The 72,089-nt window shown below is 45.4% G+C and overlaps 1 protein-coding gene across 3 annotated transcripts; it reads right to left on the bottom strand.

Moving 5' to 3' along the window:
- Positions 1-13,691: 13,691 nt before the first annotated feature.
- Positions 13,692-55,383, bottom strand: LOC137353342 (suppressor of cytokine signaling 1-like). 3 transcript variants are annotated; one of them, XM_068019494.1, is made up of 3 exons: positions 54,953-55,383; positions 31,160-31,278; positions 13,692-18,783 (listed from the first exon to the last, which is right to left on the bottom strand). In XM_068019494.1, exon 3 carries the CDS (start codon positions 18,721-18,723, stop codon positions 18,130-18,132), a length of 594 nt encoding a protein of 197 aa, XP_067875595.1. In that variant the 5' UTR covers positions 18,724-18,783; positions 31,160-31,278; positions 54,953-55,383; the 3' UTR covers positions 13,692-18,129. The 3 variants fall into 3 exon arrangements, with proteins under 3 accessions (XP_067875595.1, XP_067875594.1, XP_067875593.1); XM_068019493.1 differs by lacking the exon at positions 31,160-31,278 and adding an exon at positions 22,667-22,754; XM_068019492.1 differs by lacking the exon at positions 31,160-31,278 and having other exon boundaries at positions 54,953-55,382.
- Between the last annotated feature and the right edge of the window lie 16,706 nt (positions 55,384-72,089).

The following is a 72,089-nucleotide window of genomic DNA, read 5'->3' as shown; positions in this document are numbered from 1 at the left end:
CGCGCCGATGCCCACCCGAACACTGCAGCAATCCCAGGACAGAGATGCGAGCATGCGAGCAGGGGGGAGCGCCGAAACGGCAAGCAACCGGAAGCCCGGGGTCCCGCCCGCAGACCGAGCAGAGGCACCCCGCAAAGCGGTCACCCAGTCTGCGTTTGGTCTCCCCATGTAGAGGAAACCACACCGCGAGCAGCGAACACAGCACACCACACTGAAAGAAGCACAAGCAAATCGCTGCTCCACCTGAAAGGAGTGTTTGGGGCCTGGGATAGTGAGGAGAGAGTAGGTAAATGGGCAGGTATTACACCTCCTGCGATTGCAGGTGAAGGTGCCATGGGAAGGGGGCAAGGTGGTGGGGGTAATGGAGGAGTGGACCCTGTATAAAACCATACTGATTCTGATGGATTGCATTTTGACTTTCGAAATGTCCTGTTATTACTTCCTTAATAATGGATTCTATCAATTTCCCAATGACAGATGTTAAATTAACTGGTCTATAGTTTCGTACTTTCTGTCTCCCTCCTTTTTTGAATAAGGGCGTTATATTAGCATTTTTCCAATCCACTGGAACCTTTCCCACATCCAGGGAATTTTGGAATATTATAACCAATGGATCCACTATCTCCGCTGCCACTTCCTTTAGGACCCTAGGATGTAGGCCATCAGGTGCTGGGGACTTGTTTGCCTTCAACCCCAATAGTTTGATCAGGACTTTTTTCCTATTGATGATGATTGTTCTAAGTTCCTCCCTTTCTATAACCTCTGCATTACTTGTTACTAGTGTCCTCCACCGTGAAAACTGAGGCAAAATACTGATTTGGTGTCTCCGCCATTTCTGTGTTCCCCGCCATTAACTCCCCAGTCTCATCCTCCAAGGGGCCAACATGCACGTTAGCTACTCTCTTCCCTTTTATATACTTATAGAAGCTTTTGCTATCCGTTTTTATATTTTGCACTAGTTTTCTTCCATAATTTACCTTTGCTCTTTTTATTACTTTTTTAGTAACCCTTTGTTGATCTTTAAAAATTTCCCAATCTTTCAGCCTGCCACTGGCCTTTGCAATATGGTATGCCTTAGTTTTTGTCTTTATGTTACCTTTAATTCCTTGCTTAGCCATGGATGTTTCTTCCCCCTCTTACAATCTTTCTTCCTCTCTGGAATATATTTTAGATGGGAGAATTTGAATATCTCCTTAAACATCCGCCACTGCTCATCAACTGTCCTACCTTTTAGTCTTCCTGCGCAGTCCACTAGGGCCAAATCTGTCCTCATGCCTATGTAATTACCTTTGTTTAACTCCAGAACCTCCTGCTGTTCCTTCCCCTCCTCCTCCCTCTTCTAGCAGGTTGTCCAGCTCTGTGTGTCCTCTGTTCATTCTCCAAGTCATGCTGTATTCCAAGGGGAAGGACTACTAGTGTACCCACGTCTGTAAGAACCCTTGAAGCCATCAAAAATTCCTTGAGCACCTGCCACACCACTCCCTGTAGACTTTTGCAACTTTAAAAAACTATACAAAGTACCAAAGACTTATAGAATCAAAGAAAGATCCAGAAGAAATCAGCCAGCAACTAATCTGTAAGCAGTTGATAATCCCTTTAAATAGAACGGATGGGGGAAGGGGTTCTCCCTGCTGCTGAATGAGCATTCAGCAGTGCGAGGTTAAGGGAGGGGAATAGCTCGAGCACTGAGCTCCAAGATGGCATTGCAGGCGTCAAACCAGTGTCATATATGATTAATGTCATGACCTACCTGCTCTACATACTTTCGGCAGCTGTTCAGTGCACATGCGCTATCACCCTCACTAGTACGAAGTCCAGCGCGATTCTCTCCAAAAGTGTGTGCCAGTGCCAGGGATGCCTTTTTTGCCCTCAAATGGCACCTGTGGCAGTCAAACTATGGGCGCTACCGATCCCAATATTGCACCGCCTGTGTGTAAGGAATAGCAGGGGATAGTATTTTATAGGGAATGGCAGACCATGTGTATAGTGTAGGGAATAGGAACATAGGAAATAAGAGGAGTAGGCCATTCAGCCCATCAAGCCTGGTCCACCATTCAAACAGATCATGGCTGATCATCTATCTCGATGCCATTTTTCCCCACTATCCCTGTATCTCTTGATGCCATTACTATCCAGAAATCTATCGATTACAGGGAATAGTGGAACATTGTTAGTACTGCATGACCTAGAACTGCTGTTAACATCTGTCTGTGTTTAGGCTCTTACGGGCAATGTGGTCATGTGATGCACAACCTGGTTGTTTTTAAGATGATGGTGAAGAGTGGAATGCTTCCCTGCCCCCCTCTGCCCCCCTCACTCACTCGAACCTGTCCCCCTCTGAACTTGAGGCACTCCATTCTCTCAGATATAACCCTGACATGGTCATCAAACCTGCAGACAAAGGTGGTGCTGTTGTTGTATGGCGTACCGACCTCGACCTTGCAGAAGCTCAATGCCAACTCACAGACACTTCTTCCTACCTCCCTCTGGACCATGATCCCACCACCAAACATCAAGCCACCATCCAAAGGACTGTCACTGACCTCATCTCCTCTGGAGATCTTCCCCCTACAGCTACCAACCTCATAGTCCCGCAACCCCGGACAGCCCGCTTCTACCTCCTTCCCAAAATCCACAAATGGGACTGTCCCGGCAGACCCATTGTGTCAGCCTGCTCCTGCCCCACTGAACATATTTCTTCCTATCTTGACTCTATCTTTGCTCCGCTGGTCCAGTCTCTTCCCACCTACATCTGTGACTCTTCTGACGCCCTACGTCATTTTGACAATTTCCAGTTTCCTGGTCCCAACCGCCTCCTCTTCACTATGGACGTCCAATCGCTCTACACCTCCGTCCCCCACCAGGATGGTTTGAGTGCTCTTCGCTTCTTCCTGGAACAGAGGCCCAACCAGTCCCCATCCACCACCACCCTCCTCCGCCTGGCTGAACTTGTTCTCACATTGAACAACTTCTCCTTCAACTCCATGCACTTCCTTCAAGTAAAAGGTGTCGCTATGGGTACCCGCATGGGTCCTAGTTATGCCTATCTTTTTGTGGGATATGTCGAGCATTCTTTGTTCCAGTCCTACTCAGGCCCCCTCCCCCAACTCTTTTTCCGGTACATTGATGACTGTATCGGTGCCGTTTCCTGCTCCTGCCCCGAACTGGAAAACTTTATCAACTTTGCTTCCAATTTCCACCCTTCTCTCACCTTTCCATGGTGCATCTCTGACACTTCCCTTCCCTTCCTCGACTTCTCTGTCTCCATCTCTGGGGATAGGTTGTCTACTAATATCCATTATAAGCCCACTGACTCCCACAGCTACCTCGACTACACTTCTTCACACCCTACCTCCTGTAAGGACTCCATTCCATTCTCCCAGTTTCTCCGTCTTCGACGCATCTGCTCTGATGATGCTACCTTCCATGATGGTGCTTCTGGTATGACCTCCTTTTTCCTCAACCGAGGATTCCCCCCCACTGTTGTTGACAGGGCCCTCAACCGTGTCCGGCCCATTTCCCATACCTCTGCCCTCAACCCTTCCCCTCCCTCCCAGAACCGTGACAGGGTTCCCCTTGTCCTCACTTTCCACCCCATCAGCCTCCATATCCAAAAGATCATCCTCCGCCATTTCCGCCACCTCCAGCGTGATGCCACTACCAGTCGCATCTTCCCCTCCCTTCCACTGTCAGCATTTCGAAGGGATCATTCCCTCCGCTCCTCCATTACCCCCACCACCTCGTCCCCATCCCATGGCACCTTCCCCTGCAATCACAGGAGGTGTAATACCTGCCCATTTACCTCCTCTCTCCTCACTATCCCAGGCCCCAAACACTCCTTTTAGGTGAAGCAGCGATTTACTTGTACTTCTTTCAATGTAGTATACTGTATTCGCTGCTCACAATGTGGTCTCCTCTACATTGGGGAGACCAAGCGCAGATTGGGTGACCGTTTTGCAGAACACTTCCGCTCGGTCCACAAGCAGGACCCTGAGCTTCTGGTTGCTTGCCATTTCAACACTCCCCCCTGCTCTCATGCTCACATCTCTGTCCTGGGATTGCTGCAGTGTTCCAGTGAACATCAACGCAAGCTCGAGGAACAGCATCTCATCTACCGTTTAGGCACACTACAGCCTGCCGGACTGAACATTGAGTTCAATAATTTCAGAGCATGACAGCCCCCCATTTTACTTTCATTTTTAGTTGTTTTTTCTTTTTTCTTCTTTTTTTCTTTTGTACATTTTTTACAACCTTTTTTTTTTTGCATTTATTTCATTTCATCTTAGTTTGTTCAGTTTGCTTATCCACTGTTTTTTTTTCATGTTTGCACTTGCTGCTGTTCAATATTCAGTCTGTTCACACCTAATCTGTACTAACACTTTGTCTTTCAACACACCATTAACATATTGTTTGCCTTTGCTCCATGACCTTTTGGTCAGCTATGTGGCCTTGTCCAATCTGCGCCTTCTCCTTTGTTATCTCTTGCCCCACCCCCACCTCACTTGCTTATAACCTGTGACATTTTTAATATTTGTCAGTTCCGAAGAAAGGTCACTGACCCGAAACGTTAACTCTGCTTCTCTTTCCACAGATGCTGCCAGACCTGCTGAGTGGTTCCAGCATTTCTTGTTTTTATTTCAGATTTCCAGCATCTGCAGTATTTTGCTTTTATTTTAGTGGAATGCACAAGTCTCTCGATTCAGAGCCTTTCCTTCTAGCGTTGTGGCTGGTGAGTGGCGCTGAGGAATTTTTTTGATAGCAGGTTTTTCTTCAGTGTTAAAGATCAAACCACCTAACCTCAAGGGACTATTTGGAGCCAGAAGCTGCATGGCTAAATGGGAGCAAGTGCAATGGTTGAATGATTGCAGAATCTAACTAAGAACCAGCAGGGTGGCTCAGTAGTTAATGCAGTTTGATCCCTGGCCTGTGTCAAGTTATCTAGACTCAGCTGGTTAGAGTACTACAGTTAACCCCAGTTTAACTGAGCTAAGGGAGAGAAATGAAAGTTTACATAAAAGCTAAGGTTTATTTTTTAAAGAAAAACTATCCCTTTCCCTCTCCCAAAAAATATATACATTTCCATAGAACTTACAGCACAGAAACAGGCCAATCAGCCCAGCTGGTCTATACCAGTGTTTATGCTCCACACGAGCCTCCTCCCACACTGCTTCATCTAACGCTACCGGCTCCCGATCGCTGTCCAGTGACTGTTGCTGCCATATGCTTGTATGCTTAAGTAATGAAGCTTTGCCAATGTCCATTTAACCCTATACCAATAGTTCAAGACCTAACTTCATCATTCATTCGAGGTTCATCCCAAAGCCCCGTGTGCCCCAGTGTTCAGAGCATTTGAATGAATTAAAAAGCATGGGGATGCATATCACTGGGCCTCTGTCACATTTCTATTAGGTTGGGGGCTGTGGAATCTCCTGCTTGAAACAGACTGGAGCATTATCAAAACATTTAAATGATGCAGGGGCACCATTCTGACTCCTCCTGTATCTTTTTCTTTTGGTCCTCAACTCCATGTCTATGGAAAATGAATGCCCATTGGGTTTCTAATGCTGAGAAGCATAGGTAAGTACATCTAAAGGGTCAGATTTACCTTGTTGCTGTTTCAGCTCTATTTCTGATTCATTTTCATAATCGTTTTTCTCCTGCTGCTTAGTTTCCTTGAGCCTTTTTGCCAGTTGTTTTAATTTTGCTGCATGCCCAGCAACATTACAGTCATCAATGGGAATCCCCCTGTCTGAGATGCTGGGAAGAGGAGGAGGACAACCTAATAGACAGACGTCATGTCAGGATGAATGAAAGGTGTTCTGTGTCATTCCATCAGCTGCTGCACGCTTACATATGCAGATAGTGGTGACTAGGCATTGTTTGTGCATACAGAGGCTCCAACATTTCAGCTATGTTGTGACAGCAGGTTCAATGGCAAAGATACCAGTGAGAGCCTGACTTACCATTGTGCTGGATGGCTCTTCAGAAACACCCCATTCACTGTATGCCATGCTTCACATGGTAGTGCATGCTGGCCAGGTTGACCATCAACCAGCAAAACCTAACTGACTGCATCTTGCCAACATGCCACCAATGATAGCTGCAGACACTGTCACATCAATCTGACGGCAGGCAGCGAGATGCAGAAATGTGCCGTCAACTGTAAGGGTGCCTGTAGCTCATATGCAGCCAGTGATTGAAATGGTCAGCTGTGACTTCAGTCTACACATGGGGTGCCCCTTTCCCACAATTTGTGTGTCACTTCTTGATCTCCTGTGTCTTCGGCCATAGCAAAGAAAGAATTTGCCTTTACACAGTATCTATCATTCTTGTCCTTAGTTTATGAGAACATCTTTAAGGCCAATGAATTACTTTTGAAATGTAGTCACTGTTGTCATTTGCAAATTTGCACATACAGCAATATCCCACAAACAGCAATGTTGAGTTGTCCCTAATGATTGCACCCTGCCCTGCCCTGCCCTGCCCTGTAAATAATGATGCAAGTGAGCTGACCCAGGAAATTTGACACATTGCCATAGGGGGGGGGGGAGGGGGAATGCAATGGCAAATTGTAACCTTTAAGACATGATTTGCACCAATGTCTTTCAGAAGAAAAGAAAGGCTGAGGGGAAAATCATCTAACACAAGAATAAATCAATGTGCTCAAGCAGAAATTGGGCTCAATTTGTTTATTTCACTATCAATATTCTCTTATCAGATAGTCACTTCGATGGAAATGACTTCATTGAGTCAACAGGAATCAATGTGTATTGGCAGCAAATAGGAAATGGTTGTGGTTTTCCGATTTCTATTCACTTAACAGCAATATTCTCTTATTAGGACATGGCAGCAGGTAAAGAGGAGATAATAATTTAACATCAGCACCCTCAGAATAGTGAACAAACTGTCCACAACAAGACGCAGGAGCAGAGTCGGTCTGTTCTTTGCGCGTGGTCTCGTCCTTTCCTTTGGTGTATGCAGATTGAGAAATCTAGGTGAAAGGCTCATTGTGTAGGTCGACACCAAGCAGGAACAGAGCAGAGGATCCAGTAACAGTAGCAATTAGCTTAGGGTACCGTTCACCAATGTGCTTGCTAACCTAAATTGGATCCCAGTCTGGCAATGCCTTGATTTTAATATTCACATTCTTATTTTCATATTCCTCCAGAGCCTCATCCCTCCCTGTCTCGGTAACTTCCTCCAGCCCTGCAACTCTCTGAGATCTCTACCCTGTTCCAATTCAGGCCTCCTTCTTTTGACCAAACCTTTGGTCACCTGTCCTTGCATCTCCTTATGCAGCTCTGTGTCACATTTTGGCTGATCACATTCTTAAGGTGTGTTAGGATGTTTTTACTACATTAGGACACTTTATAAGTGTATGTTGTTATTTTAAAAGCCTGACAATTGTAGAAGGCAAACTGAGAGAGGTACAGAGATCCCCCAGTGCTGGGGAGGAATGAGCTTGATTACAAGATAGTACGATGAATCGTGAGGATGTACGGAGCAGCAAGACCACATCCGATCAGCACTTGTAGTGATAATATTGAGAAGAATAAGATAGGCCGCATTGGAAGGAGACGCTGGGAAAATGATTGCCTATCAGTCGACATCTTCTTCTCACATCTGGCCAAGTGGTGCAAAAGGGTACAGAAAGTATGCAGGAAGTATTGTCTCTCTTCCTGCAAAGTTCCAACTGTTCAGTCTCTTATAGAGTCATAGAGTTGTACAGCATGGAAACAGGCCCTTCCACCCACCACGTCTATGCCGACCATAATGACTAACAATACTAATCCCACCTGCCTGCATTAATTCCATATCCCTCTATGCCTTGCTCATTCAAGTACCTGTCCAGATGTTGTCAAACTTTGTATTTTATTAATGTAATGTATTGCTGTCATGCAGCAACATTCACGCAGACAAGGATGGTGTGGTTATATGGGGCTACATAAAGGAATAAACCTACACCAAGCAGTGACAAATAGAAATAGGGGGATGGAGTTTCACTGAAAGAAGCCAATTATCACCTTGCATAGAAAAGCCATCCTTTGCCTGTGTGCTAAAACAAGCAACAATTTGCACTTCTATAGCATCTTTAATGTAGTAAAGTATCCCAAGGTGCTTCACAGGAGCATCATCAAACAAAATTTGACACTGAGCCACATAAGGAGATACTAGGATAGCTAACCAAAAGCTTGGTCAAAGAGGTAGGTTTTAAGGAGTGTCTTAGGAGCATAGAGAGGTGGAGAGGTTTACGGCAATTCCAGAGACAAGGAACTAGACAGCTGGAGGCACGGCTGCCAATGATGCAGCGATTAAAATCGGGAATGCGCAAGAGATCAGAATTGAAGGAGCACAGAGATCTTGGAGGGTTGTAGGGCTATAGGAGTTACAGCAAACCATTCTTCAATGTGTTCCTAAAGGTGTTTATATGAAGAGAAGGTGTTGGGAAAAGTCAGAAGCTTAACAGAGCAGTGGGTTGGTATTGGGAAAGGATGGGATTAAATGGGCCAAAAGGTCTTCATCGAAAAAAAATTCCAACATAAACAGCACCTCAGTGAAACCTCAACCCACTTGTGCATACATGCATGCCCTTCCACGTGTAAAAACACATGGTTAAGTGCACATTCATAGAAATGATGGGCCGAATGGCCTCCTGCTGTGCCATTCTATGATTCTACATGCGCACAAACACCAGCACACATGAACACTGAACCACACCTCCACATGCACTCAGATACGTAGACAGCCATTGCAGGAAGATTTTGTTTAACAATCCCAATAGAAGTGGTTTCTTTACAATGCAAACCTCTCCTGAGCAACTTGCTGCCCCTTCCTTTAAACTCCAATAACTTTAAAAGCTGACATGTTACAACTGAGCCCCCAAATCCATAACAATTGGGTATCTGTTCTCGTGAAAGCTGCTGGGTGCATTACCCCACCGCAAAATGCCACATTTCGGTGGGGGACAGGGAAAACACTGGCCTTCATTAGCTTGATAAGGAGGCTCGTTGGAGTTGGCAGGGATGAACAAACAGCCCATATATGGCACTGATGTCCCCTGCACACCTATCTCAAAGATGTTTTACATTGACAAAAAGCAACGTTGGGAAATTAGCCAGGCTCTAGTTAGGCCTGTCTGACCATAGGCCTCTCACCCTTCAATGGAGATTTAAGCTTCACTTAACACAAATCTCATTCTACAGAGACCATTTTTATTTATATTCACCAAGCCATATTCTTAAACTTAATTCTTGTTATTTTATTTATTTTGATTTTTTTTTTTATTAGGGAGGGGTGGAATTTTCAGTTCATTCAGATGAAGTTGTTGCACAGCTGGGAACTAGAACATTTTTCCATTTTTATTTCACCCAATGAGAGTCAACAGTGTAGCACTGACTGTAGATCATTCCAAGCAAGTATCAGTCTTAAGCCAGCACCGACATTATGACAGGATATGCTGCAAATGCACAGCCCATCTGAAGAGACAAAAAAGCCTAACATGTGGTAGGCCTAGAAATTCCAATGCGCTTTGCCCATTTTTCACTTACGCATCCAATATGGTGGGTGGGATGTGCATGCTCATTACAAGCCAGGAGTGTGCCTCTCACCATACTGTGTTATGACCAAGGCAGAATAAAGCACACCAAACCAGGTTTCTTAAACAACAACAAATTAACTATTTATTAATAAACCAATTTTAAATGATGAGATAAACCTATGTGAATGAACAGATTTTATAACTTCTTATTCTAACCCTCATGCACACACATACATTCAAAAGCCAATAGTTAACTGGTTTTAAAATGATGTTTTAAATTAGCGCTGTTTCTTAGGAATAACAAAATAACTGGGTTGTAAGTCCTGGTGGGTTATTTCCGGTTCAGTGAGGTGTCTCAGACTCGAATAGTCAGATGCCACTCAAAAATCTCCTAGTGAAATTAATGAACAGTCTGTGGTGGATAGGCGTCACACAGATCTCGCAGCAAAAGGTTGCAGCAACAGGTCTACTGGGATTTCCAAGTAGCAGTCCAACAGCAGAAACTTTCCTGAGGTTTCAGGATCTTTCAAACACACAAAAAAGGCAACAGGACTCACTTTTGAGGCAGAGTGTTTCCAGAGATTGGAGACAACAGGAATCTTTACACCTTAACAATGCAAAGCTTCCTATCAGCAATATCCTTTCTCCAAAGCAGTGATTCTCTTTCTCTAGGTTATTTCTCCCTCCAGGTGTCTTCTCCCCTCTCTTCAGTCAGGTCAAAACCACATCTTAAATATAAGATTCCTTTACACAAAAGAGACAAGCTTTCCACTCAGGGAGCGTTCTTTTCCTGGTCTGCAAACTCCAGGTTTCCAGCAGCAACTGGTCTTTTACTTTTTTTTCAGAGAGGGGTCTCTTAGTCTGGTTTCCAAAAACAGGTTCCAGCCCAAACTGTTTTTTTTCTTGCAAAAGACAAACTAAAAACTCCCCAGCAGCCAGTCATGTGACAGTCATTTCTCTCTGCTGAGTGGCTTGGTAAAACAGATGACCTTGCAATTGCCCCACCCAGTTCAGCATTCACGGTTCAGAGAGAAATCCTTTTTCTCAGTCTTAAAGGCACACAGACAACTTTTGTGACAACTGGTACAGGCAAAATAATTTGGCATCGAAAATAGCAGGCATATGCAAGCAAACGGCCACATGTTTGTTCGAGGATCCCTGAGTAAAATTGGGTTGCCCTGTACACAGCCGGCACCAAGTCTATGTGCGGTATTAAAAACAGAAAGTGCTGGAAATACTCAGCAGGTTAGGCAGCATTTATGGAGGGAGAAGCAGAGTTAATGTTTCAGGTCTGTGACCTTTCCTCAGAAGTCTATGTGCATTTCTTAAAGGGTCTGCCGGAGGCCACCACCAAAAAAGGTGAGCTTGTGAAAAAAATAATTACCTGAATGTGAAACCAGGAGGAGCAGGAGTACTCCTCTCACTCCCCTTCTTAATATCAGCGGCCGCTGCTACCTACTGGCCCCCCCCTAACCAATTGTTTTGACCCCCGTCATTCACTGCCTTGAACCACCCACTTCCCATTCGCCGCCTCCAAATTCCTGCCTCGAGCAGATGTCCAGATTACCCTCCCTTTCCAAGTCGCCCCCTCCTCCCAATCACTGCCTCAACTCCCTACTCCAGTTGTCCCAATTGCCCTCCCTTCAAGGGGGTGGAAGGTTATCGGGGGTAGGTGGAAATGTGGAGTAATCAGTTCAGCCATGAACTTATTGAATGGTGGAGCAGGGTCGAAGGGCCGAGTGGCCTACTCCTGCTTCTAACTCATATGTTTGTATGTTCGTACATAATCACATCTTCATCCCCTTCAATCACCCACTTGAGGCCTCTACTGCCTAAAATTTGAAGCCTCCTTGCTGCCTGGGGCACACCTATGAGTCCGGCCAGCATGAACCAATTTCTCAGCTGTTGAGTCTGTTCCTAGAACACCAACTTGACTTGTCTCTTTCAGATTCTGGCAGATCTCCTGCGTAACTCCAAAATTTGCTTTTCTTTTAATGTGTATTTCAGATTTCCAGTTGTCTCTTTTCATCTCTACTTGCAGAGTAACTACAGCCAAAGACGTAAGGAAAGGACCTGCATTCTTATAGAGCCTTTTACATCTTTGGGAATCCCAAAATGCTTTGTAGACAGTAAAATACTTCTGGTAGTTATTATGACCAGGTGAGAAAGAGGTCTAGGGTTTCCTTTCAGCCTTCACCTAGTCTGACCGTAACAGGGATAATTTTAAACACACTGTGTTTTTAGCTCCCCCTTGGTGAATCATTGCTCACCGTTTTCCAATTATAAGGCAAAGAAACCAGCGCAAACAGGCTTTCTTAGGTTTAAAAAAGAAAAGTTGAAATTTATTAAACTTAAATTCTAATAGGTTGACACCTATGGTCACACAATGCACCCATGCTGGCATGCATATGTGATACCTACATGCAAGTAGAGACAGTAAAGAGCAGCAGAAAAGTAAAGTGGAAAGGTTTGAGGCAATATCGGTTGTTACGGAACTTCGAGCTCACTGTAGAGTCCTTGATTGTAGGTAGATCCTGCTTTTCATTGGGTCCCAGAATTCTTCTGGCACCTTGTTCGCTGTAGGAGACTTTTCTCTCTTGGGGTTCATGTGTCTTCAGTGGATTCAGAGACTTGTGAGAAAGAGATGGGAGCAGACAGATCTTCTCAGTCCAGGAACAGACAGACTTTCTGCCCAAACTCTCTGTGGTCAGTTCAAAAGAAAACCCTGGAACAGCCAGGTAGTCATATGACCAGCTGGTCTAACCAGTCCTGACCCTTGCGGATTGTATCCTCCTTAGCAGGTCCTGGAATGCGCTTCCTCATCTTCGATGTCTGTTAGTATGTAAATGTTTTTTCCAGCCACGGTTGATCTGTTTAACAAGTCATTTCCTCGCTCCAACAACAGTTAAAAATCACTGTTCATGACATAATTGATATGCCTCATTCTTGGCAGGTGGGGGCCTAGCATGACAAAGTGTTGTCACTGTTGTACTGAAGGGAAATGTGGAAACCAATTTTAACACAGCTATGTCCCACAAACCACAATGAGATAAATCAATAGTTAATCTGTTTTTAATTGTTGGTTGAGTGATGAATTTTGACCAGGACTCCAGGGAAAAATTCCATGCTCTTCTTTGAATAGTGCCATAGGATCTTTTATGCCCACCTGAACTGAAAGGTGGGGCCTCAATTTAACATCGTGTCTGAAAGGCAGCAGCTCTGGCAGTGCAGCACACCATCAGCACTGCACTGTCAGCCTAGATTATCTGCTCCAGTCCTAGATGTTGGTCTTGACTTTTGGTGCCCTACTGGCAATAGTCAGCTGCCTGTTAGTGCAACGAAGAGGTGGCCTCTTCTAAATTTAGCAGGTTAGCCTGGGGGAGCCAAACAAGCGTCCTGCTGCAGCTGGCCAGATTGTGGCCTCAATATTGAGCCTGGGCAGCTGCCTGCAAGGTAAGCTTGGGATCAGGGGATCTTGAGTGGCAGGGGTCCAGAATATCTCTGTGGGCCCCAGAGGATCACACTTCGGTTCAGTTTCCTGTGGTTTCACCTAAAATAGTGATTGGGTTCCCATTTACTTGATTGTTCCCTTTTAATATGGAAATTGGGGTCCTACCACTGGAATCAGGAGTTGGCCACCTGGCAGTAGACCCCTTTCAAAATGGAGCAGGCCACACGGCCATAACAACAGGGCAGTGAGCCCACTGACCTCATTTTAAGGCCAATTACCACCTCATTAAAGCCAGGTGAAGGAAGTGAAAAATCGACCCCCTAGAGTAGGGCTTGAACCCATGACCTTTTACCTCAGGAGGTGAGGATGTTTCCCACTGAGGAAAACTGACTCTTTAAAGGCTATTATCTGAAGGCAGGCCTTGCGATGATATCTTGGGATGCCAGCAATGATGCTTGGATGAATCAACCTCCTCTATCATCTAAATCCATTCAAAGGAAGGCAGAAAGAAGCACAGTTTCTGCTTAAATAGGAGAGGATGGATCTTCTTGCAAACAGGGCGAGTGCTTGCTCGCTACCGTCCCACAGATTTTATTCCAAGGCCCTGTTGAATTGATGTAGACCAATCCATCTTCTTTTTAATAACTGCCCGTAACCCTCTCCCACTGCCAGTTCGCACATGGTGCAGGAGGGCACCGAAAACAACAAACCAAAGGCAGCATCACAAGCCACACTAATACAAATACTTTTATTTTGCTGACAATAAATATTCTGTACATGTGCAGAAGGATACAGTGAAACGGAGCAGCTAAATTGCACTTGGTGCAAATAGAAAGTTCATTTTGTAAACTTTAAAATATAAAATTTAATGAGTAAACCAAATGATTGATTGTTTTTTTTTTAAAAGCAGTGTCTGGTTTACATGCGATTCTTAGTGTCTTTTCTGGAATTTGTAAAGTAACTTTACAGTTCAACTCTGAAACCTCCTGACGTGCCTTCAATGAAATGCTGTCATTCATGAAACACTCAACCTGTCCAACAGTTCAAAATTATCACAGGTTTTGTTCAGGAAATTTGGGTGCAACTACTTTGTGAGTTGGTAACTAGAGGACATCAGTTTAAGATCTTCATCAAAAGAACCAAGGGAGAAGTTAGACGAAATTTTGTTTCCACAGACAGTTGTTAGATTGCGAAATGCCTGACCAGAAACATTGGTAGAAGCAGAATCCACAAAAGCTTTTAAAGTGGAAGTGGATAAATATTTGAAAAAGAAAATTAAGGTTCAGAGAGAGGGCAGGAGAATGGGACTAAGTCCAGGAGCTGCAGACACAATGGTCTGAGTAGCCTCCCCCTGTGCTATAAGATTCTAGAATTAATTCCCTGTTGTCATTTAATGAGTTTCAACAGTTCTTTCTTGGTTCCCCCCAACCCTAGGGTTTCCGACCCCTTCTCTCCTCCCTGAGGACAGCGAGCAAGCTGTTCAACCATGACAATCAGGGCCCTCCAGCCAAGGGCTATCCTGTGCCTCCTACCCGTTTCTCACACATGTACACAATCTTGCAGCAGATTACCGGACAGCAGACAAAATCAGGAACCTTAACTAATGGCCCCTCCTCCCCTAGCTGAGTGTTACCACGGCCAATTCTAGCACCTCAACTCCCCCTTTGACTGAGATTACCTAATTCAACACAGATCAAACCCAAGGCTTTGGGCCTACGTGTTCAGGAATAAACTGAGGCCCTTTACCCAAGTTTCACAACTCCTTAGCTTAGCCTTTAGACTGAGGACAGTAGCAATGCATCATTCTAGGTGGATGGGGAGGAAGTAAGGAGAAAAGATCGAGAACTAGTTCCTATGGACACTGAGGGGGTGAGAATATATTTTCTCGCTGGCTCTCTGATACCCATTATGAGGCCCAAGTGGTACGAACTCTCAGTCGCTGACCAAGACTTCAGCGCAACAGTGTGTGCGGTTATGTATGATAGCCATTCTTTCAGAAAGACTGCATGGGTGCAGAGCATAGATAATGGAATGATCTTAATGAAATAGTGAAGGCACTCTTTTGTGTCCAGAGTTATTGGATATTATCAAGGCATCACAGAGGGTCCTTTGTGTTGCATCTGATCTGTTCTGAAGGTGTCCAAAGTTGTTGTTGGGAGATATTTAATCTTCATAGAAGTCCCAAAAAAGGAGGGGGAGAGAAGCACCATGTAAGCCAGACACTGCCATTTTCACATACTTAAACTTTTCACCAAGTCATAACAAGGGCAATGCCTTGGGACCTGGGATATGGGCCTTTACAGTATCAAAGGGCACACTGGGGAGAACTCTCATTGACTGGTACCCATAGGCTATGAGGTAGCCTTCTCTTAGGGTTGTCACCTGCTCAGCCACAAAGCAGACAGCCTTGTTTCTCAGAAGCCTGCCCCAGGAGTGTAAAGAGGACAACAAAGTACCTTGATTTTTAAAATAGAAGTCCAATTTGTGCAATTTGGACCTGTGTTTTTGGGACATGAAAGTGATAAGTTAAAGGTTTTAGTAAATTCTCACTCAGTAGACATTGGACCCTACACTCCAACTCTTCCCTCTATCTGGCTTTGAAACTGGGATAAGATAGCAACTCTTAACATCATTAGGACAACAGAGGAGTATACCACTGATCACGTGAGTGCACCCTGCAGCATCACATGATACAGGCTGTCAGATGCTGCGATTAGACATTCATATTTTCACTGTGGTTGGAATTATTATTCCCATTAATAACCCTGACATTGACACAAGAAATCATTGTTTTCTTAATGAAACTATTTACTTTCATTATTATGAATTATTTTTAAAATAGAAATTTGAGTACCAAAAGCTGATTGGGTGCAAGTGACACCATCACTGGAGGCAGCAGAGTTCAGTATTGACATTCTGCTGATGTCAGAATCGGGATCCAATATAACCTCAGGATCAAGACAGTGGAATGAGGCAAGGTTCATAGTGTAAAATCCAAAATATTCAGCAAAAAGGTTTTAAAACGTCGTCAGATTAATAAAAACAGGAATGTGGAACCATAGATTCCAGCCTGTAACTCATTCACTAACAAGGGATCAGATGGTTTATAAATGTGGAATAACATAGAGCAAATGGAGTGAGTTTCAGGCTGTAACTAATTGAAGGGATTGTATAGTGGCTGAATGATGATCTGACTGGAATGATATATTTTCACCTTAACAACTGTGAGATCATTGGATGAAGGTAGAAGGGTCAACTCAAAGAGATTGATCATTTATTTCAGTATCAGTGAAGTACAGGTGGAGAAATGAAAGGCACGATGATATTCTCATGGGTGTACATTGGTGGGGGCAGTGTGAAATCTAAAGACATGTATGAATTGCCATAAGGCCTTCCCCTCCCCAGGAAAGCATTGCTTTCTCAGTCTCAAGATCATGGAAGGGCAAGGAAAACCATTGGACAAACCTTTCATCATGAGATGATATAGGTAGGGTAAAGTTGCAGATTATACATGCAATTGGATTCAGCTTGATGGAACAAATGCACATTTTATTGCAATGTGGTCTCATGCTCTTTTGTTAGTCTACTCATGTTCAAGGAGAGGTTTTGCTTTTTTTTTTGCTAACTTTTGATGCAGCTAACTAACACAAAGCTTCAAAATGGCAATATGTCACCATTAATGAGTTGGCCAATTGTGTCGAGGCACAAGGTGCTATTTAGCCATCTCCCAAATTGTCACAGAAGACAAAAGCAGGAGGACCAATGGTTAGACTAGTGCCAACTCTACATTACCAGGGAGACTCACTAGTACAAAATAACCACCATATTAAGTGTAGGAAAATTTAATGCTGGTTAATGAAACAGAAGAGTGGGGGGTATGGGTAGTGGGAAATGGGTCTTCACCAGGAGTGGAAGGGGTTCATCGTGAATCAAAGCTCGCATTACACTGTGCCTGATTTTCTTTTCCATCTGGCCCACTGTAAAACGGGCTCCAATTCGCAATGAGGCTGATATACGCTACTGGTGAAGACTAACTTCACCTCGAGATGACCTCAACTGTTTTGCCTCCAGTAGGCGCTGACAGCTTTAAATGTCAGCCTAGCTACTCCACAGCAAAAAGGCCTCATTAACTGACTCAATCATTGAGATTTCTCCTAATCCCTCTATTACTTATGATTGCATTATTTTTGACCCTGATCCTTCCCGAATCATGGATTCAGTACCAATTGAACAATTCCTTGCTCCTCCACTTTCAAAGACACAGATTCATGCTGGGTACCTTTCCACAGCTACCAGGTGGGCTACACTTCCTTGTCCAGGTCAGCATTCTTTACATAAGTGATTGGGCAACAAGTGAATTATTTGGCTTCAGGGCAGCACATCAGACACTGACCTAATTCACACCCGACATCCTGAACAGAGTACCAAGTAGAAAAGAATGCTAAGTCACCCTCCCCCTCTCCAGCCCACTGCAGGTCGTTTGCAACACCCCAAATGCAAGTCCAATGGAGATCTACCAATTCAACAGGGCATCTCGGTTCTAACCGGTCTTTCCTCTACTGAATCCTTCTGTACGAAGGCTTTGAGCATCACTAGCCACATCCCAGCCAGTCAGTTCAATTTTTACTTTTTCTTTAATTATGTATTAAAATATACATATGTATGTATATATAAAATAAAATAATTTGCTAAAAATAATTCATTCTGATACAGTAATGCTTTTGCATAACTATGTCTCAGTGCTGGCTTCAAGTGAAACCACAAAACACAGTCTTCCTTGAAAGAATGACAATTATTTTTGCATATCTTTCAAACTTTTGACCAAAATAACATTCTTCTGGTCCAGCCGCTTTGCTCACCCAGTGAACATCCGTTGCTGGCGAGCTTGCTGGCTCTGTACACCAGGCGTCCCATTGCGATAAGGGTCCCTTCCTGACTGCACATTGACCGTAAACAATACTGCTCAATGGCGCCTTCAATGCCCGACCCACAGCCAGGTTACATCACCAGGGCAGAGGAAACAGAATGAGGGTGTCGGTGACATCCCAGCTCCCCCATGCTCAGAGGGTACACTCAGTGGTCAATTCCAGACCAGGTACTCCTCAAAAAGAAAAAACTCAATGATCCTTGTGCTTGGGAGTTACATTTTGAATGGAAATTCCTCAATGTACTTTCGGAGTGTGGGCACTAAGGGAAGTTTCCTCATGCCTTCTATCCCAAAGTGGCAGATTATGTTCTTTCTGCATAACTGCTGTAGTTTTGGGATGGAGTTTTTCCGCAAGGGTTTGGAAAAGACCACAGAGACCTCACAGTTGGACACAAAGGGCTTCATTTGCGTGCTCTCCACGCAATGTTCCAGCAGCTTCAAAATGCAGTCAAAGCGGGCGTTATTGAACCAGAAGTGTTCTTTGTCAAACAGGATCCGCATGCTGACTGGTCCCTTCTCAGCCCGGACGCTCAGGCTGAACAAGTGGTTGGCTTGAGTGCTGTCCCGAACGAGGAAGGTGCCCACGGGCTCCGCTATCAGCATGGCATGAGCCTCATCCACGGGGAGCGGGCCCCAGTAAAATCCGCTCTCATCCAGGAAGCGCAGGGTCCGGTCGACGATCTCCCGTTCCTTGTTCCGAAACGTGCGAAAGTGGGTGGGTTGATCAGGTGGACAGTGCTGGAATCGGGGAGGCTCGGGTCGTCGCACATTCGCCAGTGCATCCAGTTGTGTGCTCCCACCGACCATCTCAGAGAGTCCGCCAGTTCCAAAGAGACTCCATCTTTAACCTCCTTGTGGATAAACGTCCTGTGGAGAGAAAGAAACAAGATACGCAAGATAAAATGGGACAACGTTGGAAATTGTTTTGGAACTTAACTATCACTTAAGCAGACACCAGCTTGACAATGAAGCATTTCAAAATGTCGCCTGACACTCCAAGTGCCAGCACTGAGGGAATGCTGTACTGTCAGAGGTACCATCTTTCAGATGAGACATTAAACTGAGGCCTCATCTGCCCTATTAGATGGATGTAAAGGATATCACGGCACCATACGAAGGAGAGCAGGGATGTTCTCCGCGGTGCCCTGGCCAATAACTATATCTCAACGAACACGGAAAAACACAGACAGGCAGACAGAGACATGGTCATCATCACATTGCTGTTTGTGGGATCTTGCCATGCATAAGTTAACTGCTGTGTTTCCTACATTACAACAGTGTCTATAGTTCAAAAGTACTTCATTGGCTGTAAAGCAATATATAAATGCAAGCCCTTTCTTTGTGAGCCTTTATTTAGAACACTGTTGTGTGGTAAACCATCACATGTCCATTGCACATCATCAACATGGTGAAACTGACATTAACCCCAATCCCTTCTCACCCTCCCCAAAAGGTGTGCCAAATGCCTTTTCCTGAACCCATCTCTTCCCTTTCCTCTAAGTTTTTAGGAACAAGAATTAGATTCAACAAACCCATCCCTTTTCAGAAGATCCTCAAACCTACCAACCCACTTCCTCCCCTTCTAACTCTCCTTTAGGTCAATTATAGCATTCAGTCCAGGGCCTGAACTTATTGCATATTTCACAACTCCACTACATTTGTCAATAAATATTCTTCTCACGCTGAACTTCCACATTTTTAAACTTGTATTTCAACCGTTCAACAGAGTGAAATTTTGCCCAGCTCATCTTTTTCTTCTCTTGACAAGGTCACCAGAACATTTCACTTTTCTACAGAAACAAGTCCCAGCTTCCCCCCCACAACTGAAAAACCTACCTCCTGAAAAACATCTTTGTTGAAAAAATCATTCTTGTATGAGTATATGACCAGAATTGCACTGGTCAGCCTGATCAACACCTTATACAACCTCTTTAGATTGACCATCAATCCCCCTGGAAACCAACAGCTTACTTGTTAATTTTCACTGCAGCCAACTCCTGTGCTGCTAAGTGTTACCCAAAACATCCTCTTCCCAATCAGCACACCATATCTGGAGTACTGTGTGCAGTTCTGGTCGCCGCACTACAGGAAAGATGTGATTAAGCTAGAGAGGGTGCAGAAGAGATTCACAAGGATGTTGTCTGGTTTGGAGGGCTTGAGTTATGAAGAGAGATTGGATAGGCTGGGTCTGTTTTCCCTGGAGTGAAGGAGGCTGAGAGGGGACATGATAGAGGTGTATAAAATTATGAGAGGCATAGATTGGGTAGATAGCCAGAGTCTGTTTCCCATGGTAGGGGTGACTAAAACTAGAGGACATAGATTTAAGGTGAAAGGGAGGAGGATCAAAGGGGTAAATTTTTCACACAAAGAATAGTGGGTATCTGGAATGAGCTGCCTGAGGAAGTGGTAGAGACAGGAACAGTAGCGACATTTAAGAGGCATCTGGACAGGTACTTGAATGAGCAAGGGATAGAGGGATATGGAATTAATGCAGGCAGGTGGGATTAGTATAGATAGGCATTATGGTTGGCATGGACGCGGTGGGCCGAAGGGCCTGTTTTTATGCTGTGACTCTATGACTATGACTCACTATATCCCTCCTCCATTTAACCCATTTATTTCTTCGCTCTATTTGAATTTTTTTTTACACTTAACTACGTTACACTGTATCTGCCACCTGCTGGCCCAGCTACCAAGAGACATTTGATATCCCCTCCCACACCACCGTCAAAAATTGAACCAGACCATTTGATCCCATAGCGACTCCAGCACCAAGATGGTCTACCTCCGCCTCCGTAATACTGCCCGTCCCTGCCTCAGCTCATCTGTTGCTCAAAATCTCATCCATACTTTTGTTATTTCCAGTCTTGTCTATTCTAATGCTCTCTTGGCTGCTCCCGCATCTTCCATCCTCCATAAACTTAAGCTCATCCAAACTTCACTGCACGTGTCCGAACTTGCATAAAAGTACCACTCATCCATCATCTCTGTGCTCAATGACCATTGGCTCCCTGTCTGGCAACGCCTTGAATTTAAAATCATCATCCTTGTGTTCACCCCCTCCCTTTCTTTGTAACCTCCTCCAGCCTTACAACCCTCTGTGCTCTCTGCGCTCCTCCAGTTCTGGCCTCTTGTGCCTCCCCAACCTCCCTCACCCAACCATTGGCAGTCATGTCTTAAGCTGACTCAGCCCTAAGTTTTGGAATTCCCTCCCTAAACGTCTACCTCTCTCTCCACTTTTAAGATACTCCTTAAAGACTACCCCTTTACTAAATTTTTGGTCATCTGCCCTAATACAGCCTTATGCGGCTCGGCATCGAATTGTGTCTTATAATGCTCCTGTGAAGCACCTTGGGAAGTTTTACTACTTTAAAAAGGTGCTATATAAATGCAAATTGCTGCTAATTATATTAATGCTACGGCAGAGTTGTAACTTTACACTAATAACACTCGCCTGCTTTCCCTCCCTTACCTCACCCCCACCCCATGGCCATAGTCTGGTCTCCTTGAATAATCTGCCAGTGCTTCCTACAATGTTCTTGTGCCTCCATTATAGAGGCAAGGCAGCACGTGTGGCCTCAAATGAACACAACACAACCGTCTGAGATGGTTCCATGCCCAGCTTCCAGAGCTATGACATCAATCTCTCTCCTCCACCGCACACTGAAATTGTTGAAAAACCAGAGTTGGATGAAGAATTCTTGAGGCCCGGCACCAAAGAACAATCAAGGCCCCTCTGCACAATGCCCACCCTCCTGATACATTGAAAAACAAATGTATTTTCCCAGGAGCCCCTGGGCACAGTTATCCTTGGGCCATGCACTCAACATCCAAGCACAGAACTACAGGCTCAGAGGCCAATACCATCTTTGAACAACCACACTCACTTGTCCAACCGCAATGTCGCAGAGCAACACGTTGCAGATGATCCATAACATAACTGGGCAGTATGAGGTGCGTGCTACAGACAGTGTAAACTTAACAAGTATAGCATATGATGTCACGTAAAGGTCACCACACGCCATTGTCTGTTTCCATATCCTAATTAATTGACACATTCAGTGAATTTGGTGGGTGTTTATTGCACATTTCTCATGCAATTGTTACTAGGCTTGCAGACTGCCACAATCTGCATTTCCTATGACACTTGTATAACATTCAAAACTTATATACAGTAGAAAATCTGGGATTTTTTTTAACATTGCGGTGCAGAATACTGTACTTTCCTCGAGGGTTGAGGTTGACTGAGTTGTGTTATAATTTGCAGAAAGGCAGAGAAAGACAATGAGACACTGAGTGGACTGACAGGCATAGGGCAGCAAACAGAGACACAGACACAGGCAGGCAAAAACAAAGACAGATGGAGACATGGTAGGACAGATAGCGACAAAAAGAGAGACACAGATGGGCAGACAGACACATGGTCAGGCAACCAGAGAGACGGAGACACACACACAAATCACAGGAGGACTTGGATAGATAAGAGCAGACAGATAGATAGAGGTGCAGGCGCATGCCCAGGTAGAGAGGCAGGTTAGGTGGGTTCTCAGCTGTGAACACCACCACCCCCCCCCCCACTGCCCCCCATGGTCAAACAGCCTGCTATTTCAATGCCTAGGCTTGTACATGGAGAATGCCTACTTATGCGATGTCCTAGAGGGTGGAACCAGACCCCAGGTTGAGAACAGTCAGCCAGTGAACTAAATAAAAGCACAAACAGGATACACAGAGAGGAGATTTAAAGACTCACCAGTCCCGAACAGCTTGATGCTCCTCATTGTTAAATACATATTTTTAAACTCTGCAAGCTTTAACTGTACCAGGGAGATATCACTATCCTTGAGGAGACAAAAATGTGACTTTAATCTTATCGTATTTCGTCACTGCGTGAGCACAACATTCTACTCAGTTCTGCAAGTACAGCCCCACCCTGACCAGGAGTCTTCACAGATACCATGTGTCAAAGGCACGGTTATGCAAATCAGAAGAGAGCACATTTGTTCCTCGGGCCTCTCTCGGAAAAGCCACCGAAGTTTCCAAAATACAGTTGGACCATCACAGTTTTCCTTGTTTTGCACTGTTCTTATTAGAAGAGATTCATCTCTTCCTTAGTCCAAAAGCACTCATCATTTTTAGTTGCATCTCATTCCACTCCTTAAAAGTGTCTGCTATGGCTCAGTGGTCACACCCTCACCTCCGAGTTAGAAGGACGCGGATGCAAGTCACTCCAAAGACTTGAGCGCAAAATCTAGGGTGACACTCCAGTGCAGTACTGAGGGAGTGCTGCTTTATTGGGAGGTGCCATCCTTCAGATGAGACATTAAAACCCGAGGACCCATCTGCTCTGTCAGGTAGAGGTACAGATGCCTATGGCATTATTGGAAGAAGTGCACTTCTAGAATCCCGACCGACATTAATCCCTCAACCAACACCTAAAACAGATGATTTGGTCATTTATCTCATTGCTGTTTGTGGGAGCTTGCTGCACAAATTATCTGCCATGTTTCCTACATTACAATAGTGAATACACTTCAAAAGTGCTTCATTGACTGTAAAGCACTTTGAAATGTTCTGAAGTCGTGAAAGTTGACATTATCAATGCAACCCAACCTCTGGAGACCACATCCTCCTGTGTTAGCGTGAGGTATCCAGGTCCCTCAGCAGCCATTTTCTTCATGACCTTTCTGAGCGAGACTACAAACTTGGGGTCAATTGGGACAAGAAAATGCAATTTTATGCTAGGCACTGAAGCCCAATGCAAACTTGTTTGAGACTGTCCAATGATTTAAATAGAAGATGTCATAGCTGCAGGAGGGATAGCTCATGAGGTTACAATAAGTGTGCATTATTGAAGCAAAGTAGAGGGACCCAAAATAAGCAACTATTTTAGTTCCTTGGCCTTCCAGTGAGAAAGTTGTGATATGTCCGTCTTTCGGATGAGACATTAAACCAAGTCCCCATCAGTCTCTCAGGAGCAAAGATTCTGTGGCACTATTTGAAGAGAGCTGGGAAGTTCTCCCGGTTTCCTGGCCAATATTCCTCAACCACTACCACCAGAAACAGATTATCTGGTCATTTTTCTTCTTACTGTTTGCGGGAGCTTGCTGTGCACAAATTGGCTGCTGCATTTCCTACATTACAACAGTGACTAGACTTCAAAAGTGCTTGTAAAGCTTTATGCAGCAGGGCTACATGGACACCAGTGTCTGTGGTAATTGATTTTGAGGTCCCTGACTGGTAGTTTCAGAAATTAGAAATTTCCCATTGGCTTCTTCTTTCCAGACCAGTCCGACTTTTAAAAAAATCACAGCCGTCAGTTTCACAGCTGACAGGAGGGGGAACAGCAGCTTCTCAACTCAGAACAGGTTTGAGTGTTTCCGGCAGGTTCAGATTTTTTTTTTTTTAAAAAGGCCCGCCGAAAACCCCGAACTTGTCCTGAGTTCAGAAGCCTCTGTTCCCACTCCTGTCAGCTGTGAAACTGACAGCTGTGATTTTTTTTTTTAAAACTGTCCAAACGCAAAGCAGTTCTGGGAGAGTTCCCACTCTCTGCAACTGTCAGAGAGGGAGAGGGGGGGGAAAACTGGGAGGCGAGGGGGGTGGGGGTTGGAAAGAGAGCGGTAGGGAGGGAGAGGTGGGGAGAGCGAGGGAGGGAGAGGGCGAGGGAGGGAGAGGGCGAGGGAGGGAGAGGGCGAGGGAGGGAGAGGGAGAGGGAGAGCGAGGGCGAGCGAGGGCGAGCGAGGGCGAGGGCGAGGGCGAGGGCGAGGGCGAGGGGCGAGGGCGAGGGGCGAGGGCGAGGGCGAGGGCGAGGGCTGAGGGCGAGGGCGAGGGGGAGGGGCGAGGGCGAGGGGCGAGGAGGGGAGGGGGAGGGGGAGGGGGAGGGGGAGGGGGAGGGGGAGGGGAGGGGGAGGGGGAGGGGGAGGGGAGGGGGAGGGGGAGAGGGAGGGGGAGAGGGAGGGGGAGAGGGAGGGGGAGAGGGAGGGGGAGAGGGAGGGGGAGAGGGAGGGGAGAGGGAGGGGGAGAGGGAGGGCGAGAGGGAGGGCGAGAGGGAGGGGGAGAGGGAGGGGGAGAGGGAGGGCGAGAGGGAGGGCGAGAGGGAGGGCGAGAGGGAGGGCGAGAGGGAGGGGGAGAGGGAGGGGGAGAGGGAGGGGGAGAGGGAGGGGGAGAGGGAGGGGGAGAGGGAGGGGGAGAGGGAGGGGGAGAGGGGAGGGGGAGAGGGAGGGGGAGGGGGAGGGGGAGGGGGAGGGGGAGGGGGAGGGGGAGGGGGAGGGGGAGGGGGAGGGGAGGGGGAGGGGGAGGGGGAGGGGGAGGGGGAGGGGGAGGGGGAGGGGGAGGGGAGGGGGAGGGGGAGGGGAGGGGGAGAGGGAGGGGGGAGGGGAGGGGGAGGGGGAGAGGGAGGGGGAGAGGGAGGGGGAGAGGGAGGGGGAGAGGGAGGGAGGAGAGGGAGGGGGGAGAGGGAGGGGGAGAGGGAGGGGAGAGGGAGGGGGAGAGGGAGGGGAGAGGGAGGGGGAGAGGGAGGGCGAGAGGGAGGGGGAGAGGGAGGGGGAGAGGGAGGGGGAGAGGGAGGGGGAGAGGGAGGGGGAGAGGGAGGGGGAGAGGGAGGGCGAGAGGGAGGGCGAGAGGGAGGGCGAGAGGGAGGGCGAGAGGGAGGGCGAGAGGGAGGGCGAGAGGGAGGGCGAGAGGGAGGGCGAGAGGGAGGGCGAGAGGGAGGGCGAGAGGGAGGGCAAGGGAGGGAGGGCAAGGGAGGGAGGGAGAGCGGGGCAAGGGAGAGAGAGGGACAGCGATAGTGAGAGGGGCGAGAAAAAGAGATCAGGATCACTCCTGGCAGCTGGACATCGATCTGGATTCTTCGATCACTGCGTCAAGTGTGCGAACAGACATTGATTACCTGTACAAGCAAAAACAATGCCAGGCACTCACTAAATAGGGAGAACTGCATCTTAACTCAGACTGTCTTTTGATGGCATTAGTTTGGCAATACACTTTATATACAAATTAATTGCCCCCACGTCCGTGGCTCAGTCAATAATTTTGTCAAATGTCCACAATGCCTATCCCTGCTTTGAAGCCTCCCGAGGCCCTGAAAGGTGCTGAATAAATGCAAAGTTTGTTCTTTATATGAAATTTACCTCAAGGTCGGATTGATTCATCGAATCAACGACCATAACACTCAATGGGCAAAATAAAATTTTAAATTGACTAACCGATCTCATGTAGTGGGCACACAGGAATCAAGACCTAAATTTCTGATTTGAACTGAAGTGGAGTTAGTGGATACTCAGACCAGGGCGGACAGACAGAACTCAGTACCCATTTGAAAGTAATACATTCTGTCCTTATTTTTAATTTAGTGCTTTCGGGTTGGTTTTCAGCGATGGCACTAAAGTCAATGGAAAAAGAGATGGGGCAGGCTGTATAATGGGTGGCTGGTCTGCTACATTCAGTTGTCGAAAGTTAAAATCATCCCTTTTGATTTCATATTTGAAAGCAGAGTTTCTCTGCAGTAAAAGCAAAGTAGTTGGAATATAGAAAACTGAGGGACAACAGCGCTGGCAGTGGCGAGAGAATGTAATTACAGGGTGACCGTTTTCACAAAAGGTAGTGGAAATTTCGAATGTGTTCCCTCAACAGGCTTAACTTTTTAACACTGCGATTGATAATTTTTTGTTGGCTAAGGGTATCAAAGGATATGATTAAAGGATATGGATGAAGGGCAGGTAAGTGGAGTTGTGGTGCAGATCAGCCATAGTCTGACTGAATAGCAGAACAATCTCGAGGGGCTGAATGGCCTCCTGCTGTTCCTAGGTTAGCAGTTTCTATGACAAACGCGGGCATAGGAATGTATCGTGGAAAAAAGTTGGCACACAAGTGTGACAACCAAAAGTAAAGTTCTGTTGACACTCACCCACTTTGCATTCTAACCAGGTATTAAACCTGTACAGCTGTACAGATTCCCCTGGCACTGTTGTCAAAAGAGCAGGGAAGTATCTCAGTGTCCTGCACCTCATTCCTCGTTCAACCACGATGACCGAGAGCACATTAACTGCTCATTCATCTCATAGATGGAACAACGCCGTGCAGTGTTTGTGCTCGGAACAATACTTCAAAAACCAACTTCTATGCTGCCAGACCTGCTGAGTGGTTCCAGCATTTCTTGTTTTTATTTCAGATTTCCAGCATCCGCAGTATTTTGCTTTTATTTTAGTGCTATATAAATGCAGTCTTATTTAACACATTTAAAAAAAAAATCATTGACAGAACAAACAAAAAGGATACTTTGCCAAGTTTTTTTTTCCCCTCAATGAGATCTTCCAGCCAGCTACACTAGAGTTGCCACCACCTTCTGCAAACTACAGGAAACTTGTCAACTTCACATCTTAAAAGGGATGTTATGCTTACAGTGTGCCCCATAGTGCTAAATCGTATTATGCATGAATATACATTTAGCTTCACAATGGGATGAAAATATTAAGTCCGGTGAAATAAACTGGTTGAAAAGGTATCTTCTTTGAATTTGCTCAGTTTTACAAGGAACATGCACAAGTCTCATTAAGGGGAGTGGCTAACACAGATGTAGAGAGGTATTCTGCACAAAATTAGGATAGAGAAAGCAGACGCCAGGATTCTGAGCTAAAACTTCTTGAGATGTAGAGGCGTTAATTTACAGAACAAACCACAGCAGTAAATACTGACTCAGGTGAAGTGTCAAAAGAGACGTGGATCAATGTGTGTTTCAACCAGGAGCAGAGACCCGAGTTGAGAAATGGTCAGACTAGATCCTGAACACAAATCCGGATGATAGAATAAGTTGCTTATAATTGCTCCTTTATTTCCCCTCGTCCATCGGCTGACACACATCGGTCTCTTACCAACAGTGTATGTCTCCTACTGCCTGCCTATGTTATGGACAGCCCCACACCTCACACACATGCATGACCTTTCTCACATGCTGAGACCGCCATACACGTCAAGCTGGTGTTTAAATTTAAACACTGCGGTGGCGTTCAGTTTTCTGTTTTATCAACAGTGCTATTTAAATATCAGGCATTACTCACTATCTCGGGGTCTAACCAGGTTGCAAGAGTGAATTTTACACACACACACACAAAGATGCAGCTTGGCACCAGCACTGTACGAGTCAGAGCCAGTTCATTGTATGCAGTGCAGGCACAGTCCAAGTGCTCATGCTGCTCTCTCATCAGCCTGGGCAGCCCACAGTGGAATTGAGCAAGTCTCACTGCAGCCTGGCACCATGCCAGCTCACTTATTACTGAATGGCATGAGTCACACTCTCACAGCTCCTACAATAGCAGACAGACCGCAGCTGTACTGATGGCAGAAAGGAAAGCACAAACTGGGCATGTTATTCCATGTGTTAGTAGGTAGGCACATTACTACCCGCTCCAGCAGTAGGCTTCTTGTAAGCAGAGGCTGCATTTGTTGTGATCATGAAAGTGAGGGACTCTAATGTTTTGGAATAGATACTGAAGCAGTCCGTGTCCATATGCAGCAAGATCTGGACAGCATTCAGGCTTGAGCTGATAAGTGGCAAGTAACATTCGTGACATGTGCCAGGTAATGATGATCTCCAACAAGAGAGAACCTAACCATTTCCCCTTGACATTCAACGGCATTACAATCGCTGAATTCTGTGGCGAGTAACTCACCTCCTGACTCCCCAAAGCTTGCTCACTATCTACACGGTACAAATCAGGAGGGTGATGTAATACTCTCCACTTGCCTGAATGGGTGCAGCTCCAACAACACTCAAAGTTCGACACCATCCAGGACACAGCAGCCTGCTTAATTGGCACCTCATCCACCACTTTCAACATTCACTCCCTCCACCACCGACGCACAGTGGCAGCAGCGGGTACAATCTACAAGATTTACTGCAGCAACTCACCAAGGCTCCTTCAACAGAACCTTCCAGACCCGCGACTCTACCACCTAGAAGGACAAGGGCCGCACCACCAGCTGCAAGTTCCCCTTCAAGCCACACACACCATCCTAACTTGGAATTATATCGCCGTTCCTTCACTGTCGCTGGGTCAAGATCCTGGAACTCCCTTCCTAACAGCATTGTGGGTGTCCCTACCCCATGTGGACTGCAGCGGTTCAAGAAGGCAGCTCACCATCACCTTCTCGAGGGGAATTAGGGATGGGCAATAAATGCTGACCTAGCCAGTGATGCCCACATCCCATGAAAGAATCTTTAAAAATTGATTCATTACTAGCTGCCAATTGCACAGTTTGCCGTCCTCACAATATCAAAACTGGAAAGGACAGGCAGTCCCACAATAACTGCCGACAGGCGCAGCATGGATGGGTGAACAGTTACCATATATTCTAGCAACATAAAAACAAATACTGTATGCGGCTTTGTGCTGGCCGCGCACAAAAGGATTTCAGAGTAAATTCAGCTAGTCTGCATTCCAGGTGGGGAACGCCACTCGGAGGGAGCGTGGATTGGAGGCTCAGTGTTGGAACTTGATTGGTGACCCGCACTCTCTGAACACTGCTCCCTCATGATAGTGTATATTATACAATGTGTAAAGTCTCAAATGAAACCTCCACCACTTTAGTTAAAACAGTTCAGCACTAATACAACATATCACATAGCCCTCTAAAAGAGCACTCCTGCCTAAAGACTGCTTTCTCCTAAGTTTACAGAGGTCCTGCTGGTTCTCCTGAGGCAGCAGCTAATCTGAGGTTCCATGAGGCTAGGAATTATCAGCCTGATCAGTAGGAAAGGCTCAACGTAGTGTTACAACCGAGGCAGGAGGAATGCACTGTTTATTCTAGTCCCACTTCTCCATAGGTCACAATATATATTTAAATATTCCCACTTACCGATATGGTCAATCATAGACTTTATTTATATCCCAGAATAAAACACACCAACCAGGTTTCTTTAATAAACAACAAAAATTATCAGTTTATTATAAAACAAGTCTTAACCAGTAATGAAGCAAAGCATAAACACACAGATTGAAGTATAACAGTTCCCTTTTTACCTTAGCCCCTCACACACATACATACATCGTTTAACCGGAGAAGTGAAAGGGAATTTTGCTTTAGAACTCTGTTAAAAAAAAAGACAAAGAATAAACACTTAAGATTAGATTAGATTAGAGATACAGCACTGAAACAGGCCCTTCGGCCCACCGAGTCTGTGCCGACCATCAACCACCCATTTTATACTAATCCTACACTAATCCCATATTCCCAACAAACATCCCCACCTGTCCCTATATTTCCCTACCACCTACCTATACTAGTGACAATTTATAATGGCCAATTTACCTATCAACCTGCAAGTCTTTTTGGCTTGTGGGAGGAAACCGGAGCACCCGGAGAAAACCCACGCAGACACAGGGAGAACTTGCAAACTCCACACAGGCAGTACCCGGAATCGAACCCGGGTCCCTGGAGCTGTGAGGCTGCGGTGCTAACCACTGCGCCACTGTGCCGCCACTTAAGCTGAATACTTGCTCATTCTTGAAGAAAACAGAGAAGATATTGAAAGATGTTCTATGTTGTGGTTTGGAGTTCCAAATGCGTACAGATGGCTGTCATTGGGATTTTCCTAGAACAGTTCTTTCCCGGCGATATTGAAGATCAGTTTGGGTAGGCTTTCCAAGAAATGCAGCTACAGGGGCTTCAGATAAGCCTTACAGCAGAAATGCGGCAATAGGAGTTTCACTTACCACACATTCTTCAAATACAGGAAGAATGAGGAGACTGACATACTGGATATGCAGGGTTTCTTTCAGAGAGAGAGAGAGAGAGAGATCAACCGGATTTTTCTTGGCAGGCAAAAACCAACTGTCTTTTTTAACAATACAAAGTGAAATTAAAAACATTTCAGAAGTCAAGCCTCCTGACCTCTATAAATCTTGACCTGTCACTTCTCTATAAACATCTTTTCCAGTAAAAACAAGTTCCCTGCTGGTATTTTATCTGAAAACAGGTGCCTTCCAGTAAGGCCTTGTTTACAATCCAAGCCCCGGAAGCCTTCTGGTGACCTCTTTTAAAAAGCACAAAGTTCAGCTTCCAGATGAATCAACTAGAAGTCCTTAAAAACATATTTTACAAAAAAAAAGAACTCTCATAATAGTAGTCACTAGTCAATAGTTGTATTAGAGCTACAATAGTAGTTCCCAGAATTGGGAACGTCGATCAAGTTCTGCATAAAGCAGCTTTTCCCAACATCAGGCTAAAACTGTTCCCATGACTTTCTTACCTGACTGGAACTGTTAACTTGTTCAGAATAAGCTGGGTAACAGTTCTGTCACGACAAGCGGCCAAACAAGTACATCAAGCCGTCCTTGGCCAATATCAGGAACAATAGTAGTTTCAAGGCTGTAAAGGACAGTGAATAGAGGCTTTGCGTACTTTTCATACAATGTAGCTACAAACTGTACGACATTGTACAGGTTGGAATGTGATCACAGAAACAGAGGAAAAAATAACTAACAAGACTTTCAGATTGGCAGGAACATTTTTCCAAGTAATAGTAGTTACAGTGTTTAATGCTGGTTTGACACATTTTTCTCATTTAATTCATTCTCAGGATGTGGGCATCGCTGGTAAAGCTTGCACTTATTACCCATCCCTAATTTCCCTTGAGAAGGTAAGGCCTTCTTAAACAGCTGCAGTCCGTGTGGTGAAGGTGCTCCCATTATATTGTTAGGTAGGGAGTTCCAAGATTTTGACCCAGCAGTGATGAAGGAACCTTGCCAACTTTCTCCACTCATTTTCCAAAATGATTCATTGAATAAAACTCAGGAATACATAGCTAATATTACATCTTATTATTTTCTTTCTTTAGTATGACACCTTGATGGTCCCAGCAGCTTAGGAACCATCATGTTCTACACAGCATTCCCTCATGTCTTAGCTGTACTTATCCATATTGCCCTCAGTCTGTTCACATTAAGATACTCATCCAGGCATTTCTAAAAGCTATCTATAAAATCCCAGGCCTTTACCACGGCTTTGTCAGCAGCACCGCCCAAACCCGCAATCTCCAACAACTGGAAGGACAAGGATAGCAACACATGGGAATGTGATCATCTCCAAGTTCTCCTCCAATTCACACCCCACCCAACTTGGACATGTATTGTCATCGAGTCAAAATCCTGGAACTATCTACCCAACAGCATTGTAGGAACACCTTCGCCACATAGACTATGGAGAAGGTCCACCAACTTCTCAAGGGCAACTCGGGATGGGCAATAAATGCTGGCCTCGCCAGCAATGCCCATATGCCAAGACTGAATTAAACAAAGCACTACACCAGAGCAAGGGGGAGAAGTAGGGGTGAAGCCACTCATTCAGTCCACAGCACCCTTAGCTGAAAGGAGAATTTTCAAAATCGCCTATTAACCCACTTCTGAAGGACATGATTCAATCATCATCCTAGTGCTCTTTGGTTGTCCAGGCCAAGATCCAAGCCTGCACCCAAGGTGTGATCCTTACTTACTGGGTAGGAGGTCAGCATATGCATGTTCTCTCCCAGGGTACCAGCTGTCTGGTGTAACCCATGCCAGTTTCAATAAAATGCCCACTCTTGGAGGCCTCTGCCCCTTGTTGAAACCCCTGTGATGTAGCAAACCGTGTTGCCAATGGGTAAAGGTTCTGCTTCAAAAACACCCTCTCAGGAAACTAGAGTGGAGATCAGGATTCTGCATATTTAGGTCTTGGTCCGATTCCTGGGAGTGCACCAGAAAGCCTGTGGATTTTTGCAGTCTCCAATGCCTGCCATTCACCCCCTTGTTGAGGTAAAAGATCCCATGGCACTGCTTTACAGAAGAGCAGAAAAGGTCTCTCCAGTGTCCTGGACAATATTTATCCCTCAACCAAGATCAATAAAATAGATTATCGCATTGTTATTTGTGAGACCTTGCTGTGCGCAAATTGGCTGCCATGTTTCCTACATTTGGACAGTCACTACACTTCAAATGTACTTCATTGGCTGTTAATTACTTCAGATCATGCTAAGTTGTGAAAAGCACTGTATAAATCATCTTTCTTCTTGCACGTGCACTCTTACAGCTCCCTGTTCTCAAACATCTCTAATATCCTCCACAAGGATCAATTACACCTTGGTACCAACCAACTACTGGAAACTATGCAATTATGGTTGAAATATTCCTTGTGTAGTACTTTTAATTTATCTCTTCCAGTTGTTCCTTGCACTGCCATCGCTAGTAAGAGGCTTGTATCACCCCTCTGTTATTCCGCTCAAAATGCTTCCCCAAGTTTGGAAGGGTAAAATTTATAATTGTACTGCTGGGTGTTTTCACAATTCAATAGGACACCAAAAATGTCACACCCCTTCTACTTTCTTCAAGTTCAATGATTTTCCAGTTAGGACAATGGAGGCAAAAACACAGAAACGAATGGGTCAGTCACCCAGTGACCATTCTTCCTTTAAGAGGCCGTGTATGATTTGCTCGGTCATGTATTTTATCCTGTTTAGTTGGCTTCCTGAGTGGAGTGATGGCCACAGGGGAAAGCAAAGAAGATAAAACTTTGATGACATTTCTGCTTGATCTAATCAAGCTAAACACTCCAGGAATTCAACAAAACTTTGCAAATTAACCGGGCCAATCGCATTCCACAGGTGACACATGCCCGGCATTGGAACTCGAGTGAGGAGTTGGTCATTTCTGCTTCTCTCCACTCTCCACCAAGGATCGATACTGGGGAACAGTTCCAGAAACCGGCTAAGAAATTGATCAAAGGGAAAGGAAAGAGAGAACATCTGCAAGAGTTGTAATACAAGACAGGCCAAAGTATTGGACACAGGTCACGAAAAGTACATCATAACTGCACAATGAATAGGATTGAAATAGTATAGGACAAGTTGAAAAACAGAGAACTGAGAATAATAGTACACTAGTCACATTCAACATTGGTACAATGTGGTGAGGCAACTAAAAGTAATGGAATAATACAAAGTACAGACAGAATAGTGAAATACAAGCCTATAGAGGTATTGCTAAGACTTTAGATTGCACCAGTGAGGTCACACTTGGAGCAGCAAGTGCATGTCTCGACACCGTGTCACCAAAAGTGATGTACAGGTATTATTAGGAAAGGAACAGAGAAGTGCAAGAAGATTATCAATGTGTGAAGAGAATCAGTGATGATGATAAAGATGATCAGTTTCTAAATTCTGGAAAGAGGGCAGTTAAAGGGGGCCTCATTGTAGTGTATCAAATACTAAAATGATATTAATAAGGTAAACCCAGAATACTTCTTTAGAATATATCCAGAAAGTAGATCTCCTACAAGAGATTCAATGGCATTACGATAGCTGAATCCCCAACCATCAACATCCTGGGCGTTACCATTGACCAGAAACTGAACTGGACCAGCCACACAAATGCTGTGGCTACAAGACCAGGTCAGAGGCTGGGAATTCTGCAGCGAGTAACTCACTTCCCGTCTCCCCAGTGCCTGTCCACCATCTGCAAGGCACAAGTCAGGAGTGTGATAGAATACTCTCCACTTGCCTGGATGAGTGCAGCTCCAACAACACTCAAGAACCTCGACACCATCCAGGACAAAGCAGCCCACTTGATTGGCACCCCAACCACCATCTTAAACTTCACTCCCTCCATCAGCGATGCACATTGAGAGCAGTGTGTACCATCTACAAAATGCACTGCAGCAACTCATCACTCTCCTTCGACAGCACCTTCCAAACTCACAACCTCTATCACCTAGAAGGATAAGGGCAGCAGACACATGTGAACACCATCTACAAGTTCCCCTCCAAGCCACACACCATCGTGACTTGGAAATATATTGCCGTTCCTTCACTGTCGCTGGTTCAAAATCCTGGAATTCCCTTCCGAATAGCACTGTGGGTATGCCCGAACCACATGGACTGCAGCAGTTCAAGAAGGCAGCTCACTACCACCTTCGCAAATACAATTAAGGATGGGAAGCAACTGCTGGCCTTGCCCAGCGACATCCACAACCCATGAAACAAATAAAAACAAATCCAATAAGTAGAACCAGAGTGTGTACACTTGGTTAAAAGTAAATTTAAAATGCAAATTAGGGTGAATCTGCCAAGAAGCTTCATGGAGTCAAAAATGTTAGTTGACATTCTAAATACAGTTGGGTGCTAAGATGGGAATGGTAGGGTACTATAGGCAGAGTTGTGATGGGCTCTTTTAGGGTGCCAGCTACTCTCAGGCAAGTGTCCATTCTTCATGGCAATTCATCCAAGTGGCTATTATTCATGGAGGGGCCCATCTAAAGAGCCAATGAAAGATGATGTGATAGGTGAACCCTTGATACAATGCTTAGACTCACAGAGTCACATGATGGGACTACTGGCTGATTTTTCTCCTCCCTAGCCATCATGTGCAGAGGTCAACTGCCTCCCTTTCTTAATTATACTTTAATTGGGTTTAATTGTACGCAGGTGGAGGGCATGAATGGGGGTTTCACTCGAGTACATATCAAGAGACACTTATTGAAGCTGTGATGTAGATGAGGTAGGAGGTGTATGCTTGTAATGTTTCACACTATAAATAAATGTAAGACTGAGTAAAGATTGGCTCCAGCACTATCCTTCACCGACTGGCTTTCCAGAACAGAACACCTTGGTTCTGGTCACCAACCAGGAACGGCGCCTTCCTGGCTTCCAGGGCTTCCTGGACTATACAGCTCAGCATCATACAGGAGCTGCATTAACTCTGGGAGCCACCAAGGCAGCTCCTATCTCATATTTCACATATTCATCCTGCTCCTTTTCAAAGCATTTCGGAAATCTGGAGCTTGGGGCAATTGAAACTTTCAAGACTGAGATCAATAGACTTTTATTAGGTCAGGCTATCAAGAGATTATGGAACAAAGGCAGAAAAATGGAGTTGAGGTGCAGATCTAATTGAATGGAAAAATAGGCTCTAGGGGCCGAATGGCCTCCCATGCAGAATGGTCAGCCAGTTTTTCTATGGAACCAGCTGCAGGAAGAAATTCACTTAAAGCTGCTTCTGTACTGATTTTCTTAATTGGCATTTTGTTTTCCTGCTCCCAGTAAGAGTTTCAACAGCCTTTGTTGTGTTGCCTCTTTGCTTTTTCCTAGCAGCTCCATTAGTGCCACTGATGAGGTTCCCAATGGGAATGCCCCACCACGGCATTTTGTAGAATGAAGAGACAGATAATGGAAGGATACTGGGCAGGTCTGGCTGCACCTCCCTGCTGCATTTTAGGAAGTGAGTATAACTGGCTCTGGAAGAGGATAAGTGCATGCGGAGGCTTTGCTAATCAAACTGACAGGAACAGCTATTTAAATGGTAAGATTTCAAATGGAGTCGAGGGGCAGGGGAACCTTGGTGTATCGATATACTGACTATTAAAAGAGGCAATGCAAATATATAAGGCCACAAAACAAGCCAACTAAATTCTTGGCTTTGTATCCGAAGACAGAGAATACAAATGCAAGGGTCTCATGAACTCCATTGTAACAAAAGGCCACTGACTTGAAACGTTAACTATGTTTCTCTCTCCACAAGTGCTGTCTGACCTTCTGAGTTTGTCCAGAATATTCGGTCTTTATTTCAGATTTCCAGCGTCAGCAGCATTTTGTTTTTGGAGGCTGTAATATTGATCTTGTGCAAGGACCTCAAGTCAGCTGAAGTTTGGGTATAGTATACAGTTTTGGGCATTCCATTATTGGAATGCTATAAAATCAATGGAAAAGCTGCAGTGCAGATTCACTAAGATATTGCTAGGGATTAAGAGTTATGGTCATGAAGAGAGAGACTCGCCACTGCTTTGGGTTCCTTCAGAACACACACCTCACAGGGCTGTAAGTAGGTTTTAGGTAGGAGACACACCAGCAGGACATAGCTAACAAGAAATTCTGGCCATCATCATTTTTCTATGTTCAATGTCTCCTGCCGATTGAAAACACAACATTGATTCAAAAGCATAAATGTCAAGCTGTAAAACCCTGCGGAGGATCAGCAGATTGGAGTCATTCACAAATCTAGCTTTTACTATTCTCAGAGATACAATGGGCAAGTGAGTAAACCATCAGGATGAGCCACACTCCCCACCGCATCCCACAGTTTGGTAAGAGGTGGCAATTCACTAATGATCTCAGAGTAAATTCATCAAGGCTCACGGGCCTGCTTCAACTGGTGGCTTGTGCTGAGATTTCTGATATTAGCCAGAACACTACAATTGGCCTCAGTATCCTTGGCCTGGCCCGGGGGATTGGTGGGGGTTGCTGTGGTGTGGTTGGTGGAGGAGGAGAGATGATATCTGCCAGATTACCATCCAATGACACACGCTGGAAAGTACACGTTGTATGATGTGTCAGTTGCAAACAGATTGCACTCGGCTTTGATTTCTTCCACAGTTGAATAGTTTATTGGTACTGACTGACTGATCTCATGCATAAAGAACGATTCCTTTGGGCATTGTACTGGAGGGACATGTGTCCGTGGAACTGTACCCCAGCAAGGAGAAAAATATTGCGGAGGAATGTCAGTAATGGGAAAGTGAACATTCCTCTATTTGGTTACCCCAGTTCCGAGCAGCCCTCGGTCAGGAGGCGAGATGCAGGGTAAAGATCTGCTGCTCTAGAGCTACAATATAGTTCCACTACACTTCACCACAGCAGACCCGAGAAGAACACCAAATCCCTGCATGCCGTTTAGCCTTGTATAATCTGAACGAAACTGGCACCAGTTGAGAACTGCATCAAGATTCATTTCACATGGGTTCCTCAGACAGAAGGGACTTTCACCCCATTATTCTGCACCGGAATTGAACGCAGACCCCAGAAGCAAAAGGGTACAGTCTAAAGCACATTGCCACCCTTTTCTTCTAATTCACTCATAGGATGTGGGCATTTATTGCCCATCCCCAATTGCCCTGGAGAAGGTGGTGGTGAGCCACCCCCTAGAATCTCAGAGTGGCGTGCTCAGCCACTTCAGAGGGTCGTTTAGAGTCAACCACATTGCGGTGGCTCTGGAGTCACGTCAGCCAGAGCAGTTATTGACGACAGGTTTCCATCCCCGAAAGGACATGAGTGAATCCGATGACTTTTTACGACATTCCAGTAGTTTCATGGTCACCATTCCTGATGCTAGCTTTTTAATTCCAGATTTATTTAATTAATTGATTTTAAAATTCCCCAGCTACCATGGTGGGATTTGAACTCATGTCTCGGGATCCTTAGTCCAGGCCTTTGGATTACTAGTCCAGTAACAGAACCACATCATCCTGAGATTCACATCTCCAGCACAATTTTCAAACTATAATCATACACTATGATGGAGGAAGGAGGGGCTCCCCATCAGACTGAAATATGAAACAAAGCACATGGGAAACAAAATCTCAGCACTGAAAGGTGTGCAGATTCTGCTGGAAAATATTCCTGCAGATTTTTAAAGGAGAAGGGTATTTGACTGAATTGCTCCATAATCCCACATGCTATAAAGACCTGGATGCTTACAAGTACCTCTCAGTCGTTGCTCATTTCCTATTTCACCCTTGACCAACCCGTTTTTGTTTTTATTAATTCTTCAGATATGGGTGTCACAACATTTATTGGCCCATCCCAGTTGCCCGGAGAAGGTGATGATACAACCGAGTGGCTTGTTAAGCCATTTGAGGGGGTAGTTAAGAATCAACCTCATTGGTGTGGGACTGGAGTCACATATAGGCCCAGAAGGGGCAAGGGCAGACGGTTCTCTTCTCTAAAGGACATCACTGAACCATTTGGGATTTCACAACAATCTAATAACTTCATGGTCACTTTTCACAATTCTAGCTTTTTAATTCCCAGACTTTATTTTTTTAAACTGAGTTCAATTTCTTAAATTCCCATGGTGGGATTTGAACTCACTTTCCCTTGAACAGAAGAACTAGGAGCAGTAGGCAATTCAGCCCCTCGAGCCTGCTCCACCATTCCATATGATCATGGCCGATCTCATCTCGGCCTCAACTCCACTTTCCTGCCCGTTCTCCATAACCCTTCAACCCAATTCTAGTATTGTCACCACTACACCACCATGCTATCCATAGATTCCTGCTGGACAGTACTCGTATATGGACCTCAGTGGAGCTCAGGCCCAGTCCCAGGTTGTGCTGTGCTGCTTTCCTTAGGTGGGGCAGCTTCACCCGTGCAGAGAGGCTGCTTGGGGGAGATACCCTATTATCTGCAGTGCGTGTGGAGTAATATCCCTGGACCAGTCAGCGCCTTCAGCAAGGACCAAAGACTGGAAGGAAAGAAAAACACCATAAAGATTGGGTGTAGGGCACAGTTACATGTGCAAGTAACAACCGTGAGAACGTTTAAGGGCAGTATGCCTCCTCTAACTGTCACCCAGCACACACTGGGAACTGCGCTGGGTCCCGCTTGTCTATATGGCTGAGTACGACATTAGGTGAACACTGGGCTTTTATTGAGCCTGGCATGAAACCTTCCCCTTCACAGAGATTGTTCTGCCTGACAATCTTTGGAGGCAGAGCAGCCAAGATTTACCAAATTGGTCCCTGGGATGAGGGGGCTGTCCTAGGATAGGCTGAGTAAATTGGGCCTATATTCTCTGGAGTTTAGAAGAATGAAAGGTAATCTAATTGAGATATACAAGGGCTATGTAGGGTAGAAGCTGAGAGATTGTTCCCACTGGTCAGGGAATCTAGAACACGGGGACACAGTCTCAGGATAAGGGGTCAATCATTCAGGATTGAAATGAGGAGAAATTACTTCACTCAGAGGGTTGTGAATCTTGGAAATCCCTACCCTAGAGGGTTGTGGATGCTCCATCATTAAATACATTTCAGGCTGGGACAGATAGATTTTTGGTCTCGCAGGGAATCAAGGGATATGGGGAGCGGGCAGGAAAGTAGAATAGAGGCCAGAGATCAGCCATGATCTTATTGAATGGCGCAGCAGGCTGGATGGGCCACATCGTCTACTTCTACTCCTATTTCTTGTGTTCTTGTCATAACATTTGTGAACGAGGAATGAAGAATGCTTGCTCTCCAGGGGATCAGAGAGTATGTACACCAGCCAGTATCGTACTGAGGATTACAGAGCAGAATGCATTCATCCCAAGTCTGTATTAAGATGGCTCATCTCAGAGTGACAACCGAGTGACTGCGACAGCAAATATAAACAGAAGGAAGCCATTCAGCCCCTCGAGCCTGCTCTGCCATTCAATTAGATCACAGCTGATCAGTACCTCAACTCCCTCTGCCTGCCTTAGATTTTTGCTGGTAAGGTTATGAATCAATCAAGGGATATCAATGTCAAAATCTCCAACTGATCCAGCATCCACGAACTGCAGATTTCCACTATCCTTTGTGTGAATGACCTTGGTCTAATTTGAAGATTATGCCCCTTGTTCTGGTTTCGCCTCACCAGAGGATAAAGCTTCTCTGTATCTGCCTTATCTAAACATTTTAAACACCTCGATTCAATCACCCCTCAATCTTCTATACTCAAGGAAATACAAGACAAATTTATGCAAACTGTCCTAATTTGACCCTTTAAGCCCCAGAATCATTTTGGAAGGCCTCCTATCCATAATCCCTATCCATTGACCATTGCTGGGAAGTGACTTTGTGCAGACTTCAGGCAAAAAGAGGATAGTGATCGGCTGTGAAATCCCTCCCACCAATCCCCTTTCCCCACCACAAGTATCAAGTAACCTGTATACAATCAGATAAACAGATAAACAGTTACTGATTGACCTTTCATTAAACAGATAATCTTCCAATCTTTCCTCGCAGCCAAGAGTTAAGCCATTCTCATAACACAGATATCATGTGGGAAATGAGGTGCACACACAACAAAGACACAGTGCTCTTTGACAAGAAAGGCATTACTGGGGACCTTTGACCCTGTAGCTAACAAACACATAATTAAATAGCACCTTTAAAGTGATAAAACTTCCCAGGTGCTTTACAGGAGTGTTATAAAGCAAAATTTGACACAAGGCAGGTGGCCAAAATATTGGTTAAAGTTGTAGGTTTTAAGCTGTGTCTTAGAGGAAAACAGGGAGGTGGAGGGGCAGAGAGGTATAGGAAGGGAATTCCTGAGCTTAGGGCCTCGTCAACTGGAAGCACAGCCACCAATGGCGGAGCAATTAAAATATGGGATACTCCAGAGTAAAGCCTGGCTACCCGACCCAAACCCGATTACGCGTCCAGTTAGGTCGGGTCGAAATTCTGAGTCCGGCATTCGGGCTCGGGTCAGGTTGGGCTGCACACTGCTTCTGGGAAGTCACGGGATCAGGCTTACCCATGATTCCCCACAACACCAGCTGCAGGAATAAGCTGCTGCCGGAACACATGAAGGAGATTCGTGTTGGGTTGGGTTGGGTTGGGCGTGAAAAAAAATTTAAGGGCTTGGGCTCGGGTCGGGCTTTAATTTTATACCCGAGCCAGGCTTTACTCAAGAGGCCAGAATTATCTCAGAGGGTTGTGGAGCTGGAGGAGAACACAGAGACAGGGAAGGATTTGAAAACAAGGATGAGAATGTTAAAATCAAGGTGTTGCTTAACTGGGAGCCAATGTAGGTCAGCGAGCCTAGGGGTGATGGGTGAACAGGACTTGGTGTGACTTAGGATCACCTCAAGTTTATGGACATAAGTTAAAGGACATAAGGCTGGTGCTTTCGGTCTTAACCAAGTTGTGTTTTTCACTGGGGACATGCTGCCAAGTTAGAAAGATCGAGAGACTTGACATCCGCCCAGCAGAGCTCCCACCCGAACACCTAACACCCATACTGAGTCAGTATGTGCATGTTTCTAAATGCAGACTGTAATGCATTTAAAACAATTTGCACCTCTGAGTATCTGACTCTCACCAATGCCTAGGGTAGGCCATGAGAAACTCTGTTCCCAAGGCTAGGAAATAGCAGCAGTGTCCTCTCTGTGCAGCATCCAAAGGAGCAGCCAAACACCATCTCAAAGTGGTGTCCCGCCTCATTCACATTGCAGCTCCAACTTTTAAGAAACACCAGTCTTACTGTCCAACCCTTCTCTTGCAGAAGCCACGCACAAAACCGATGTTCTACAGACTCCAACAGCGCACGTCTGAATTACAGGGACTCATGGGACCCTGTAGGCAGCTTCAGAGTTCAGACTATTTTTAGAATTAATTGAAACTGCAGGTTTTTTTAAAAAAAACTGGTGGGGGTAATTTTGGTCAGAGTCACTGCTGTGAGGCTCACATGGTTACAGTTTTGTACTATGGCCTCACACCCACTCACATTTAGACTGAGTCACTGATGCTGTTTTTACAGACAGGATGCTTCTTGTCCCTTTGAAGCTGGAAGTCTGGGCTTTCGTGGACCTATCTTTTAATTATCTGAGATAAAATTTCCACTGTGTTTAGGTGGACTTCATTCCACATGGGTCAATTTATGGTGTTTTACTGTTTGAACTACAGGGGTAAAAAAAAAACAGGGCGAGTCACGTCCAAGGAAGTAGTGGCTCATGTTCCCGAATGAAGTCACAGCCATCAAAAGACAGAGAACCACCTCACAATCTGGGACTCAAAGGTACAAGGACAACACAACATGTCCACCCAGAATTAATCCTCATTCCGGTCCCTCCATCCTCCCATTTCAAGTTTATCTCATGTCCCCAGAGATAGAAGGACTTGGCTCCATCATCATGACACTCAGGCTGCTGTGTCCTCTTCCAAAAAAGTTCTTTAACCCTTCACCCTCCTCTGCAATGGTTCCTCCTGTCCCCTGAATATAGTGCGAAATCAGTGACAGACTCTTAACCCCACAAACCCAGTGTGGCTAATAAGACGGTGTGAGGGTGTTTCCAATAACAAGTGAAGGACCCTGGCATGAGCCTGGCTCTCACCTCTGAGTCAGAAGGCTGTGGGTGCAAACCCCTTTCCAGGGCTTGGGCACACACGGATGCCAGTTTCCTCTGTTGCTAGAAATTCACCATCGAAACTCTATTTGTATATGTAAATTTCCCACCGTACACCTGGTATAGTTATGGTGCTGGTGCGAGAGGGGGATCCTAACAAATTCCCTGTCATACTGTAGGCTAGCATTTGAGTACAGTACCCAGGCTGTATTGTTAGAGATGCCATCCTTTGGATGAAGCTGCAGTCCACATCTGCCTGTTCCTGCGAAAGATAGAGATCCCATGACACTGGTTGGAGTGCAGAGAGTCCTCGCAGTGCTCATGAACAACATCCCTTCCTCCATCAACAGCACAGTAACAGATCCTCTACTTCATTATTATTTTTGGGCTGCTGTTTTGATGACATACGAATGATTGCTGCAATCTTTCAAACGAAGTTTGTCACAGTTTGAAACATTACAAGATGTTTTGGTGGAGAAAATAAGGGGCAATTGTACACTGGCAGGAGGGTCAGTAACCAGAGGACACAGATTTAAGATAACTGGCAAAAGAACTGGGAGTGAGGGAAGACAAGGAGAATATTTTTTATGCAGCGAGTTATGATAATCTGGAATGCGCTGCCTGAAAGGGCGGTGGAAGCAGATTCAATAGTAACTTTCAAAAGGGAATTGGATAAATACTTGAAATGGTAATATTTGTAGAGCCACAGGAAAGAGCAGGGGAGTGGGACGCTTTGGATAGCTCTTTCAGATCACCCCAAGTGGCCTCCTCTTGTGCTGCATGACTGTGTGCGCCGTCAAGCCATAAACACAAATGTGCAGACATAAATTCATCTTGGGCAATAGCACAAAATGGGAGAGATATTGTCCTGGGCCATTATACCCCCGATATTGTGATCAATAAAACTGGCTATTAGGCAGTGAGTGTAACAAGTGCTACCGCACAAAACTAACTTCTACGCTAAACGGGGGGCTGTTGAGCCTTAGTGGGTGGTGTTGAGTCTTAAGGGGTAGTTGCTGAGCAATCCAGAACATCAATGGGCAACAGCTCATGTCTTGCTCTATTTAATTCTCCAACTGAACCATGTAGAGTGGGGAGACACTGAGGCGAGGCTGAAACACTTCTGAAAGGGGAAAGAGGGGGAGGGAAAAAACGCTGTATAAATTAGCACCTTCAAGAGAATAAGGGAGAAAATCCAGGAGGGAGGCAGCAAAGCAGAGCTATAATTTACAGACTTTTCCATATGGGCGGCACAGTGGCGCAGTGGTTAGCACCGCAGCCTCACAGCTCCAGGGACCCGGGTTCAATTCCGGGTACTGCCTGTGTGGAGTTTGCAAGTTCTCCCTGTGTCTGCGTGGGTTTTCTCCGGGTGCTCCGGTTTCCTCCCACAAGCCAAAAGACTTGCAGGTTGGTAGGTAAATTGGCCATTATAAATTGTCACTAGTATAGGTAGGCGGTAGGGAAATGTAGGGACAGGTGGGGATGTTTGGTAGGAATATGGGATTAGTGTAGGATTAGTATAAATGGGTGGTTGATGTTCGGCACAGACTCGGTGGGCCGAAGGGCCTGTGTCAGTGCTGTATCTCTAATCTAATCTAAAAAAAAACATCTGGTTTAAAGCATCTTGTCCTCTTGGATGAGTTCCATTTTCTTTAGCAACAACGGGAATTCCTGATAATATCAAGAATGGTTTTTAACAATTGTTTCTCAGCCAAGAAAATGGGGTTTCTCATAAACAGAGATTAAGTTAATTTTCTTAAATATGTTGTAAGTGTTATACCAGTTTAAAATGAACTGCAGCAAAAGCTTAATGCATTGGCTGGTGCATTTTGACAGGTTACTGGAATGTATTATAGCTGCCTCCCTCAGATGCTGTGTAATGGTAGCCCTGAGTCTGTTACTAAATTGTGGCTTACTCCTATAATGAATTACATTGGCTAATCCCCTGTGGTGTTCACAGATAGTCCAAATCTGGAACACAATTGAGATGTTTAGCTGCTAAGATGGACCTGTATTTAATGTGGTCTGTCCCTTTAAGGACATTGCTCCAGTCCTCTCTGAAAAGAACTGGTTTAAATAGGAAGGTCTAAATTTTGGAATCTTGTTGGAAGGTAATTGGTGTGGAAAGCTTTTGCAAATCGGGCATGTAAATCCAGTGAGGTCAGATTACCAAGAGCAGAATAACCAGAAAAGAATGACTGGTTTTCTTTCCTTTTTTAGAAAAATACTTGTGACACTTTGAAATTATATAGATAACGACAGATGAAAGGCAGATCACTTGTGGCGTTACTCAAGGTAGTCTGGGTCCAGAGCAGAGTTGTGATGTATTGCTGCTAAGGTGGATCTGTCCCTTTAAGGCCAGTACTCAAATATTCCCTGTGGAATAGTATATTAAATGGGAAAATCCAGATAATTTAGCTGCTTATAAATTGAGGTTAGACAGCAGTTGATCATACTTGTAAATTGTTGGCTGCAGTTCAGAAGGATTCAGCATGAAATATCTGGCTTTCTTTCTAACATTTTTTTTTTTACAAACATACAAATTAGGAGTAGGAGTAGGCCACTCAGCCCCTCGAGCCTGCTCTGCCATTCAACAAGATCATGGCTGATCTGATTGTAACCTCAACACCACATTCCCACCTACCCCCGATAACCTTTCACCCCCTTGCTCATCAAGAATCTATCTACCTCTGCCTTAAAAATATTCAAAGACTCTGTTTCCACCGCCTTTTGAGAAAGAGAGTTCCAAAGACTCACGAGCCTCAGAGAAAAAATTTATTCTCATCTTTCTTAAATGGGTGACCCCTTATTTTTAAACAGTGAACCCTAGTTCTAGATTCTCCCACAAGAGGAAACATCTTTTCCACATCCACCTTGTCCAGACCCCTCAGATCTAAGTTTCAATCAAGTCACCTCTTACTCTTCTAAATTCCAGTGGATACAAGCCTAGCCTGTCCAACCTTTACTCACAAGACAACCCGCCCATTCCAGGTATTACAGTAAACCTTCTCTGAACTGCTTCCAACGCATTTACATCCTTCCTTCCTACAGTACTCCAGTTGTGGGCAGCACAGTGGTTAGCACCGCAGCCTCACAGCTCCAGGGACCCGGGTTCAATTCTGGGTACTGCCTGTGCGGAGTTTGCAAGTTCTCCCTGTGACCGCGTGGGTTTTCGCCGGGTGCTCCGGTTTCCTCCCACAGCCAAAGACTTGCAGGTGATAGGTAAATTGGCCATTGTAAATTGACCCTAGTGTAGGTAGGTGGTAGGGAATATGGGATTACTGTAGGGTTAGTATAAATGGGTGGTTGTTGGTTGGCACAGACTCGGTGGGCCGAAGGGCCCGTTTCAGTGCTGTATCTCTAAATAATAAAAATAAAAAAATCTAGGGAATTTTGGAAAATTAAAACCAATGCATCAACTATCTCACTAGCCACTTCTTTTAAGACTCTAGGATGAAGTCCATCAGAACCTGGGGACTTGTCAACCTGCAGCTCCAACAATTTGCTCAGTACTACTTCCCTGATGATTGTAATTTTCTTAAGTTCCTCCCTCCCTTCCATTTCCTGATTTACAGCTATTTCTGGAATGTTACTTGTATCCTCTATGGTAAAGACTGATGCAAAATATCTGTTCAATTCATCTGCCATCTCCTTACTTTCCCTTATAAATTCCCCAGACTCACTTTCTATCGGACCAAGGCTCACTTTGTTAACTCTTTTCATTTTTAAATATCTATAGAAACTCTTACTGTTCTTACATTTCTAGCCAGCTTTCTCTCATACTCTAATTTTTCCCTCCTTATTAATCTTTTAGTCGTTCTCTGCAGCTTTTTATATTCTGTCCAATCTTCTGACCTGCCAACCATCTTTGCATAATTATATGCTTTTTCTTTAAGTTTGATACCATCTAACTTTTTTAGTTAACCACGGATGGTGGGTCCACCCTTTGGAATTTTTCTTTCTCGTTGAAAGTCTAGTCTGTGTATTCTGAAATATCCCCTTAAATGTCTGCCACTGCATCTCTATTGATCTATTCCTTAACCTACTTTGCCAGTTCACTTTTGCTCGCTCTGCTTTCATGCCCTCATAATTGACATTAAGTTCAAAATACTGGTCTTAGACCAATCTTCTCTCCCTCAAACTGAATGTAAAATTCAATCATATTATGATCACTGCTGCCTAGGGGCGCCTTCACTATGAGGTCATGAATTAATCCTATCTCATTGCACAATACCAGGTCTAGTATAGCCTGTTCTCTGGCGAGCTTCAGAATGTGCTGTTCTAAGAAACTATCTCCTCATCTAGGCTACCTCTGCCCTTTGGATTTTTCCAGTCTATATGTAGATTAAAACTCCCCCATGATTATCACCGTACCTTTCTGATAAGCACCCATTATTTCTTCCTTTATACCCCATCCTACCATGTGGTTACTGTTAGGGGGCCTGTACACCACTCCCAAAAGTGACTTCTTGCCTTTATCATTTCTCATCTCGACCCAAACTGCTTTTACATCCTGGTTTCCTGAGCTTAGGTCATCCCTCTCAATTGTGCTAATACCATCATTAATTAACACTTTTACTAGCTTCCTTTCCTTCCTAAATGTCATGTACCCTGCAATATTCAGGTCCCATTTTATGTCGTCCTGCAGCCATGTTGCTGTAATGGTTATCAGATTGTACTTATTTATTTCTATTTGCGCTTTCAGTTCATTTGTTTTATTTTGAATGCTACATGCATTCAGATACAGAGCCTATAGTTTAGTCCTTTTATTATTTTGTAACCTCTAGCCTTTTCTGCTGATTTACTCTTAGATTTGTACTCACTGTCCCTTCCTGTCATGGTCTGATTATCTCTTCCCATATTAATACCTTTCTCTCTCGCCTTGTCTCTACTCTTTGATTTACCACATCTTCCCAAATTTGATCCTTTGCCCCCACTATTTGGTTTAAAACCCTTTCTACTTCTCTAATTACATGGCTCGCGAGAACACTGGTCCCAACACAGTTCAGGTGTAGATAGTTCCAAAGGTACAGCCCCCACTTTCCCCAGTACTAATCTCAGTGCCCCACGAACCAGAACCCATTACCACACCAGTCTTTGAGCCACGCATTCATTTCTCTAATCTTATTTGCCCTATCCCAATTTGCACATGGCTCAGGTAATAATCCAGAGATTATTTTCTTTGAGGTTCTGCTTTCCAGTTTGGTGCCTAGCTCCTCATACTGACTATGCAGAACCTCTTTCCTTGTCCTGCCTATGTCGTTGTACCTACATGGACCGCGACAACTGAATCCTCCCCCTCCCACTGTAAGTTCCTCTCCAGCCCTGAACAGATGTCCCGAAACCTGGCACCAGGCACACACCACAGCCTTCTAGACTGTCGCTCTTTGCTGCAGAGAACAGTGTCAATCCCCCTCACTATACTGTCCCCTACTACCACTACTTTCCTTTTATTTCCCCTCCACTTAAATGGCTTCCTGTACCATGGTGCCATGGTCAGTCTGCTCTTCCACACTACAGCCCTCGCTCTTGACCAAACAAGCTGCAAGAACCTCAAACTTGTTGCTCAATTTGAAGGGCTGAGGCTCCTCCACTCCCACCTTCTCAATCCACTTATCTGTCTGACTTGCAGTCACACCCTCCTGTCCCTGACGACTGTCCAAAACAGACAACCCTATCCTAAGGGGTGTGACTGCCTTCTGGAACAAATTGTCCAAGTAACTTTCCCCCTCCCTGATGCATCACAGTGTCTGCAGCTCAGCCTCCAGCACCACGACTCTGAGCTGAAGCCCCTCAAGCCGCAGACACTTACTACAGACGTGGTTGCCACGGATTGCCTTGGCATCCAGGAGCTCCCACTTACTGCAGCCACGGCACATCGCCTGTCCTGCTATCTTTCTTGTGTTAATTTAATAAAATTTATTTTTCCTTAATTAATTTATAGCTCCCCTCCTTACCGAACTCCCTCACTTACCAAACTCCCTCCTTCACACTCTGTCCCCTCCAGCAGCACTCAGTTTTTAAACAAGAAGCTTGTTCAACACCTATAACAATATCTAGATAGGTAGATAGAACATCTGCATGAGACAGCAGTGCACCTTTTTCACACAATTTGACAGGATATAAGAGGTTGGCATCTGATAGATGATCTGTATGTAACCTCTCTTCTTCTCTATCTATCACAATCTTTACATGCCCCTGTGTTTTGCTGTCAGTACTATCGTCATTACTTCTCTGATGTTCCCCCTCTTTCTTTCCCAGTTTCCATCCCTTGAAGATGTTGACTGAAGTTGGATGTGCTTTCACAATCTGCAGTGACTATCCACTACCTCCCTGAAATGGTACTGCTCCACCATTACCAGGTCCTTCTCCTCTCTGTCCAACAGACCACCAAGAGAGTCAAAAAACAACACCTTTACAAGTGTATCACAAACCTTAACACACCATTATAATCATTGAAGCATGGGTATTAAAACCCTGAATACTGCAGTCTGTGCAGTGAAAGGGGACTATGTGAAAAGAAACTCTCATTTCTGTTTCATTCTGTAGGACTAACATGTGCCTCAGAGCAAGTGCTTGCACACTTGGGCATCACATGGAATCAATAAAATTCACAGCACAGAAACAAGCCATTCAGCCTAACTAGTCTGTGCTGGTGTTTATGCTTCATATGTGCCTCCTTCCACATTACTTTATCTAACCCTACAAACTGATCCTTTAACTCCTTTCTCCTGCATGTACTTATCTAGCTTTCCCTTAAATGCATCTATGCTATTCACCTCAACTACTCCATTAGTAGTGAGTTTGACATTTTCACCGCTCTCAGAATAAAGAAGTTTCTCCTGAATTCCTTGTCAGATTTATTAGTTGCTACCTTATATTGACGGCCCTTAGTTTTGGAGTCCCCCACAAACGCAAACATCTTCTCTATGTCTACTTTATCAAACCCCTTCATCATTTTAAAAACTTCGACCAGGTCACCTCTCAGCATCTGAGAGGGAGCAGGGCACAAGCACTGCTGGACTTGGTGCCATGAACAGCCAGGCAATAAACATCATAGGGCCTAGCAGCCAGGTGGTCACATTGCTGGACAAATAACCTAGAGAATGTAAATACAAATCCCGCCATAGCACTTTGAGAACTTGAATTGTTTCAAAACAATTTTGGAAATAAAAAGCTGGCGCCAGTAAGAGTGATCATGAAGCAGCTGGATTGTCATTAAAACTCAATTGGTTCACGAATGCCCTTTAGGGAGCAGAACCTGAAAAGGTTTCAACCCCTTGCATTTTCAATGGTATTAATTTCAGTGCTCCATACCATCAGACTTTAACACCTGCACCAAGCACACACACTGCTTGGCTCAGCTCCAAGTTTCCAACCCAAAAAAAACAATGATCTGAGTAACAACATTCATCAGTTATCAATCTCAAGGCCCCAAGGGGCAGCTTTCCAAAAAACATTCCAATTGCCTTCTTTTTACCAAATTACTCTGAAATCAAAACTTGGAATGACAGCCAGAGTCCAAGAAAACCTTTCCCTGCTCTGTTGGCCTGGACTATTTATATCCTGGAACAAATCACTCCTGCTTAAAAATCTCTTCAAGAACTTGATGATTTATCTTGCAGTTCCGCTTAACGCAATACAGTTCACCAAAACCCAGACAGAAACAGAGAGATCAATCGGTAGTCACGTATGAATACATTCTGATTTCTTGCACCACCTTTGTATTTGTGCCACTGGAGTTGATTGATGACTGGCCAAGTCGCCTTCCCTAACATACCTTTTAAGACTCAAAGTTAAGACAAGTGATTAACTTTACCATGATTTTACCAGTGTTAAATTGTACATTCTGAGATATAGGGTTGGTGAAGATTGCAGAACCGTGGGAAGATAAGAATAAGGATTGTCAAATTGGCGTGCTGTGGACAGGGAGTCAGGAAGGACTGGCTGTGAAGGATTTCCTGCAAATGTGTATGCCAGCAGGGGAATGCTGGGTGTGTTGGAGTTTCTGTAGGGTAGAGCTGGAGGATGAGGAAGGGGAAGAAAAGGAAGAGGTGATGAGAGAGAAAGATACAAGTCCAGTGGATTAAGATTGTAGTTATCTGCATGAAAGTATGAAACAGGCCAGGTCTGTGCATCGCCAAACAAGCAATTATCAAAACACAGGCCTACTAAGAAATAGTACTCATGAGTTAATGCGAGGTGCTGGTATCGGGTAACTGGGACAGTTGTATTTTTTTAAAAATACATGGCAAAATATTGGATCCATTTCTTTGTCTACACTCCCTTGTGGTCAGGTCAAAATGCCACAAACATTAGGAAAATAAACTTGTGGTTTATAGAAAAGTTGGACCAGTGTTATCTGGCAACAGGAGGTCCAAACAGTGAGGTGGCTGAATCAACAGTTACAAGTCGAATAAGTGTATTATGAGAGTGCTTCATTTTTTAAAAAAAAATTTCAAGAACTCATATTTAAATTGTGGAAATGGATTAACTTGGAAGTCTGAAGAAATGCTGGACTTTGTTTTTTTCCCACTGAGGTCATTGAAAGGACACTTGACTGTGAAACAATTACTGGAAGAATCAAGGCTAGAAACAACCTTTACGGGAGTTCGCCTGCCTTAAGATAAATAAACAACAGGAAGCTTGGACTAAGGGGAGATGTTTACAGAGAAGCTCCATGTCAGGGTTTATGGAGGTCAGGAGATTGACTTTCTGTTTGGGGTCTGGATATTGCTTTCTGTTCAGTTGGGGTGTGAACTGTTTTGAAGACAGTTGAAAATCACCCAACACATCGCTTTCCTCCTGTCGCTGAAAAATCCCTGCATATTCGGTGTGATAACAAAAACCCTTCATGCCACATTTCTCCTGAGATGCTGAAAAAAACAGCCAGATTAATTCTCGACTCCGCCTGAAAAGAACTGCTCCAGAAAAGATCCCAGCGCCCCTTTATTGTGTACTTGGACACCAGACCAAAAGGGACAACTGACATCTTTCCAGATCTTATTTTTTCTCTTCGGGAATTAGCAAATATTTTGCCAAAGTGTTTTTTTTGCCTTTTTTTGTAACTGAGCTCTGCAGAGGGAATTTCTTTATTTTTTCAATGTGTGTGTGTTTGTGTGCGAGGGATTTAAAAAAGGAACTTTAATATTTCAGTGTGTGTTAATGCTTTGCTTTGTTTTTGGATAAGTCTTGTTTTTATAATAAACTGATAATTTTGATGTTTAATAAAGAAACCTGGTTGGAGTATTTTATTCTGGGATAAAGAATATATGATTGATTGCATCGGTAACTGAGTAAACATTTAAAAAATATATGTTGTGACCTGTGGAGAAGTGGGACTAAAGAAAGACAGTGCACTCCTTCCACCTCAGTCGTAACAAGTATTTCAGCTTAAACTGCGCAAGATAAATCATCTCTCTCACAGCAGCCTTCGTGATACCTGTAAACCTGCAGAGCGAACATCCACTCTCAACTGAATCCATAACAATTTTCATTCATCGATGGTGCCATGGGTTCCTGGAACTTTGGGTTGTTTACATTATGAGTGCAGTTGATGGAGTAAGACCCGTATGTTTAAGCTTGGCTACACGCCTGTAGTCCCAAACATCTGCAGAGTTCCAGGTTTGATCTCTGATTTGTTCACAATTGGCAGTTCTCAGCTTAGCCCAACATAGGGTGCTACAATTAGCCTCACCTCCGTGTGGTAGAGATGGATCAGTGACCCCCTACCTTAAGTTCCTTCTGAGTGGGCCAATAGCCAGTCATGGTGACCTCCTGGCCTGTGTATCAAGTTGTCTGCCTACATTTACTGTGCAGGTTCACATACGAAGAATCATCACTTGGAAAGTACTCAAAGACTGCCTGGTCACTAGCTTAGATCAGTGCCTTCAGGAGAAAGAAAAATACCAGATACATCAGCATACCCTGAGCAGCAGAACCACACAGCTCAGGTAGCTGATCAGAGACAGACTTGGGAACAAAAGTTCGAGAACACAACCCATATCAAACACATTGGGGGTCATTTTGACTTTGGGTGATAGTGTAAAATGAACAATATCAGACCAGCCGCATGTTATACACTGTACTTATTTCCATTGAAGACTGATCTGACACGTTATATTCTATCAGCCAGTGTCATTGTGGTTCAATTTCCTTTAAACATTCCTAACAAAAGAGGTCCTGTTCACGTACTGAAACAGTTAATCCTTTTGCACAAAATACTAATTAATGACTTTCTAACCCCTTGCATCCCAAGCACACTTTGACATTGCTGTTTCAGATCAACACATAGCACATGATTTCAAACAGACAGACACAGAATTAGTGATTGGGAACACACTAAACATTACATCATCCTTTAGAATTTTCTCTCGCGACTGTTAAATCTGTTAACAGCTGGAATGCTGGTGGAATCTGAAAAGATGGCAGTCAACTCACCTTCCCTTTGACAGAGGCTGTGTTTGCAGCATTTAGAAGGGTTTAGGATGTCCATTTACACCTTAAGTTACCCAGACCCCAGAGCTTCAATGAGGGCATCAGACAGCTGTATGTTTGCCATCAAGATTTTCCACTTTTTCTGTTGATTTACTGCACATTTTTGCCATTGTTGCATACTAATAAAACTCATTTTCTATCGCAATTTTTCTTTGGGTCTTTTGGAAGCTAAGACAAGGGGTGGGATCCCCAGGATCATGCCAATATTTGCAGGACCCTCTGAAGCATATCAGGGTTTGCGGGAGCCCCTCAGGGGAGTATCAATATTTGCAGAAAGTCTTGAGGAAAGTTTAACTGGCGTTCGGAGGAGTGTATCAATGTTTACAGAGAATTCCTAGCTGCGTATCAGTGTTTGCAGGGGCTCTCAGGAGCGTGTCAGTGTTTGCAGGGGTCCTGGAAGAGTTTGCAAGTTGTTTCCATACAAGTCTGAGAACCACTGCTTTAGACGAATAAAGTTCATTCACACACAAAACAGCCTTCAGATGCTACGGGAAATAAAACCTTTATAAATAGAGACATAAGTTGTGATTAAATTTTGGCCTCAACTGCAGTATTGTGTCCAATTCTGGGCATCGCACTTTAGGAAGGATGTGACGGCTTTAGAAAGGGTGCAGAAAAGATTTACAAGGATGATTCCAGGGATGAGGGACTGCAGTTACGTGGATAGATTGGAGAAGCTGGGGCCGTTCTCCTTAGAGAGGGTTGAGAGGAGACTCGATAGAAGTGTTCAAAATCATGAGGGGTCTAGACAGAATAGAGAGAAATTGTTCCCATTGGCAGAAGGGTTAAGGAGCAGAGGAAAAGGATTTAAGGTGATTGGCAAAAAAAATGACATGAAGCAAATCTTTTCTACACAGTGAGTGGTTGGGATCTGGAATACACTGGCTGAGACTGTGGTGGAGGCAGATTCAATGGTAGTTTTCTAAAAGAAATTGATAAGCACCTGAAGAGAAAAGACAAATTGCAGCTCTACGGGGGGGGGGAAAGGAGTGGGACTAGCTTGAGTTGCCCTTGCAGAGAGCCAACATGGACTCGATGGGCCGAATGGCCCCCTTCTGTGCTATAACCATTCCATGCTTCAATGTAAATGGTGCAAATGCACAGAATATCTGTCAGTGTCTGAAAACTGGAAAGAGGGTTAACATTTCAGTTGGGAGACCCTTCGCCCTAGAGAGGGGGACATCCCTATTTTACTCAATCGCACCCTATAAAGAGGGTCACTTATCCTCCAGTTCTGATGAAGGAGCTGCACCAAAATCTTAACTTGCCCTCTCCATTTACAGATGCTATGCATCCGTTGTCTTTTGCCAGCATTCTAAGTTTTATCTCTTCATTTGTTTTGCTCCACCTGCAAGATAGTATCTCCCAGGACTTGCCTGAATAAACAATAACCAAAAGTAATTTAGTTCATTTTGTTTGATCGAAAGCAATGAGTTATCAATGCAGCAGCACTGAAACTGTACCTTTTAGCAGCCCTGAAGATATTACAACGTTTGACGAAGAGGAGTAGTAAATAAAATTCCAGATGCTGTTTTCCCCAGAATATTCATCTGGTATTAGAAAGTTATTTTGTTTAAACACACACAAAAAAGCTTTAACTGGAAGTCAGCGACAGAAGAACTAAAAGCCTTTTCAAAGTTTTTTAAAAAAAGTTTACTCACCCTGTTCATGAACTCATGTTGCTTCCTTTAACAAACACCCTGTCTCGTTTTTTCCCCCCCCCCGTGCAAGCAATAAAAAACGACCCAGCAAACCCAGCTGATATTTCAGGGACTGGGGGAGGGAGGATCATTCGAGTGCTGGAAGATTTGTAAAAAGTGCCACTTCGGATTGTTGGGCGTGCAGAGCGGACAGTCGCTTTGTGGAGGTGTTGGCGACGCTCTGGTTTGGCGGAGCATTGCCCCTGTCTGGCCGCCCGGCGTGCAGTGCTGGAGCCCCCGGCGACTGAGCCGAGTGGGCTCGGCCTCAACGACTTGCTTCTGTATCACTTTCTGCAGCGCTGCCCAAATGTCAGTTTCGCAAGCCTCCTTTGAAGCGCCGCCCTCTTTCTGTCTCTCTCTCTCTCGCGCGCTCCCTCCCTCCTTCATTTCACAGAAACACCACCACGCGGAGTCTTTCCAAGAAATTTCAACCTGGTTTCACTTTCATACACGTCACTCACTCATGTGTGTGTGTGTGTGTGTGTGTTTAAATTAACCCTGAAGCCCCCAGAGATTTCCTACACCCAATGTCTGTAGTGAAACCAGTGGGAGCTGAATGACCACCTTGCACTCTTTTAGGGGACGCAAAACGGGCGAGATCGGATGGAAGCAGAGGTTGTGAGCATCTTCCTCCTATCCCCTTTACCCCGACTCCCCATGTCCTCGGAGTGCAGTACAAACAGGCAAATCTCCCTCCACAAAGTGGGGCCCTTATTTTTCTGTTGGGTTTGAGGTTTTATTTCCCATTTCCTTTTCTCCTCTGTACAAGGGTGCAGATACCCACGCCTCGTCCAAACACACATTCTCCCAGCAGGGACACAGCATCATGAGTGGAACGCCTGACTTTCCTCATCAAACAGCTTGGCTCAGTGGTCGCACTCGCATCTCTGCTGTGGATTCCAGCACTCTTAACACCAGTGCAGTACTGGTGCTGGACCGTCAGAGCTAAGATCTTCAACTTTTTAAGAATGCTATAAAAGGTCCCATGTCCCAACTGAAACAAGAGCAGGGAGTTGTCCCACGTTTCCAGCCAGCAGTCGCCCCCTCAACCGAAACTTCCAACAATTTTATTTATTTATAGATACAGCACTGAAACAGGCCCTTCGGCCCACCGAGTCTGTGCCGACCAAGAACCACCCATGTATACTAACCCTACAGTAATCCCATATTCCCTACCTACACTAGGGGCAATTTACAATGGCCAATTTACCTATCACCTGCAAGTCTTTGGCAGTGGGAGGAAACCGGAGCACCCGGCGAAAACCCACATGGTCACAGGCGGAATTTGCAAACTCCACACAGGCAGTACCCAGAATTGAACCCAGGTCCCTGGAGTTGTGAAGCTGCAGTGCTAACCACTGCGTCACTGTAGAGCTTTTAACATAGTAAACATAGAAGAAAAAAACATAGAAAATAGGAGAAGGAGTAGGCCATTCGGCCCTTCGGGCCTGCTCCACCATTCAAAAAAGACCATGGCTGATCGTCTAATTCAGTACCCTGTTCCCACTTTCTCCCCATATCCCTTGATCCCTTTGGCATTAAGAAATATATCTATCTCCTTCTTGAATATATTTAATGATTTGGCCTCCACTGCCTTCTGCGGTAGAGAATTCCACAGGTTCACCACCCTCTGAGTGAAGAAATTTCTCCTCATCTCGGTTCTAAATGGAATACCCTGTATCCTGAGACTGTGACCCCTGGTTCTCGACTCCCCAGCCATTGGGAACATCATCCCTGCATCCAGTCTGTCTGGTCCTGTTAGAATTTTATGGGTTTCTATGAGATCCCCTCTCATTCTTCTAAACTCTAGTGAATATAGGCCTAGTCGACCCAATCTCTCCTCATACGTCAATCCTACCATCCCAGGAATCAGCCTAGTAAATCTTCTTTGCACTCCCTCCATGGCAAGAACGTCCTTCCTCAGATAAGGAGACCAAAACTGCACACAATACTCCAGATGTGATAAACATTTTAAGGTGTTGCACAGGAGCATTGGGAAAGAAAATTTGAGACTGAGCCACGTAAGATGATATAGGACAGGTGACCATTAGCGAGTGATAAAAATTGGGGATGTGCAAGCGGTCAGAATTGGAAAAGTGCAGAGATCTCGGAGGCTAGAGGAGATTATCGAGGTAGTTAATCCAAATAGATGAACTAATAATTCTTCTGCTTCCTGTCTGTGTGATGAGCTGGGTTATAAACTGGTTGCTGTGCTTACCTACATAGCAACAGTGATTACACATCAAAAGCCATTCACTGACTGGAAACAGTCTGGGACGTCCTGAGCACATGAAAGGAACTATATCAATGCAAGTCTTGCTTATTTCTTTCTCTCTACCCAGGCACTGAGGCCACCCTGATACTGTGTAAATGAGAGCCCCAGTTTTTCCACTTACCTCTTTGTTATGTGATGTAGGTGTTAGTTCACTCTCTTTATTTCTCCAGCTTGTCTGTTCCTGTGCAGTTGGTGTCGACTCCCTCACTAAATTTCAACACTAAGGTGTTGATCATCGTCCAAGTGGCCATTATTGCTGTTTGAGTCAGAAAGTGATCGAACATCACAGCTGAGCCTGAGTCTGTGTTCTTACACTTCCAGCAGGGGGCTCTGGGCAGCCAGCAGGAGTAGAAAGCCAGGGCAACTTTCCCTTTACTGGACCCAGGGGAGCTGGGTCTAGTTTTAGATGCGCCCACTACTTTGCAAGCTAATTCAAAGAGTGTAGAAATGAAATACACACACATATTCTATGTACAAAAAACGGGCTTGTGGGTTTATAATTGGCCTTTCTTCACTTGAATGCTTATCAGTCTGTCTCCCAGAAGATAGGAGAAACTCACATGGGGTATGTGCAAGATGATAGTATCCAGCACACAGAATTAATCTTATTATTATGTGACTATTGGGCAATAAAAATACTCTCCAGGTCATAGCTACTGGGAGGTCCACTTATATTTGCTACAAGCATACACAGATATTGATACATATGTACTTGTGGACGCACACAGGGCTGAATATTGATTTTGTACATAAATGTAAAATAGTTGACAACAAATTGGCAACCGTTTTACATCTGTCCCGATTTTTTATTTTCATGAAAGTGAAGGGCAATAAGGGATGGGCAACAAATGCTGGCTTTGCCATTGATGCTCACATCCCAGATCGAATAAAAACAAATGGGCTAAAAATTGGGAGAGCTGATTCACTAACATCGGTTTTGCACAATCGCATTGAGTGAAAATTTACCTCACAAAGCTTTAGACACACACAAACACACGCACGCACAGCCACACACACATGATCAGAGATTAAAATGCACAGGTTTAGATCCACGTACACACACATGGGGCGGGATTTGAATTCCCGGGTCAGAACCCCAATATCGCGATGACTTCTGGATCCGAACCCCAGGCCGGCGTGGAAATGCACACGTGCCGCAATTTTGTTATGTAAAGTGCTTAAATGGCCAGGAGTCTCGCTCGCCACCCAATTAGCGACAGTGGGCACAGGAAGGAGGCAGGACCAAGCCAGAAGTGGGCCCAATTTGAAGGGCGAGCAGCAGCCAATGCTGTGGCTTCCATTCATCCCCAAAATGGAAGCACAACCTGAGCAATGGGCAGATAGGGCCCCTGTGCTATTAATAGGCAGTAGGTCCATAAACGTCCCCAAGGGGAAAAGACAGATTAACATCTCGGATGCAGATCTAGTCAGTTCTGACAGTAACAAAGGCTTCTATTTATATTAACAACTTTAATGTAGAGAAACCTCCTAAACAGAGGCGTAAGAACAAACAAACACTAAACCAAAGGAGAGGTAAGGAAGGGACCCATAAAAAGGGTCTGCACTTTAAATGTTAGCCTGTCCTTTCTTTTTTCAGATGCTAATAGACCTGCCAGCGTGTTACCAGAATGTTTTGTTTTTATTTCGATCTGTATTAAATCCTATCTCTCCAGTGTACCTTGGCAATTTGCTGTTGCTAACAACTCTGCATCATTTCTGCTGCAAACACAGTGAAGGGCATCTCACAGTTTTCTCTCCTTAATGCTGCCTTTTACCTCTGTCCTGCCTTTGCAGATCGTTCCCTTCTATGCCACCACCGCCTCCTCCATGTTGTGGTTCTGACGGCGCTTTGAACCTGACCCCTGTAAAGAAAATCCAAATCTGCTCCCTCAGCAAGCTGACAACAAGCTCGCTAATAGTCCTAAGTTTGGGAAGCAACAACTAACTTTTTTTTTAAATGGGTTTAAAGATTGCTTCAATTAATGTGCATAGCATTAAATCAACTACGCGATGTGTTTCAACCTTGGATTACCTTGCCAAGGTGAAAGCTGACCTACTGTTTCTGCAGGAGTGTGGAATACCACACCTCAGCACCAACAGGCAGTGGTCGCAATGGTGGTCCCACGGGCCATCGATCTGGTCGGGGGGTAATGACTGCCGTTCCTCCGGCCTGAGTATTCTGCTGCGGGGAGGTAACTTCACCATCTCCAAAGTTAAGGAGGTGGTGGGCGGTCACCTCCACGTAGCAGATGTAATCTACAACAATGCTCTGCTCCGGTTGATCAACGTGTACGCCCCAGTACAACGCAGCGAGCGGCTGACCGTCTTCCAGCAGCTCCCACTGCTGCTGGCGACGTCCAGGCCGGTCATCCTAGGCGGTGACTTCAACTGCATCATCGATGCGGCTGGACGATCCGGCAGTGACAACAGCAAACTGGACGCTACGTCCAGATTCCTAATAGAAACAGTTAAAGATGCCAAACTGCACGATGTCTTCAGCAAACCTGCAGACGGAGCGCAGCGTAGATAGACCTGGTCAAGATCGGACGGGTCTGCCCGTTCCAGGATTGACTTCCTGTTTGTGTCCCGTGCTGTCACGGTCAGATCCACCGACGTCAAGCCGGTGTTCTTCTACGACCACTGCCTCTTACTGGCCGACTGTCACTTACAGGACGACCAGCGGGTTGGCAGGGGGATTTGGAAGCTCAATGCTACACTGCTGACCCCAGAGAACGTTGAGGAACTCAAAAGGGATTACAAAGGTTGGAGGACCATGAAACCCCTCTTTGAGTCTCCAGTTTCACTGGTGGGAAGCGATCAAGGAGAACATCAAGAGGTTCTTCATCCACAAAGGTGTTCAGAGGGCGAGAGAGAGACAGAGGGAAATGTCCCGACTCCAGAAAAGTATGCAAAATCTGCTCTGGCTGCAGTCGATGGGGGTCGAGGTCAAAGAGGACCTCCAAGAGGTGAAGAGCCAGCAGGCCTCGCTCTTTGCCACGGAGACCTCCAAGATCATCCTCCGGTCCAGAGTCCGCTCCATCGAGCAGGATGAGACGTGCTCGCGTTACTTCTTCCAAAAGGTACACAGAGAGAGCTCTGTTATCAGCAGTCTGAAGGAAGAGGATGGCTTGGTAACGTCTTCGCAGTCCGACATACTAAGGATCAGCAAATCCTTTTATGCTGGGCTGTATGATGCGAAGCCCACAGACAGCAGAGCCTCCCAGTCCTTCCTGTCATCTATCACAGAGGTCTCAGATGACAGCACGAGGGAGAGACTGGACAAGCCGCTAACTCTGGACGAGCTGACAAAGGCCGTCGAGTCCTTTGAGACGAGTAAAACTCCCGGAAGCGATGGCTTCCCGGTCGAGTTGTACTCGGCTCTGTGGGACTGGGTCGGCCCAGACCTGCTGGAAGTATACGAGAGTATGCTGCTAACTGGCAGCATGTCAGAATCCATGAGGAAAGGCATCATCACCCTCATCTACAAGCGGGAGAGGGCAGAAATCAGAAATTGGCGGCCCATCTCACTGCTTAATGTTGACTACAAGATTCTGTCCAAAGTCATAGCCAGTCGAGTCAAGTCTGCTCTGGAGTTGGTGATCCACCCTGATCGGACCTGCACTGTACCCAGCAGGAAGATCTCCGATAGCCTCGCGCTACTCAGGGATACGATCACCTATGTACGGGAAAGGAGGGTGGACACCTGCCTCATCAGCCTGGACCAGGAGAAGGCTTTTGACAGGATATTGCACACCTACATGATGGACGTGCTTTCCAAAATGGGGTTTGGGGAGGGAATCTGCAATTGGATCCAACTGCTCTACACAAACATCAGTAGCGCAGTCTCAATCAATGGGTGGGAATCAGAAAGTTTCCCGATCCAATCTGGAGTCAGACACACCTGTCCTCTCTCCCCGGTCTTGATTGTTTGCTGTATTGAACCCTTTGCTGAGTCTATTAGGAAGGATGTGAGCATAAGAGGGGTGACAATCCCAGGCAGCGGAGGCACTCAGGTGAAAACCTCCCTGTACATGGATGACATCACCGTTTTCTGTTCCGATCCGCTGTCTGTGCGCAGACTGATGAGCATCTGCGACCAGTTCGAACTGGCCTCGGGAGCCAAAGTTAACCATGGCAAGAGCGAGGCCATGTTCTTTGGGAACTGGGCTGACCGGTCCTTTGTACCCTTCACCGTCAGGTCAGATTACCTGAAGGTGCTGGGGATATGGTTCGGAAGGGCCGGGGCGTGCACCAAAACCTGGGAGGAGCGAGTAGCCAAGGTACGACAAAAGTTGAGCATGTGGGGGCAGCGATCTCTCTCCATTGTGGGTAAGAACCTGGTCATCAGGTGCGAGGCGCTCACTTTGTTGCTGTACGTGGCGCAGGTCTGGCCCATACCCCACTCCTGCGCCGTGGCGGTCACCCAAGCCATTTTCCGCTTCATCTGGGGATCTAAAATGGACTGGGTCCGGAGGGACACGATGTTCAAACCTCTGGATAAGGGCGGGAAAAATGTACCGAATGTGGCCCTCATCCTGAGGACCACCTTCGTGTGTGGCTCTATCAATCTGTGTGTAGACCTCCAGTACGCAAACTCCAAGTGTGACTACGTGCTGAGGTTCTATCTGTCCCCGGTGTTGCGAAGGATGGGCCTGGTCACATTGCCGAGGAACGCTCCATGCAGTTGGACCGTGCCGTAACACCTATCCTTCGTGGAGCAGTTTCTGCAGAAAAACCCCTTTGACCACCGGTCCATCAGGCAGTGGTCTGCACGGAATGTCCTCAAGGCCCTGCGGGAAAAGGAAATGGCGGATCCTGTTGGATGCTTCCCCGAGCAGACCACCAAAGTCATTTGGCGGAATGCCTCATCACCAGAACTTTCAAACAAGCACCGAGATATGGCTTGGCTGGTGGTGAGAAGAGCCCTCCCCGTCAGATCCTTCCTGCACGCCCGAAGTCTCACACCCTCTGCACAATGCCCTCGAGGTGGCTGTGGTGGGGAAGAGACGATTGCCCATCTCCTTCTGGAATGTGTTTTTGCAAAGCAGGTGTGGAAAGAGATGCAGTGGTTTTTGTCAAGGTTCATCCCGAGCAGCTCTGTAACACAGGAGTCTGTGCTCTACGGGCTGTTCCCCGGGACGTACACAGAGATAAACATCAACTGCTGCTGGAAGACTATCAATTCGGTGAAAGACGCCCTTTGGTCTGCCTGAAACTTGCTGGTCTTCCAGCGCAAAGAGTTGTCCACGATCGAATGTTGCAGACTGGCACATTCCAAGGTCCAGGACTACGTGCTGAGGGACGCACTAAAGCTTGGGGCAGCCGCAGCAAAGGCTCAATGGGAAACAAAGAACAAAGAACAGTACAGCACAGGAACAGGCCATTCGGCCCTCCAAGCCTGCGCCAATCTTGATGCCTGCCTAAACTAAAACCTTCTGCACTTCTGGGGCCCATATCCCTCTGTTCCCTTCCTATTCATATATTTGTCAAGATGTCTCTTAAACGTCGCTATCATACCTGCTTCCACCACCTCCCCTGGCAGCAAGTTCCAGGCACTCACCACCCTCTGTGTAAAAAACTTGCCTCGCACATCCCCTCTAAACTTTGCCCCTCGCACCTTAAACCTATGTCCCCTAGTAACTGACTCTTCCACCCTGGGAAAAAGCTTCTGACTATCCACTCTGTCCATGCTGCTCATAACTTTGTAAACCTCTATCATGTCGCCCCTCCACCTCCGTCGTCCCAGTGAAAACACCCCGAGTTTTTCCAACCTCTCCTCATAGCTAATGCCCTCCAGAACAGGCAACATCCTGGTAAACCTCCTCTGTACCCTCTCCAAAGCCTCCACGTCCTTCTGGTAGTGTGGCGACCAGAATTGCACGCAATATTCTAAGTGTGGCCTAACTAAGGTTCTGTACAGCTGCAACATGACTTGCCAATTTTTATACTCTATGTCCCGACCGATGAAGGCAAGCATGCCGAATGCCTTCTTGACTACCTTATCCACCTGCGTTGCCACTTTCAGTGACCTGTGGACCTGTACGCCCAGTCAATACTCCTCAGGGTTCTGCCATTTACTGTATACCTCCCACCTGCTTTAGACCTTCCAAAATGCATTACCTCACATTTGTCCGGATTAAACTCCATCTGCCATTTCTCCGCCCAAGTCTCCAACCGATATATATCCTGCTGTATCCTCTGACAATCCTCATCATTATCCGCAACTCCACCAACCTTTGTGTCATCCGCAAACTTACTAATCAGACCAGCTACATTTTCCTCCAAATCATTTATGTATACTACAAACAGCAAAGGTCCCAGCACTGATCCCTGCGGAACACCACTAGTCACATCCCTCCACACCCATCCACTGTTACCCTCTGTCTTCTGTGACCGAGCCAGTTCTGTATCCATCTTGCCAACTCACCTCTGATCATGTGTGACTTCACCTTTTGCACCAGTCTGCCATGCGGGACCTTGTTAAAGGCTTTACTACAGTCCATATAGACAACATCCACCGCCCTTCTTTCATCAATCACCTTCGTCACTTCCTCAAAAAACTCAATCAAATTAGTAAGACACGACCTCCCTTTCACAAAACCATGCTGTCTCTCGCTAATAAGTTCGTTTGTTTCCAAATGGGAGTAAATCCTGTCCCGAGTAATCCTCTCTAATAGTTTCCGTACCACTGACGTAAGGCTCACCGGCCTATAATTTCCTGGATTATCCTTGCCACCCTTCTTAAACAAAGGAACGACATTGGCTATTTTCCAGTCCTCTGGGACCTCACCTGTAGCCAATGAGGATGCAAAGATTTCTGTCAAGGCCCCAGCAATTTCTTCCCTTGCCTCCCTCAGTATTCTAGGGTAGATCCCATCAGGTCCTGGGGACTTATCCACCTTGATGCTTTGCAAGACACCCAACACCTCCTCCTTTTTGATAATGAGATGACTGAGACTATCCGCACTCCCTTCCCTAGGCTCATCATCCACCAAGTCCATCTCCTTGGTGAATACTGATGCAAAGTACTCATTTAGCACCTCGCCCATTTCTTCTGGCTCCACGCATAGATTCCCATCTCTGTCCTTGAGTGGGCCAACCCTTTCCCTGGTTACCCTCTTGCTCTTTATATCTGTATAAAAAGCCTTGGGATTTTCCTTAATCCTGTTTGCCAATGACTTTTCATGACCCCTTTTAGCCCTCCTAACTCCTTGCTTAAGTTCCTTCCTACTGTCTTTATATTCCTCAAGTGCTTCATCTGTTCCTAGCCTTCCAGCCCTTACAAATGCTTCCTTTTTCTTTTTGACGAGGCTCACAATATCCCGTGTTATCCAAGCTTCCCAAAACTTGCCAAACTTGTCTTCCTTCCTCATAGGAACATGCTGGTCCTGGATTCTAATCAGCTGACGTTTGAAAGACTCCCACATGTCAGATGTTGATTTACCCTCAAACAGCCGCCCCCAATCTAAATTCTTCAGTTCCTGCCTAATATTGTTATAATTAGCCTTCCCCCAATTTTGCACCTTCACCCGAGGACTACTCTTATCCTTATCCACAAGTACCTTAAAACTTATGGAATTATGGTCACTGCTCCCGAAATGCTCCCCCACTGAAACTTCGACCACCTGGCCGGGCTCATTCCCCAATACCAGGTCCAGAATGGCCCCATCCCTAGTTGGACTATCTACATATTGTTTCAAGAAGCCCTCCTGGATGCTCCTCACAAATTCTGCCCCATCGAAGCCCCTAGCACTAAGTGAGTCCCAGTCAATATAGGGGAAGTTAAAATCACTCACCACTACAACCCTGTTACCTTTACATCTTTCCAAAATCTGTCTACATATCTGCTCCTCTACCTCCCGCTGGCTGTTGGGAGGCCTGTAGTAAACACCCAACATTGTGACTGCACCCTTCCTATTCCTGAGCTCCACCCATATTGCCTCGCTGCATGACCTCTCTGAGGTGTCCTCCCGCAGTACAGCTGTGATATTCTCCTTAACCAGTAATGCAACTCCCCCACCCCTTTTACATCCCCCTCTATCCCGCCTGAAGCTTCTAAAGCCTGGAACATTTAGCTGCCAATCCTGCCCTTCCCTCAACCAAGTCTCTGTAATAGCAACAACATCATAGTTCCAAGTACTAATCCAAGCTCTACGTTCATCTGCCTTACCTGTTATACTTCTCGCATTGAAACAAATACACTTCAGACCACCAGTCCCGCTGTGCTCAGCAACATCTCCCTGCCTGCTCTTCCTCTTAGTCCTACTGGCCTTATTTACTATGCCCTCCTCATTTACTTCACGAGCTGTCCTACTGCTCTGGTTCCCACCCCCCTGCCACACTAGTTTAAACCCTCCCGAGTGACGCTAGCAAACCTTGCGGCCAGGATATTAGTGCCCTTCCAGTTTAGATGCAACCCGTCCTTCTTGTACAGGTCCCATCTGTCCCTGAAGAGAGCCCAATGGTCCAGATATCTGAAACCCTCCCTTCTACACCAGCTGCTCAGCCACGTGTTTAGCTGCACTATCTTCCTATTTCTAGCCTCACTGGCACGTGGAACAGGGAGTAATCCAGAGATTACAACCCTAGAGGTCCTGTTTTTTAACTTTCTCCCTAACTCCCTAAACTCCCCCTGCAGGACCTCATCACTCTTCCTGCCGATGTCATTGGTACCGATGTGTACCACAACCTCTGGCTGTTCACCCTCCCCCTTCAGAATGCCCCCTGTCCTTTCAGAGACATCCTTGACCCTGGCACCAGGGAGGCAACATACCATCCTGGAGTCTCTTTCACGTCCACAGAAGCGCCTATCTGTGCCCCTGACTATAGAGTCCCCTATAACTATTGCTCTTCTGCGCTTTGTCCCTCCCTGCTGAACAACAGTGCCAACCGTGGTGCCACTGCTCTGGCTGCTGCTGTTTTCCCCTGATAGGCCATCCCCCCCAACAGTATCCAAAACGGTATACTTGTTAGAGAGGGGGATAACCACAGGGGATTCCTGCACTGACTCCCTCCCCCTTCTAGCAGTCACCCATCTATCTGCCTGCACCTTGGGTGTAACCACTTCTCTAAAACTCCTGTCTATGACGCTTTCTGCCACCTGCATGCTCCAAAGTGCATCCAGTTGCTGCTCCAACCGATCCATGCGGTCTGTGAGGAGCTGCAACTGGGTACACTTCCTGCAGATGTAGTCGTCCGGAACGCTGGAAGCGTCACGGACTTCCCACATCTCACAGGTGAAGCACTTCACCCCTCTAACTGACATTTGTAGCACTAATTAGTTAATTGATATAAAAGAAATAAATACTTATTAAATCCTTACTAAATTATGATACACTTCACTATGTGGTCCCTAGTGCTAGATTTCTATAATAAATATTAAATGCTGTCTAAATACAGTAATCTCCACCCTCTGGTTTAGTTACTCTACTTATTAATTAGTTAATTAGTGTTTTAATCAATTTTTATCTGTTTTATTTTCAAATTCGGTATAGATTCCCTACCAGCCAATCAGGTCACAGGAAAGCTTTCCTGTGATGTCACTTTTTCAGGGTTTTTTTCCCACCCTGCCGAAGCTGCCGAATCGCTAGGTAAATACTTTATACTGAAGCTTACCTTCCCAGCTGCCCCCTGGCTCGCACTCTCACTTCTACTGCTGTGTTAGGTCCCCCCACCAAGTTGAACTGAGGGGCTGGATCCATGGGAAACCCCTCAAACTGTATCGGGAAAATTTTACTTTGCTGTAACATGTAAAAATGTATATGGTATGACAAATGAAATGGAAGGATTGTGAGGCAACTCATGATTGCATTGAAGGAAACTGTTCTCCTTTGCACTGTTTGTATTTTTTGACTTGGTGCCATTTGAAACTGTTTGGTAATGTATTTTTTACAGATTTTTATGAATAAAGTATATTTTGGAAAAAAAAGGCCCTAAGTGGCCATTTAAGGAGTTCAGTAAGGTGGCGTCTTCGGGCTCCCATCGGCACATTCCGAAATTTGAACGTGCCAGTTTCGCATTGGGAAATCGACATGCTGACCTGGGGACGGGTTTAAGTGACTGCCTATCTCCAAACCCGCCGTCTTCAACAATGCAAAATCCCATCCATGGACACAGACAAATAGAGACAGGGGTACACACAGACCCACAGAAAAACACATGCAGACAGACATACACATATGTACGAGCAATAAGCTCTGTACTAATTAAATACAAATCTTGTAACATGTGCAGTAAGCATACATTGAAACAGCAGGAGGGAATTGGGATGAGGAAGTGTTCTGGGTGTTGGGGGACCTCACTGAGTGTTCCTGTGCTTCACTTTCCCCTTCTCACTGTCAAATGCAAGCTGTTGAATACAGAGAACAGAGTCGCCAAGCTGCATAAGTGAGGCTCAGTGAGATTATTAGGTAGCAGAGATTGATCCCCTTGTCTACATGCATACTTTTCTTCTCATCCATGACACACAGAAATAGTTTGTTTGTTAATGTCCATATCTACATGCTTTTAATTGGTGCTCTATCAAATGCTTGTTATAAAATCCTTAAAACACTTTAGAGCTCGGGCAGTGGCTTAGTGCATAACTCAGGAATGTTGAAGATAATTATGGTTCACTACCATCCAGGCTGGAATCAGTTAGCAAAGACCAGGAACCAAAACGAGGATCCTCCTGGCCTTTTGTTGTCCAAATCCAACCCCTGTGGGTACAGTTCCCCAATTACCCCATTAAATATGGAATAATGAACTAGAGGTGGGAGGAGGCAATGGGGGCAATGAGGGGAAACTCTCATCCCCAATACACGAATCATTTGGTCACTCAGGGAGGGGTTAAACTGTCCTATGATCGTTATGCGTTGGAGGCATTAAAAAAATAGCAGGGAGATTTTCAGTGCCTGCCGTTTTTAGCAAAGTAATAAATGCTGTGGTAGATGTGTTTAAGATTTCACTATGAATAGTGAGCAGGGGAAATCTCCCTCATGGAGGCTGACAGCATTAGAGAATGTAAGAGAAAAGTTTTGTTTGTTTGTAAACCCCTAGGGTGTGTGGTTCATTAAGAATGTCTGAGCTCCTTCTACACTTTTCTTAAAATATTGGCTCCCACAGTGCGGGTCTCATGCCTGCCAGAAGCGTTAAGGTAGACAGACCTGCCAGATTCAGAATGCTTGGCCTTGAATTTATCATGAGTCAGGATCGTTCTATGTGAGAGGCCTGGGTGAGCGACAAACTCAATTTTAACTTCCAAGCCACCTTTTATCATTCAGGCCGGGACTCCTGCCCGAATCCGGCAGGAACCATTGTCTGTCCAGCGTGCGGGTGTGGCTACTCGGGTGACAGGTGAGTGGGGGACTCCAGATGCAATTGGGGGACAGGGGAAGCCCAGGACAAGGGAGGCCTAAGGTGTCTTGTGCAGCTCAGAGGAACACTCCACTGCCCTGTCGCTTGGACCTCCAGCCACAATAGCATAATTTAAGAGTGCAAAATTCCAGTTGGTCAGTGGGGCAGGAAAGGAATGATAAGTACCCGGCCCATTTTAATTGCCCTGTGCGATCAGTTTTCCACCTGTTAGGGGGAACTAAAACTGGGCCCTTTTATTTCCTGGACTTTCCTTTATTCTACTATTAGCAGCTATGCTCTCAGCCACCAGGTCCCACTCTCTAGTATTCCCTCCCTGACCTACTCCACCCCAAAGGCAATGCCTAAAATCCACCTTCTTAGCCATCCTTTCGGTCACTCCTCCTAATCTTTCCATTGGCTTCTTTGCCACTGCCAACGTATCACCATCCCTTATGAAGAACTTGTCTTTTTACTGGATTTTTTGGTCATGTTTCCATAGAAAAAAAAATAGAAATATGTTATTTTAAAATATATTTTTCAAATTAAATGTTGTCTCGGTATTGTATTATTTTGGGTGCTATGCATAAGACAACTCCAAAAATGGGGAAATGTTGCAAATTTTTTATTTTTATATCATTGCAACAACAAAATAACTTGTATTTAAAAATCACCTTTAACATAATAAAATATCCCAAGGTGCATTACAGAGGCATTATAAAACAAAATATGATGGGAGCCACATAAGGAGATATTAGGGCAGATGACCAAAAGCTTGGCCAAAGAGGTAGGTTTTAAGCAGCGACTTAAAGGAGGAAAGTGAGGTCGAGAGGCAGAGAGCTGGAGGAAAGGTATTGCAGAGCTTGGGGCCCAGGCAACTGAAAACATGGTCACCAATACTGGATTAAAACCGGGGATACTCAAGACTCCAGAATTTAAGGTGCGCAGATCTCTCAGAGGGTTGTGGGGCTGGCAGAGATTACAGACCTCTGGGAACCCCACTTTATACATTCCTCCAGTCCGAAAAGCAACAATTCACAACTACTTTCTGTTTCCTGTCACTCAGCCAATTTTTGTATCCATGCTGCTACTGTCCGATTCATTCCATGGGCTCTAACTCTGCTGACAAGCCTGTTATGTGGCACTTTATCAAATGCCTTTTGGAAGTCCATGTACACCACTTCTACTGCATTACCTTCAACCATACTCACTGTTACTGCATCAAAAAACTCAAGAAAATTAGTTAAAAACGATTTTCCCTTAACAAATCTGTGTTGGCTTTCCTTAATTAATCCGCATTTGTCCAAGTGACTATTAGTTTTGTCCCGATCATTTCCAAAAGCTTTCCCACCAACAAGATTAAACTGACTAGCCTGTAGTTGCTTGGCTTATCCTTATACCCTTTTTTGAACAAAGGTGTAACATTTGCAATTCTCCAGTCCTCTGGCACCACAGCTGTATCTAAGAAGGGTTGGAAGATTATGGCCAGTGACGGCACGAATATGCAGTTGGAAGCTCAACGAAGGGTTAAATATGATGTCGGAGTTGTAAATAGTCTGGTTCAGCCTCACAGTTGCCAGGGAGAGGAATGGAATCAGTGGCTAGAGAGCGGAGTTTGTGACAGGGACCGAAGCCAATTACTTTGGTCTTCCCGATATTTAATTGGAGGAAATTTCTGCTCATTCTGGATGTTGGACAAGCAGTCTGACAATTTAGAGACAGAGCAGGGGTCGAGAGAGATGGTGGTGAGCTACAGCATACGTCAGCATACATGTGGAAACTGATGTTGTGCATTGGAATGATGTCACCGAGGGACAGCATGTAAATGAGAAATAGAAGAGAGCCAAGGAAAGATCCTTGGGGGCACCAGCGGTAACTGCAGGGTTGGGAAGAGAAGCCATTGCAGGTAAAGGCCTGCTCATGTCGAGAAAAAAGAACCCGACCTGAACCCAACCGAACCACCACGAACCCGAGCCCGACCCAACCCGAGTCCCTCTGATTTTGCCCCGAGCCCGACCCGACCCGACCCGAAGCCGTCCCGACTCGACCCAACCTGACCATCCGTTTACTCACCTTCGGACTCGGAATCTCCATGCAGCTGCAGACTCAGTTTCGTCCCGGATTCCCAGCTCAGGTAAGTTTTTTTTAATTTCAATACTTACCAGCAGAGCATTTACCGTGTGTGTCCGGCCTGACCCGACCCGACTCAACTTGGATTCGTCCCGACCCGACCCGACCCAAGCCCGAACGTCGTGATTCTCTGGCTACAAATAAGACCACACCTTTTAAAGGGCATGTGTTAGCTTTCCATCGTTTCTTAATGTCAGCAGCAAAGTTGGAGTGTTTGTAAAGTGAATTCCCCCATATACACTCACATCAACCTCCTTGCTAACTGTCGTGAACTAAGAATGCTATAACTCATTTTTTTAATGGAAACATCAATGGCTTTATTGGAAGTTTGTGCTTTTAAGACAGGGTTTGTTGTCTTGTTAGAGACCAGCAACTAGAGTCCTCATTGAAGGGTTCACAACTTACTTTTCCAATTTTCTCCAGACGGCGCTAACACAGCATGAAATATCGATCCATGAGGACCAACAGCTCAGAGTATATCCTCGAGGGCTAAGTGTTGATTTTTGACCTAGGTCTAAGCTAAATCCTATCCTTGGACAATGTCCAATCATGTGCTTGTTTTATTTTAGTACATCTTTTCATTAGTACGTGTCAAAGTTTTGCTTCTATCACGGGTATCAGGCTTCAAAGTAGCAAAAATATTTAAGGACTGAAAGAAAGCCAGTTAGTTTTTCACCTTGACATCCCAGCCATCACCTTAGGGCAGGAGCCTAGGATTTGCAAGCAGCTTCCAATCCACAGAAAGTTACCGCAGAAATGAGCCATTGGACCTCAATGACCTTGATGACCTCAGCATAGACTCGATGGGCCAAATGGCCTCCTCCTGTGCCATTATGACTCTATGAACTCAAAATGTGTGCATTTAGACCACTTGCCCACAGGGAGTACCCGAGCACTCCAGTACAGTTCCATCTTAGTGACGAAACATCAGATTCGCGCTCCAGGCTACCTATTAAAAATACCACTGGAGAACTGGTCGCAAAGAATGAAAGAACTTGCATTTCTACAGCAACCTAGAACATCTTCAGGATGTTCCAAAGCACTTTATAACCAATTATATTCTACTGAAGAGCAGTCACTACTGTTTTCGAGCACATTTGTCACAGCAAAGTCCAACAACCAATCAATGAAATGGATGGGAAAGTTAAGTTGTGTTTGGTGCTGGCAGCTCATTATAATGATTCATGTGTGAAGCCAGCATTACCCATGCTATTCATTGGCTGTATGCCTGTTTGTGGGGGTGGGAAATTGAGCTTCACTAATGCCAAGTAAAGGCAGCCTTAAAGGGCGGGTGAGTGCACTTTGGCTGCAAACAAAAAAGGAACATCTGAGATTGAAAAAAGTGCCTGGAAGTGATCCAAA

Source organism: Heterodontus francisci, chromosome 41 (genome assembly GCF_036365525.1).
Source record: "Heterodontus francisci isolate sHetFra1 chromosome 41, sHetFra1.hap1, whole genome shotgun sequence".
Classification (NCBI taxonomy): Eukaryota; Metazoa; Chordata; class Chondrichthyes; order Heterodontiformes; family Heterodontidae; genus Heterodontus; species Heterodontus francisci.
Note: the sequence above shows the minus strand (reverse complement) of the source record. Positions and strands in the feature narration are given on the sequence as shown.

Coding starts and splice junctions, on each gene's coding strand:
- LOC137353342 (XM_068019494.1), bottom strand. CDS start 18,723: ATGGTCGGTGGGAGCACACAACTGGATGCACTGGCGAATGTGCGACGA.